The sequence below is a fragment of the Lactuca saligna genome, chromosome 2, assembly GCF_052625555.1.
Source record: "Lactuca saligna cultivar CGN05327 chromosome 2, ASM5262555v1, whole genome shotgun sequence".
Taxonomy (NCBI): domain Eukaryota; kingdom Viridiplantae; phylum Streptophyta; class Magnoliopsida; order Asterales; family Asteraceae; genus Lactuca; species Lactuca saligna.
Window position 1 is genome coordinate 157,040,925 of NC_136418.1, and position 72,089 is coordinate 157,113,013.

Sequence of the window (72,089 nt, forward strand, 5' to 3'; positions counted from 1 at the left end):
TCGTCGGAGATAAACACACACATACGAGAGAGAGAAGAGAGAGGGGTCCAATTTAATAATTTACTTTCTTTTTCATTTAAATTAAATAGAAAAAACATAAAAAAAAATAATCAGACGGGTATTACAGTCATGTTAGTTTACCGAGGGACAAAAAACGCAACGAAACTACCTCAAAATGACCAATAATCCAAAAAAATCGTGCTTTGGACTAAAACCCAAAAAAATGAATGAACATTTTTACAATTTTGTCTAATTTATATGTGCACGCTTGAAGGACAACTTTTTAAGAGTAAATTATAGAAATGGCCCTTGTGGTTTCATCAAACTCATAGTTTTATTCTCTAAGTTTAAAATTTGATAAGTTACATCCATATAGTTTGTGATAATTACACTGTAGGCCATTGGTACATATAAAAAGACTAAATTAAATTTTCTTTCTTTTGTCTTCTTCTTTTAACAATTTATTATTATTATTATTATTATTATTATTATTATTATTTAATTATTGTTTTTTATATTTATTTTAATAGATTTAATATAGATTATTTATAAAATTATTTTTATTTTTTATATCAATTATCTAAATTATATAAATCATATTAATATTATTATTATTTTTTTTTTATTTATTTATCTTTGTTTTTGTAGTTAATTTTTTTTTTATATTTTTAAAATTTTATTTAACTATATTTTTTTTAATGTTGTTTTTTTTTGACGTTTTGTTCGTCCAATATAATTATTTAATGTTGTTATTTATGCGTTTTTTGTTTACATCATTCACTTATATGTAGAGCTGTAAACGAACTGAACGTTTTATAACGTTCGTGAACTGTTCGGCGGAAAGTTCGTTTATGTTTGTTTATTTAATAAATAAACGAACATGAACATAAATTATCGTTCGTTTATATAAACGAATGAACATGCACAATGGTGGTGTTCGTTCGTTTATGTTCGTGAATGTTCATTTACGCTCATTTATGTTCATTTGTGTCCGTTCGTTTAATTTATTTATATTCATTTATGTTAAATTTTTTATTATTATTATATTATATGTTTGCTTATATTCACATATGTTCAGTTGTGTTTGTTTATGTTCGTTTAGTATGTTCACAAATATAATCGAACGAACATGAACAAGATAATTTGTTAAACGAACGACTACGGATAAGAAAATATCGTTCGTTTATCCGTTTGTGTTGTTTGATTGTTCGGTTAACTCAAACAAACGAACACAAACAAGCTCATGTTTATGTTCGTTTGGTTCGTTTACAACCCTACTTATATATTAGTGTTTGTTATTTTATTCATTTTTATAGTTTTATTTGTTTTTCGTTTACATCATTCGTTTATATGTCGGTGCGTTTTCATTTATTGCCTAAATAATTACATTTTTTTGTATAATTATTTCTGAAAAAAAAAAAAAAACCAAAGTAAACCTATATATATATATATATATATATATATATATATATATATATATATATATATATATATAGACACACACATATCGTTAAAAGAAAGAGAAAAAACAAATATTAAATAAATTTATTGGAAGATTGATAGTTATTCGGGTTATTGTTTTAATTTGTTTATTAAAAAAAGGTAAAAAAATCGTTATATAATTTAAACGAACAAAACGTCAAAAAAAAAAAAACTTTAAAAATATATTTAAATAAAATGTGAAAAATATTAAAAAAAATTTAAACCACAAAACCAAAGATAAATAAGTAAAACGAAAAATAAATAATAATAATAATAATAATAATAATAATTTATATAATTTTGATAATTGATTTAAAAAAATAAAAATAATTTTATAAATAATCTATATTAATTCTATTAAAATAAATATAAAAAATAATATATATATATATATATATATATATATATATATATATATATATATATATATATATATATATATATATATATATATATATATATATATATATATATATAGAGTTAAAAGAAAAACAAAAAAAAAGATAGAAAAGGTAATTTGGTTATGGATTGCAGTGTAATTTTCACAAATAACTAACCTATTAAATTTTAAATTTAAAAATGAGAATTCATCAAACCACAAGGACCGTTTCCGTAATTTACTCATTTTTTTATCAGAAAAATAAATAATTTACATGTGACATAATCTCCATGGAACTAAAATGATGTGAATATTTTCAGATTTGGGTGATTTAATGGCTATTATAAAAGTATTAAAAAGGATAATAATTAAAAAATGCTGGATCATGATTTGAGAAAGAATTTAGGATTTCTTTTTTGTCGGAGGGATATGATAGTGTAGCGTTGGATTGAGATTGAATTTGAAAGAAAAGAGGATTAAACCAGGCCATCCTGCCTGAAACTGAACGTACCGGGATCAAATCCTTGGATTGGGGGCGGCAATAATGGAGATAATTCAAGCACCTGCAGGTTGCTTCGACCTTCTTCACCAAAAGCCATTCCATTCTCCCTCGATTTCGATTCGCAACCGAATTTCATCACTCTCTCTCACCTCCATTAACAACACTTCACCTCTTTCTCTCAACAACTCTCGCAAACTCCTCACAGCCTCCTGCTCCCTTCTCGACGATGCTCTCTCAGGTGAACCGACACTCCTTTATCACCTGTCAATTAGGTGAATTTACGTTCTTGTATAATTATCTTTCTATCTGTATTGGATGCTAGTACTAACGGCTGCCCTGCACGCCTACTGTTTGATTGAATTCCTTCATACGAACTATAGCTGTTCCTTTCTGCTCCACCATCCGAATTTGGTAAAGTTGACTCACTGTTTCCGAAAGCTTATGGTAACTGGGGTTCTTGTTTAAACAAGAATAACTTTTATACTTGCAAAGGGGTTGTACAGTGTACGTGTACCCCTTTGATGTTTTCCTTAGCTTCTGCAACTCTTTTACACACAACCTCAGTGCAAAAAGTTAGCTGAGATCGATGAATTATATGAACATGTCACCCGTGTTTTATTTTGCCCCTAACATCTTCTTGTACTCAAGGTTCTGCAGTTCAGACTTTTGAGGTCGATCCCATGTTAGATATCAAGGTGATTTCCCTCACCCACATGATACAAAATTTCTTCAAAATGAGTGATTATAACTATCATTGTGATGGAAAATGACAATTACTTAACATAACATTATTCGATGTCTTGTTGTTTATAAGATATTGTTGTAACTGTGAATTTCTATATTCAGAAGAAGGCAATGGTTGTATCCCCTGGATTGAAAGGAACTTCCATATATCTTGTTGGTAAGTTTATTCTACTACCATGTTTCAAAAATCCCTTAAAAAATCGTATTTTCTTATTCTTGAGAAAAAATACCAGGCATAAACAGCACAATGAAATCAAGATTAGGGAATCTTCTGGCAGAAGCACTCCGGTATTATTACTTTGACAGGTAACTTTTTATGTATCTCCTCAGATTTTTTATTTATACTTGAAGAGAAATGACTCTAAAGACATGGTAGCCCAAATGCAGCGATAATCTGGTTATGGAAGCAGCTGGTGGTGAAGCTGCAGTAAAACAACTTCTGGACATGGACAAAGTCGGACTCCGTGAATCAGAGGTGATTTTTTCATCATTCTCATGAATGGAATGGAATGGTTCATTACAATTTACATTGGAATGAATTTGTCTGATGGAATGGAATCGGGTAAACCACTTACAGACTGAAGTGTTGAGGCAATTATCATCAATGGGGCGTCTGGTTGTTTCTGCTGGAGATGGTGCTGTTCAAACCTCAACCAATTTGTATGTGTTTCTTTCCTTAAACTTGCCAAATTTGGATTTTGTTTTCTTCCATGATCTAGAAAATCATGTTACAGGTCACTTTTGAGACATGGCATCTCGATCTGGGTTGATGTTCCTTTGGATTTGGTAGCCAAGGAAATAGTTGAAGGTGGGGTTCGACTTTTTGGATCAGATATTTCACCTACTGCATCTCATTCCGAGGTATGCCTTAAATTTGACCTGATTCTTGATAATAAATGACATATTTAACCTTTGTATGAACTATACACAGGTGTTAAGTCGGTTATCCATGCTATACAAACAAATGCAAGAAGGATATGCAATTGCAGATGTAACCATTTCACTTCAGAGTACGGACCCACAAAACTCATCTTTAAGGACAGGACATGACATGACATAACAGACTGTACTGCTTTTGACATGCATTGGACTGAGACTGATGTCAATGATTTTTGTTCCAGTATGGTCTATGCAAATGATCCTTATCCTCAATTTTGAAAATATGGTCCAACCATGGAGGTGTTATTAGTTGGTGAATGGGGTTGTAAAAGGTTTGTTTCTGTTAGCAGAAGTTGCAGGTGGTTTGGGTTATGAAGATGTAGAGTCTGTTAGTGCTGAAGACATGGGAATGGAGGTGAAGCCATATGCATACAACTATAAAATTACCAACAAAGAAACTAAAAATGATGTATAATTATACAAATGCTGTCTGGTTCTTGATGTTTTTGTAGGTGCTGACGGAGATAGAGAAACTTATAAGAGTAAAGAAGATGATGGAAGATGCTGCGAGACCATTTTAAAGCTTGTTGTATTTATGGTGATGAGTACAATGTAATTTAGCTTGTACCCATGCCTGTTTACTATCTGTATCGATTGTTTAAATTATATATAAGTTTAGAAATTTGGGTACATATACAACCACACAAGTATACAACAACAACAATATCCAAATTCCAAAGAAAATAAGAGTAAGCATTTTAAGTCTTTGCATATAAAAGGCAATCAAACTCAAAGAAAATAAGGGGAGAGTAAGCAGGTCAATAATGTATGAGAGCATGATCATATAAGAACAAAATTAGGATCTATATTATTCGAATACCCTCATTTTAAGTATATGCATCCTCTTATCAGCTCTACCTTAGAGTACCAACTCCTTCATGTCTAACCTTATGTATTTTCCACTCCTTCTTAGGTGTCCTATCATCCTTGTGCCTTCTATCTAAGACTATTTTCACCATCCTAGTAAGTGGCGAATCTAGAAGAAAAATCACGTGGTTCTTAAATTAAGCGAAACCAATAAAAAAATTAACAACACTTTTGGGGTCGGATCGGGTCGGCTCATGTATCTTAAAAGAACTGAACCAGTTCAATCGGCTCATGTACCTTGTGCCACCGATTAAAAAGTTTAAAAACCGATTGAAATATAATTGAAAAAGAAATACGGTTTAATGAAAAACTAGTTGATTATTAGTTAATTGATAAAACGATGAACGGAGAGTAAGAGTCTTTGACATGTGGGTGTTCATTTTATTATAACAACTTATTTATTTATTAATATTTTGAGAGTGCCGATTAAAAATTGTTAACTTTTTGTTATCAATCTCATAATTTAAAATAACAAGTTGCCGCTAATAACTTATATTTTTCTCTTTTTAAAATGGTGTTTTTAAGATATTATTTAAAAAAACAAACTCAAGGTAGGTTCTCTATTTTTTCCAATGTAGTTTTTAATTTTTCTACTATATACATTGTAAATGAAATTGAGAACTGTAGGTCCTAAGACCTACAGTTCTCAATTTCATTTACAATGTATATAGTAGAAAAAGTAAGAACTACCTTAGAAATTGAGAACTTAGGTAGAACCTACCTAAGCACATGGTGGATACGCCACCGATCCTAGTTGTAGTCGTTGGTTGCCTCCTTTGGACATATCGATACCACCATAATCTTTTTCCCTTAATTTTTTGGTTATTGACGTCATTCTCAACATATTTTTGATCGATTCATGTGGCATATTGTCCAACATAATTATACTATATGTCTATCGCAATATCTTAATTTCAACATGACCTTATCACAAAAAACTTTTGTGGCTCCCCTACCCTTTAACAAATCCGTCTTTATGTGATGATGAATGTCTTCCTCAACACCCCTTTCTCTATGGATCATAGACCCTAAGTATTTGACACTCTCATTTGGGTGTAAAACTTCCTACCCAACACAAATTTCTACTCTTTCAACTTTATGTTATCATTCTAACTGCATCAAAAATATTGTTTTAAATGTGTTGCTTTATAGTCCCTTTTCTTCCAACTATACCTGATAATTCGTGTCGTGTATATGTGTCATACACGAATTGTAAAACGTGTTTTGGGTATCAAACACGTAATTAATCCGTGTGACATGTGACACGGCACGAATAAACACGATTTTAGCTGTGTTACATGAAAACATGAATTTACACACATTTATACAAGAATATATACACGTATTGCCTAATACTATTTTTAAGCTAGGAAAACATGCATTTAGTTCGTGTTTATAGTGTATATACATGTCCTGTGCCTATACGTGTATATATGTGTCATGTGTCACACGAATTTAATTCATGTCTTATACGTCAGTATGTGTTCATATGTGTTTATACCTGTAAATTTGTATTTGACTGACGTAAGACACAAAACACAAATTAGAATTTGTGTCGACACGAATAGACACGAAACACATTTCTAAAACCCATACTCATAAAACTAGTGTCATGTATCAAATTGTCGGGTCCACTTCCAATGTCGTTAATCAAGCACCTCAAGCACTAAAAGAAACGTTCGTCATACAAATGGCTAATGGAAAGATCGAGTATTCTAGCGGAATTTTCATAGGATGTACACTCTCTCTAGATACCTATTCGTTTCCAATCGACCTCATGCCTGTATCAATTACAAGTTTCGATGTCACTGTTGGCATGGAATGGTTAAGTCTCCATCATGCTAACATTCTGTGTTTTGAGAAAGTCGTTCGTCTTCATCTACCATCTAACGAAACCCTAGTTATCTATGGCGACAAATCAGGTACGAGCCTTCGTATCATCTCAAGTATGCAAGCCCAGAAGTACTTACGAAAGGAATATCATGCATTCCTTGCTCATATAGCCGATATGAGCCAAGAGACGAAAGACATAAAGGACATCCCAGAAGTACGCGACTTTCTTGACATCTTTCAAGAAGAACTACTAGGATTACCACCACAACGTCAAGTCGAGTTCAGAATCGATTTAGTTCTAGGGGCTACCCTAGTGGCCAAATTTCCCTATCGTTTAGCACCAGATGAGATGTGGGAACTATCCGGTCAATTGAACGAACTGCTCATCAAAGGCTTTATTAGACCAAGCTTCTCACCCTGGGGAGCATCGGTCTTATTCGTGAAGAAGAAAGACGGATCGTTCCGTATGTGCATCGACTATAGAGAACTAAACAAGTTTACTGTCAAGAATCGCTACCCTCTACCTCGCATAGACGACTTGTTCGATCAACTCCAAGGAGCGCACTACTTTTCAAAAATCGATTTAAGATCCGGGTATCACCAATTATGAGTGTTAGAGGAAGATGTTCCCAAAACAACCTTCCAAACTCGCTATGGTCACTACGAGTTCGTAGTGATGCCTTTCGGATTAACAAACGCCCGCAATATTCATGGATTTAATGAACCGAGAGTGTCGTTCTTACTTAGCTAAGTTCATGATAGTATTCATCGATGATATACTTATCTACTCTTAAAGTAAAGAAGAGCATAGTCAACACTTACGTCAGGTATTAGAAACACTACAATTAGAGAAGCTCTACGCGAAATTCTCTAAGTGCGAATTTTGGATTCGAAGAGTTGAATTGTTGGGTCACGTGGTTAGTGAAGAAGGTATTCATGTGGACCCTTCCAAAATTAAGGTCATTGAGAACTGGTCAGCTCCAACGATGCCTACAGAAATTCGTCAATTTCTAGGTCTCGCCGGCTACTATCGCAGGTTTATTCAGAACTTCTCTAGGATCGAAACCACTTACTGCACTGAACCAGAAAGGTGCGGCCTTTGACTAGGAAGAGAAACAACAGAATGTGTTCCAAAACTTGAAGCGAGCCTTATGCAGCGCACCGATACTATCCCTCCCAGGAAGGACAGAAGACTTCGTTGTTTATTGCGATGCATCCAACCAAGGGCTTGGTTATGTTCTTATGCAACGAGGAAATGTCATCACCTATGCCTCAAGATAGCTAAAGACACACGAAGTCAACTACACCACACATGATCTTGATTTAGGAGCAGTGGTATTTGCTCTAAAGATTTGGAGACACTACCTGTATGGTACAAAGAGCACTATCTTTACAGACCACAAAACCCTTCAACATATATTCAACTAGAAGGAGCTCAATATGAGACAACGACGGTGGATAAAGCTACTCAATGACTACGAATGTGAAATTCATTATCATCTCGGTAAAGCCAACGTAGTAGCTGACGCCCTAAGTCGGAAAGAATACTCTGGCCATAGAGTCAAATCATTGACTATTACTATCCCTTCACATCTGTCCACGCAAATTAAGGAGGCTTAGTTATAAGCCTTGAAACCAAAAAACGTGGCGGGTGAATCCCTGATAGGGATGGATAAAAACCTGGAAGTCAAGGGTGGCAGAGCCTTATATCTCATGAATCGGATCTGGACACCGAAGCACGGTGGTTTCAGAGACTTGGTCATGACCGAAAGCGCACAACACTCGATATTCTGTCCACCCAGGTTCAGATAAGATGTGTCTCAACCTCAAAAAGTTATACTGGTAGCCTAACATGAAAGCAGAGATTGCTACCTTCGTGAGTAAGTGTCTTACTTGCGCAAAGGTTAAGGTCGAATACTAAAAACCCTCAGGTTTACTACAACAACCGGAAATATCGGAATGGAAGTGGGAGCAGATCACAATGGATTTCATAACCAAGTTTCTCAAGACAACGGGTGGTCTCGATATCATATGGGTGATCATAGACAAGTTAACTAAATCCGCACACTTCCTACCGATCAAAGAAACAGACAAAATGGAGAAACTAACAAGGACTTAAATTAGAGGAATTTTACGACTGCATGGTGTTCCCATATCCATTATCTTTGATCGAGATATTAGATTCACCTCAAGATTCTGGTAGTCGCTACAAAGTTCTCTAGGAACTAGGATGGACATGAGCATAGCCTATCATCCGCAAACTGATGGACAAAGTGAGAGGACTATTCAAACTTTGGAAGATATGTTGCGAGCCTGTGTGATAGACTTTGGGAAGGCATGGGATACTCATTTACCCCTTGTCGAGTTCTCCTACAATAACAATTATCACACAAGCATAAAGGTTGCTCCATTTGAGGCTCTCTATGGCCGGAAGTGCAGATCCCCTCTGTGCTGGGCTGAAGTGGGTGATACATTGTGAGCTAAAGGATGATTTCTTGACAGCACTCTCACAGGTCCAGAAATTATTTGTGAAACGACCGAAAAAATTGTTCAGATTCGTGAACGATTGAAAGCCTTCAGAGACCGACATAAAAGCTACGTAGACAAGAGAAGGAAACCTTTGGAATTCCAGGTTGGTGACCGTGTTTTATTAAAGGTCTCACCCTAGAAGGGCTTGATACACTTTGGAAAGTGTGGAAAGCTAAATCCAAGATACATAGGTCCTTTTGAGATTCTCGCTAGAATCGGCCCTATAGCTTACAAACTCAAACTACCTCAAGAACTTAGTAACGTACACCCTACCTTCCACGTGTCGAACTTGAAAAAGTGCCTATCCGATGAGAATCTTGTTATCCCACTCGATGAGATCGAGATTAATGAGAGCCTCAACTTCATCGAAGAACCAGTAGAGATCATGAACCGAGAGGTCAAGCAAACAAAGCAAAGTCGTATCCCAATAGTGAAGGTTCGCTGGAATGCCAAGCGAGGATCAGGACGAAATGAAATGAAACTGAAATATCCTCATCTTTTCCCTTAAATTATCTGTAATTGCTTAAACTCTAATTTCAGGATGAAATTCCCTTAATAGGGGGATGATGTGACAACCTGAAATTTATATCTTGTATGTCAATCAATTCAATCGAAAGTCAAACTCGTTTCTGCTATCTTTTGGCATTGTTAAGGGTCTGTTTGAGTGTTCTAAGCCTAGTGCATTCAAGGTGTGTGTGTAGGGATGTGTTAACTTAAGTTCGTCGAGTTGAAATCGTGCAAGAAACTCCATCACAACGAGTTCACGGCCGCAAACTCGAGTTTACGGCTGTAAACTCCAAGCTGGCCGTGAACCCCTTCCCTTAAGTATCAAATTCCTTCATTTCTTCCTCATTCCTCACATCATCATAGCTGAAACTCGAATTCTCTCTCAACTATCATCAAGAACACTTCCATTGTTCTTCAAAGTTGTAAGTATTTCCTTCATTTTGAGTTAATACCTTTCACATGCAAGTGAAACCCTTTGATTTCATCCATAAATCCAACTCTTTTGACATAGATTTTCAAATCTTCATCCATTTCACCAAGAACACACACTTGTTCTTGGTGGCCGTGAACACCCCAAAGGCTCCTCAAATCGTGAGTATCTCTTCTATCATCATGTATCCATTAGAAACACTTACTTTCCAACATGGAATCAAACATATTGTTCATGATCTTCAAGATTTTACGGTCGTAAACCCTTCATGGTGGCCGTAAACCCTTCATAAGATCATGGTGGTCGTAAACCCTTCATGGTGGCCGTAAACCCCTCATAGACCAAGCTTTGGCCGTGAACACTTCAAGTGTTCTTGGACGTAAACACACCCATGGCCGCAAACACTCATAAGTGTGGCCGTAAACTCTAATTTACCAATCATATGTGATTGATACACTCCATTATAAGTGATTCCTAGTTCCTAAGGGTGTTTTCCATACATGATTAGTTGTTATGTACACTAACTGTACACCTATATGTGTTATTATATGTTTATTAGGACCTGTTTGTGCTCGAGATTTCACTGGGAATACTTAGCATCTTATATCAATCCTTCTTTCGAACCACTCCTTCTTTCGAACCACTCACTACAGGTGAGTTCATACCCCTACAATCAACCTTTTACATGTTTTAAATGCTTTTGAAACATAACAAAATTGTGTTTAGTTTTACATTTGAATTCTTGCAAACATAAGAACTTAACTGTTTTCAAACACTGTTAAACTTCATTTTCAAAACCCTTTATTTTAAATTACTTATAAAACCCTTTTACTTTCAAAATCGTATTCGTATAGATATTTAAGTATAACTATGCTTTAATGGAATTAGGACTAATGTTAACAACCTTAACTCATGTTCCTTGTTTTGTTGTAGGCTTAGGGTAGGATTCACTAGTCCGACTGTCAATTAACTTATACTTATACATACTACATACTTATATGAATATTAAACCCCATTTTCAAGGATATACTTAACTTGATAATTTATGGTTAACAAGTGAGTCTTTCAACATGTCAATTATACAACAAACATGCTAGTAAACTATAATATGTACATATTAGAGAATTACTATTTACTATTCTCGCACAATGAAACTTACATGAGTCAGTCCATAACATGAGTCAGATCATTCATACTATAACAAGAATAGAAAGGAACATATAAATTTACAAACATCAACATATTCATTTACAAAAGGAACATTTACAATATAACTAGAACAAGATAACAATAATGTGAGATACTATTTCATGGCACAACATGTGACATCCCCAAAATCTCGGCCAGAAAAGACCGATTTTCATTTATGCTTTTAAAATAATTTAAGAGTAAATCCATTTGATTTGAAAGAATTGCGGAATTTGTCCCCCAAAACAAAACATGATAAAACAATGTTTACCAAAGCATTTCATAAAAGAAATGTATTTTTCATTATATAATCAAAACTCGGGGTGTCATGTTCCGATACAGACCAAATAGCATAAACGATAACATTACAAGTCATTCAACAAATATATACATATACAGACTTGTAAACAAAACAACTTGATGGTCCATCCATCTTACGCCCTTGCGCCACTTCCTGTAATACAAATAAAACTTAGTGGGTCAGGCTTGGGAGCCTGGTGAGCATAAAGGTTTTCGACCCACAATAAATAATTAAATTAATTATTATCAACCAACAATAACTCAGTTACCCATTCCTGTTATTCTCACTTTACGTCCCTAAAATAACTAACACAAGGGACCTAATCTAAGAATATTTTCATCGGGGTGACAACACATGCTGCGGGGGTTCCTTAACAATATAAGTCAAATAAGGCAACCATGAGGGGGATGGAATACAGCGAATGAACACCCAAGTTCATTAACACCTACAGGTTATGAGCCTGCTAGCGTTCCACTGGACTGTCTAGAAAAGTCTGTGGTCGTCATCTAAATTCCGCTAGATGACTGGATCAAAACAACAACGATGCCTCTCATCTGTTTATTACACACCAACTATCTACCCATGTTCTACCCAACATTTTAGTAGATAAAAACATACATTTTTATACATATTTTCAAAACCTGTATAGCATGCATGATCAATACATTTCCATATAACAGATGAGGCACACACACATAACACGTATTTTATATAGAAATAATCAGATCTGTAAGATAGAAGAAAGTGAATATACATTCACACACATAACAACAAAACATACACATAACACGTATCTCGTATAAAATACTTCATAATTATACGTTAGGAGAAAGTAACAACGCACTCACACGAATAAACAACAATATACTTAATACACTTAAACCATACTTGTATTATTATTGCGTTTATGAAAGGTAGTATACACTCACCTGATCAGAAGATGATCGGACAACACTACGACTTGCAAAAGTAGTAATCCTCAGCAGATCTGGAAGATCTCTTCAAAAATCGAACTTCTCGCGGGCAGAGCTTCGGCTCGGAAACCGCACTTCTCGGGATCTTCGGGATCTCGGAACTTGCTTCGGGACTCGGGAATGACACTGGGGCTTCGGGGTATTTCTGGCACGCAAATCGAGGCAAAACGGGAGAGAGAAGGGAGAAAAATAGCAAAGAAGCCGGCTGCCCTCGCATCCTATTTATAGGAAGGCTGGGAGCCTCATTTACGCGGGGCGTACGGGCGTCCGAAATCGTCACTGCATGCGTCATCCGAAGTGTCAACACTTTTGGCTGTACGCGGGGCGTACACGAGTACGCTGGGCGTACTCCGGATGAGTCCGGTGACTCGTCTTCGGATAAGGCCAGATTTTATAATTAAATTTAATTATAAATTATTTAATAAACTTCGAAAATTCATATCTTCTTCATACGAACTCCGTTTTCGACGTTCTTTATATCCACGCGAAGGTGAGGCTACGCTCTACAACTTTCGTTTAGACTCCGTCAGCTAATTTTGACTTTATTTTTAATATTTATTTTTAATAGGCCGGGACAGAAAATTTCGTTATAAATTCATAACTTCTTCGTTTGACGTCCGTTCTCGCCTAACTTTTTATTGCTTTGATACTAACAACGAGATCTTAGATTCTCATTTAGATCACTAAGGCTAAATATCGCTCTAACGTAAATTTTACTTTTTACGTTAATCAACGTTGCCGGTTCTGTCGCGAAACTTCGACAGGTCATAACTTCCTCGTTATAACTCGGATTTCGGCATTCTTTATATCTTCGGAAACCTTGTTTCAACTACTACAAAATTATCTAAAGATATCGAGTTTATTTTACACTTAAATTTTGACGCTTATTTTCATTCTTAATTAATCAAACCACATAATTAAGCAATTAAGCACAAAACACATAATACTCAAATAATACACTTCTATTATTTCAAAACGGGTTACAAAAGTTAACCTAGACTATTACATTGCTAAAAATGGCAAGCCCAGAAACACAGGCGTTACACAACAGTACACTTGCTGTGTCACGTTTTGTAACCAGAGTCTCCTGGAAGGAGAGCATGAGTTTGTGTATAGATCTATATGGGTTTGACCATCCCACACCTCGCTGCTAGCTACAGTGGGATCTGCAGGTCCACGGGTGAACAAATGTCATACCTTTTTGATGTCTGAAAAACATCGTGTATTTACACTAGGTCGATTAAGCATAGTTACCACTTTCTCACATTTTCATCTAAATTAACCAACCCGGTTATAAGGTGGTAAACTAATATTTAAGTATCATTCATTAGTATAAACATTTTATTTACATTACTATAAGAGAACAAACAAACGATACAGTCTTGGTAGGAGACTACATTTTCATTATAAACAGCAAGTATCGGATTTTCTGGGAAAGCAAACAAAACTTTTTATGATACAACCAAAACCCATTTTATGAAGTAAATACCACATAATGACACTAAACTGCTTATGAATTCACCAGCTTAAATGTTGATCTACTCTTTCAAAATAACTTGTATCCTTAGGTCACCAGTAGACAGGTACAAATAACCAGGTTTTGCGAAGACGGAGCTTACTAAAGACTCGTCTTATTGTTTTGATATACATCCATTTTGGTGCCATTTAAACTTTACAAAGAACACATGTATTAACTATTATTATTAACGCAATGGATGTTGTTGTTTGATTATTATTATGCATTATTATGATACTGTACATGACGTCCTTTACCCCATAACGATTCCACTGTTCCGGTTTTGGGGTGTGACATCCACCACACTATATACACAATCTCATCGCCAACATCCTTTTCTTACCACTATCATGTCATTACCTTTCTGGTTCTTTTATAGCTTGTATGTAACATTCCAAAAACAGTGATACATATTTTCATTTTAAAAATCATTAATTCCATATGTCAGATGTATCAAAGTCAACCACGATACAAAATATCAAATCATCAGAGAAAAATAATCATAAGTGCGGAATCACGAGGGGGATGTTGTATCATTACACCGGGTCATTCCCTTTTGTACCGGAAGTACATGAAACCATAAACATAATCTGTAAGCACAAAGCTTAGTGGGTTCCTTAAAGTACCACATATCATACATATAGTTGGGCCTAACCCTAGGGTATATTCCAACTCAACATACAAGCATGGGCCCAACCTTGTGGTTCCTTTCAACCAAAACATACAACTATAAGCCCAACTCAGGTTTATTTCAACCCAATCATACATGCAAGAGTCACAAAGACAGCTAGCATCCTACATAACACAATCCAGTAGGCCGGTATTGGTGTATTCAGCCCATAAGTACAGTAAGAAGACTCACCTCACAGACAATGCTTGACTGCTACTACTCTCACTGTCAGAACACCGCTGCTACGCACCACTTATATAGTCATACCAGGTAAACCCTTAGCTCTTCTTCCAAAACTAGGTGTTTGACTAAAAGTCAATTCAAGCCAAAAGACAATGGTCAGAGTCAACAGTCAACATTGGCTTTAATTAACTGCCACACCGTGGCAATCCATGGCCACGTCGTGGCCCTCATATATCAAGATAGTCGCGGTTCTCCAAGTTACCACGCCGTGGTGACCTATTTCCATGCAGTGGGCACTGAGTTTCCAACAGCATAATGGGTTAACCATTTTCTTCGATTCTAAGAGCTCTGATGATTAGATCTAGTCCGAAACATGGTTTAAAAGGATAAAGTTTCCAACTTTATCCATTAAGACTACCCCATAAGTTCAATATCTCCAACCCTAGGTTCCAGTGAGGCTAAATAGGGCATGGATCCACCCATTAAGCACTTATTCCAAAAAGTCCTTAGCTCATTTACTCCATAAGGGTTTTTAAACTAAACTATCATAAAAGTTGGTGCTTTATGGACATACATGTCCAATGCATGTCTTGAAGCCCTAATGAGTCAAAATAAGATTTTTGATAAAAATCACATGCATGGCTCAAAAACTCAACTACACTTCAAATCCAAATCCATAAACAAACCAAAAGATCCAGAGATTCATAAAGTTGAAAACTTTATGAGATCTCACCACTCCAACTAACTAGAATATGAAGATTTAGGGACAAAACTCAAGATCTAGCAACTTATTACAAAGGTCTATAAGAGTTCTAGGACGAATAATGAAGATTTGCTTGCTAAATCTCGATCACTTCTTCTTCCTTTTTCCTTCTAGAATTCCAAGAACACAAAAAGGACTTCAACAATGGATGAACAAGATTATGGTTTCTTCAGATCTCTAGGAGGCTGATGGAGGTTGAGGGTGAGCAAACCATGGCCTCCTCATTACTTTAAATAGAGTGCAAAACCCGGAAAAATAGGGTTTAGCCATCAGTAACGGCCACTTCCTGGCAGGTTAAATCAATTCGCGACTCAAAAATGACTCGCCACATCATGGTGATCCTTCACCATGTCGTGAAGACTTCTAAAAGTCAACTATGATAAATAAAAATGTACGTCAAGTTTCGGATGTTACATTATATGTATCTCAATTTCTCATACTATCTTCTCTCGGTTCTATCGATATGATGTTTTATTGGAATATAATTTATGGTAAATGAACAAGTTATATATAGTTACATAAGTTCTTCAGAGTTATTTTTATTTAGTCATTCTCATGTTTATAAAATTGTATTCTCTGATTTGAGAAATTGAAATAATAGATTCAAACATTGCAAATATGTCTTGATTCTTAATTATTTAGTTTTCTTTGGTTGTTAATATGTAATTAATATTAAATTGTTATGTGATTAAACCATTACCGTGACTCATTCTTCGATTGAAAGTTGATATATATATATATATATATATATATATATATATATATATATATATATATATATATATATATATATATATATATATATATGTAACATCCATTTCCTGGCACGTGACTACTTTAACCTTAATCTGCTTAAATTATTGAAAAACTAAAAATGTGTGACTTTAACCTAAAGCGTGAGGTGCTTCTTATTGGGTGTGCAACGCTTTTGGCCCAACCAAATAATAGGATATTAGGGTTTGTTGAGTATTTAAGCACGCTTATGTCCTGGGGTTGGATCATTTAACATCTATCACTCTTAAAAAAACCTTAGAGAAACCCTGACTCTCTCTATCTCTAACTCTCCCTCTTTCCTCTCTTTCTCTCTCTCTCTCTCTTTCTCTCTCTCTCTCTCTCTCTCTCTCTCTCTCCCTCCCTTTCTCTTTATTACTCTATGGAGCATGAAATTTCTTTTGGGAGCTTACTCTTCATGTTTTGGTGTAGAGCTTGAAGATCATGTTGTTTACAAAGTGTTTGGGTCAAGAGCTCAAGTGTAGATCTACCAAAGCTACCTCTTTTTTGGACCATTGTGAGTAAAAAGATTCAATCTTGACTTTTACTTTGCTACATCTAGCTTATGGTTCATTTTTATGTTTTTGGTCCCATTTTAGTAGTGAGCTTGGAGTTGAGGTGTCTCCAGCTCCTTCTAAGCACATAGGATTGTCATTTGGACCTTTTCTAGTTGTAAAGTTGTTATCTTGATCTTGTCCTTGGAGCCATACATGTTTTATGAAGTATTTATGTCATGTTGGACTTGGTAATCTTGACCTGGCGAGTTTTGGTTGGTCTTAATTGATAAAGTTGGAAGCTTTGCTTATTTAGACCTCATTAGAGTTCATATCTAGAAGATGGGAATCGACTTAACTTATTAAGTCATTTTACCCTTTGGATTAAGCAGTGTTGGGCACTTTTCTTGAGCGTGGGATGCTTTCTGACTTTTCTTAGACACGTATGTTTTAAGCCTTAAACCCGACTGTCTTGTCCTCTAGCAGAGCGATGGGTGATTCTTAACCGTACGACATGCTTTTTGACCTAATGTTGACTTTTTGGCTCGGTTTGACTTTGGGTCAACATTTGGGGTTGAGTCCTTGACTGAGATTAGACTTTATGATATGGTTTGGGAGGTTAGTAGTTGTTAGGGGTGTCAGACCCAACAAATAATAGGGGTACGATATACTCCAAAATAACACTACTATATTGCACTAAAAGGTAGTACAAGGCAAGTAGGGTCGATCCACAGAGACACGGGACAATTGGTCTATACCTATTTGCACAAGGTACTATGGTCACCAATAGTAAAGAGAGGGGGTTTAGAATGTAATGATTAAACAAACAATTAAAAACATAAGCAATCAACTAAATGCGTGAATTAAATTCAGAATTTGTAAGGACTCCAACTCCATGTATGACAATTTAGCAATGTGACTCAAAGATGACACAATATTCATTGAATTCTATCTAATTTGGTACTTGAAAGTGCTAATAAGCTCTAACACTTCCCATTCACCATATTAATTAACCAAAACAAGCTCTTTGATTAACCCTAACCTTATTAACCTAATCTAAACAAGCTCTTAGAATTAAATTATAAGATTGCATGCAGCTTTATGTGAATGTTCTCAACAACACCTAATACTCCTTATAAGCTCGGGAGTGTAAAAGTGTATGAATAAGATTTACACTAAATTCATTCAATAGAGACCAATTTAATGCTTGTTACTTGTTCAATTTCACAAAACAATTACGGATTTTGTAAAAGAGATAACTTGAATGACCTAACCCTAATTTAAATGGCCAATAAGAATCATAATTATAATCAAACATTCGATTGAAGCAAAATCAAATTCATTAGATAGAAATTAAGAACAAACATCATGTCATATGATTGAAGTCACAACAAGAAAGTCAAAACATGAGTTGGAGAAATTAGGGTTCTAGCCACACATGGCTAGAACAAGATCACAAGAATAAAAGATGGAATTAAAGTGCAATTACAACTTACAAATACTAGAAATAATGTTTCCAAATGATTGCTAATCAAACCCTTGCAAAAAGCTTTGAAAATCCTGCTCCAAATGTGCTATGATATGTTGTGTCTGTCTAAAAAATGTCCCTTAACCCGTAATATGAAAGATAGGAAAAACTGCCAAAAGTTGGTTTCTGGGCCGAACACGGCCCGTGTTAAAATAGACTAAACTAACACAGGTCGTGTTCAGCAACACGCCCCGTGTTGATTTGCTCTAGACTGACACGCCCCGTGTTCAGCATAGTCAACAACTCCCATTTTGGTCAAACACGCCCCGTGCCCACTTTTCAGTGTAAATTCAACACGACCCGTGTACCTCTCTGACTCCAATTTCAAATTTGATTTTTCCGACTTTTTCGTTCTTCGCCCGATCGTCCCGAAATCTTCACCAATGCTTCCCGACACTTCCTAAAGCGCGTTCCAACCTCCGGTTTACCTGAAAAAGACATAAAAGTGTGCAAATAAGGTTGTTCTAGAGACTAACATGAATATGATGAAATGCAAGGAAAAGGAAGAACAAATGTGCTAAATATATGCATGAAATGGGACTAAAAGGTGCGCAAAAAGGTGCACAAATAGCACCTAACAGTAGTACCAACCTTACTATTGTTGTAGCTGAGGTGATCGCTTGACCAATTGTGAGGTGAGTTTTCTCGTTATACTTTGTATTACAATATGTATCTTTTGTGTGATAGGATGTTGATATGTTGTAGTAATTTTTAAGGCATGTAGAATTGTTATGGTTGCATGTGATTTATTGTTATTGTTATTTGTACATGTCGACATATTGTGGCTGGAGTCAAGCGGTCCAGCAGTGTGCTAAAGGCCAAGAGGCACGTCAGTCTATTCTATATTGTAGGCCCAAGGAGAGCGGTTTGACATAATGCTTAAGGCTTTGGAGAACGATCCACCCTTGTGTTGTAGGATCGGGAGAGTAGTCCAGTTGTGTATTGTAGGCTTTGATGGCGGTCGAACCTTATGTTATAGGCATGGTGTGCATGCATTGTATGTGTTTTCTTATGTAGGGTATTTTGGGGAACTCACTAATATTTGGCGTACAATTGTGGATTTAAATATTTCAGGTACTTCAGAGGATCGGGGAAAGACGAAGGCTTGACGGTACACTTCATATGGTGGTTGATATGTTTTGAGAGATACTATGTTTTAATACTCTGATTTTAATTATGTGGTTGTGAAACAATATTTTTATGACTTATGTTCTATGGAAAAATGGTTTATTCTTTTTTTGAAAATGAAAAATTTTACCATCATTTTTGGGATGTTATAATATTGTTAATAGTTTTACATTTTCCTAACTGAGATCTTTGAACCAAACTTGAAGACAAGGTTTTTTGATGAAATGCTTAAGTAAATGAATGGATATTGAGTAACCATATTATGTTATATGAATCAAATTGTGAACATGTTTTAATCTGATCAAATTTCTTACATTTATGGTTAGATTCCCCGAAGTTTTGCGACAAGACATCTGGGTTGCCTAAGGTGTCGTCAATACATAACTGAACATCATTCCTTCTCTTGTGGTACCGTAAAAATGTGTGGTTTTATGAGTTATTAAACCCTTCCACCCCTAAAATCTTATACATTGCTTAGTAGTAACTTGTGCTTATATGGTTGTACTAAAGTGTGTGAGTTGATAGGGATGGATTTACAAGTGTTTAGGAGTGGAAGGCTAGGAAGTAAGGAGAGATAAATGTTGATATGATGCCTATGTGTCATGTGGGTTTGGAAGGGTGGGATGTATGAGATCCATTAAACGAGAGAAGTCATTCAATGTGCAAGACCTGAAGTAGACGACATGTTCAATGTCAATAGTTCCATACGGAAATCTCATCTTGAAGGAGTTAATGAAAGAACCACCATGAGCTTCTTTAATGACATTAATGTCATTATATGCCCAATTGCCCATTAATCCAATTTAATTAATCAATCGAAATCTTTCATTTTATGGGAAATTTTTTGTTGATCTTCGCCTTACTAGTCCCTCCACCTTATGGTTTTGTATAAATTTGCACCCGATTGTGATTATAATTGTGTTTCGAATATATTATATGCTTTTGGTTTTATACAAATTTGCACCAAACTTTAAAACATATATGTTTTTTTTTGAAGACCGTAGACTTTTGCTCCATATCTTCACCTTATGGTTTTGTATAAATTTGCACCCGGTTGTGTGGTTTTGTATAAATTTGTACACGATTATGATTATTTTGAATCTATTATATGCTTTTGGTTTATACAAATTTGCATCAAACTTTAAAAAACATATATGTTTCTTTTTGAAGATCAAAACTTTTGCTCCATATCTTCTTTTGCAAATGTACAAATTGACCGTAAATATTTTTCCTTTAAAAAAAACAAACAATTGTTATAAAATATGATCAAATAACAATATAAATTATAGAGTAAAGAAAGATATGAGAGTAGAGAGAACTTTTATTCTAATACTTGTGATGAATTCATATAGTGCCTAATACATATGGCTCACTATTTATACTATCCAAATAAGATGAAAGATGAGCTATAATATGAATGCACATTATGATGGTGTATTATTACATTCATAAAACACATTGAAATGGTTGTTACTAATGCTAAATAATGATGGAGAGTTATGGGAGAAATGGAGAATCCAATGGTCATTAACAAACTAATATTTCATAACACTCCCCCTTGAATGACGATTGTATCATGCCTCGTTAAAACTTTAATAGGTAAAACCTCATGGGAAAAACCATTTATTAAGGAAAAATAGTACATGATTAATAATAGATATTTGGAACAATTGCCTCGTTAAAAACCTTGCTAAGAAAACCCAGTGGGAAAAACATAGCTAAGGAAAAGAGTACAATATGTTTCCAACTCCCCCTGATCATCACATCACTTGATTTCCTTAAAGCGTCGCATTCCAATATTTCGTACCATGTTTTCAAATTTGGATGTAGGGAGCGCTTTAGTGAACAAATCTGCCAAGTTGTTACTTGATTGAATTTTCTGGATGTTGATGCCACGCTCTTTTTGAAGATCATGAGTAAAAAAAAAACTTTGGTGAAATATGTTTGGTTCTGTCTCCTTTGATAAAACCTTCCTTGAATTGGGCTATACAAGCCGCATTATCTTCATATAGTATGGTTGGAGCTTCCCTGTTAGAAGTTAGACCACAACTCTCACGAATGTGATGAGTTAAATTTCTTAACCAAATACATTCACGGCTTGCCTCATGAATTGCTATAATCTCTGCATGGTTAGAAGAAGAAGCAACTAAAGTTTGTTTAACAGAACGCCAAGAGATTGCGGTACCTCCACAAGTGAATAAATAACCTGTTTGGGATCGAGCTTTGTGTGGATCAGACAAATATCCAGCATCTGCATAACCAATTAACTCCGCATTTGATGAATTTGAATAATATAAGCCCATATCCATTGTACCTCGAAGATATCGAAGAATATGTTTGACTCCATTCCAATGTCTTCTTGTTGGGCAAGAACTATATCTTGCTAATAAATTTACAGCAAAAGATATATCAGGTCCCGTATTATTAGCAAGATACATCAGTGCACCAATAGCACTAAGATATGGTACTTCGGGACCAAGAAGTTTTTCATGTTTTTCACAAGGCCGAAACTGATCCTTTTTGGCATCTAAATGCCTTACTACCATCGGGGTACTCAATGGATGTGAGTTATCCATATAAAACTTTTTAAGCACCTTTTCTAGATAATTAGATTGATGTACAAAAACTCCATTTTTGGTGTGCTCAATTTGAAGACCCAAACAAAATTTCGTTTTACCAAGATCTTTCATTTCAAAATTTTCTTTCAAACAAGAAGTGGCATTTTCCAATTCTCCAGAAGTTCCAATTATGTTCAAATCATCTACGTAAATAGCAATTATCACAAATTCTGATCCGGATCTTTTTATGAATACACATGGGCTTAATGGATCATTTTTATAGCCCTCTTTTAAAAGAAATGTACTTAAACAATTGAACCACATCCGGCCAGATTGTTTCAATCCATACAAAGATTTATTTAATTTTACCGAATATACTTCACGAGAATTAGGAGTTTGTGCTTCTGGCACCTTAAACCCTTCTGGGATTTTCATATAAATATCATTCTCAAGTGAACCATATAAATAGGCGGTAACTACATCTATCAGACGCATCTCCAATTTTTCATGTGTTGCCAGGCTTATTAGATAACGGAATGTAATCGCATCAACCACAGGAGAGTATGTTTCTTCATAATCAATTCCGGGCCTTTGGGTAAAACCTTGTGCAACAAGTCTTGCTTTATATCTCACAACTTCATTCTTCTCATTTCTTTTGCGCACAAATACCCATTTGTATCCCACTGGTCTTACTCCATTTGGTGTACGAACTACAGGTCCAAAAACTTTTCGTTGAGTAAGAGAATTAAGCTCTTTGTTTATTGCATCTTTCCATTTTGGACAATCTTTTCTATTTCTACATTCATCTATAGATTTTGGTTCAACATCCTCATTTTCTTCCATAATCTCGCACGCAACATGATATGAAAAATTATCGTCGACGTCTATCTTATTTCGGTTCCATCTTATTCCTGTCATGACATAATTTATTGAGATCTCTTCATTTTCATAATTTTTAGGTACCTCAATTTCTTTTGTTATGTCATTGGGCTCTTCTGGAGCTTCATTACTCTTTTCAAAAGAGTATGTTTTCTCTTTTGGACCATCAATTATATTTGCTCCCTTTCGTTTTCGAGGATTTTTATCTTTGGAACCGGTTGGTCTTCCACGCTTCAGGCGTGCCTTTGATTCATTTGTAGTTGTATTTTTTCCTTCTGGGATATCAACTCTAACTGGAGCATTTACAGCTGGTAAATGAGACTTTGTTACTCTCTTAGGGTCAGTAAATGCATCTGGCAATTGATTTGCTATATTTTGTAAATGAATTATCTTTTTCACTTCAAGTTCACATTGACTTGAACGAGGATCTAACACTGAAAGTGATAATTCATTCCAAGAGATTTTATTCTCCATCTTCTTTATTTCTCCCCCTAATGTTGGAAAAACTGATTCATCAAAATGACAATCGTCAAATCTAGCTGTAAATAAATCTCCAGTTGATGGTTCTAAATATTTTACTATAGATGGAGATTCGTATCCAACATAAATTCCCATTCTTCTTTGAGGACCCATTTTCGTGCGGTGAGGTGGAGAAATGGGTACATAAATTGCACATCCGAACGTCCTTAGATGGGAAATATTTGGTACATGGCCGCAAACCAGTTGAATAGGGGAGAACTTATGATAACTAGTTGGCCTGATGCGTATAAGTGATGTCGCATGTAAAATTGCATGTCCCCATGTCGATGTAGGAAGTTTAGAATGCATTAGTAATGGTCTTGCAATTAATTAAAGGCGTTTGATTAACGACTCAGCTAAACCATTTTGTGTATGAACATATGCAACAGGATGTTCAATAGTTATCCCAATCGACATGCAATAGTCATTAAAAGCTTGTGATGTAAATTCCCCAGCATTGTCAAGTCGAATTTTCTTAATTGGGTAATCGGGAAAATGTGCCCTTAGGCGGATTATTTGTGCTAGTAATCTTGCGAAAGCGAGATTACGGCTAGATAATAAGCACACATGTGACCATCTAGTTGACGCGTCAATTAAGACCATAAAATATCTAAATGGTCCACATGGTGGATGAATTGGTCCACATATATCCCCTTGAATTCTTTCTAAAAAACTAGGACTTTCATACCCAACTTTATTCAATGATGGACGGGAAATTAATTTTCCTTGAGAACATGCAACACAAGACAATTCATTAGCTTGAAAAATCTTCTGGTTTTTCAAGGAATGTCCACTTGAACTTTCAATTATTTTGCGCATCATAACTGATCCGGGATGGCCCAACCGGTCATGCCAAACTTTGTAGATGTTATCATACCTTTTATTTTCAATAGCATGAGATTCAATCATTCTAATATTTGTATAATACAATCCGGAGGACAATACGGGTAATTTTTCCAAAAGACTTTTCTTACCCGATATCATTTTCGTAATATTGAGATACTCTTCACCACCATCATTGGTTGTTTCAACATGATATCCGTTGGACCGAATATCCTTAAAACTTAATAAATTTCTTGGTGATTTTGATGAAAATAATGCATCTCCAATTATAATTATTGTCCCTTGTGGTAATATGATATTCGCTCTTCCGGAGCCTTCAATCATTTTTGCACTACCCGTTATTGTATTAACATTTGCTTCTCCAATTGATAAGTAAGCAAAATATTTTTTATTATTAAAAATGCTATGTGTTGTTGCACTATCTGCAAGACATATATCTTCCTCATTTCTTTTGCGAATATCCATATTTCTCTTCAAAATAAAAATATATAATAAAATAATAAGAAATAAGAAATAGTCAACTTAGATAAATAAAGTCATATATTATTATTTTGAGAAGAATCATCAAGATCTCTTCTGATGAAACGACTATAACATAAAAATCATAAACGACATTAAACAAAACTACATATTATTCTTGACCATGACAATGACTTTAAACAAACATAATGCAAAAATAAAATGATACTAGAAAACCAACAATTTCATGATATGCCATATCCATCTCATTTTATGGGAAAAATTGGGTACTTCCATCACCATTCATAACACCGTTTGTCCCTTCCGTGTTGGCAAGATAATCGGCGACATCCAAATGTCTCATTTCTAGTTGATCTTCGGAAAAATAATTTTGAACAAAGTTTGTTTCCGCATTTTTTCCTTCTTTATATTTTAGAGAAGCTTGATAAATATCAACAAAATGCTTTGGAGTGCGACATGTACGTGACCAATGACCGGTCATTCCACATCGGTGACAAACATTTTCAACTTTCTTCTTGCCTTGACCACTTTTATCATTAGGATGTGGGTTTTTGTTATTTTCCCACTTCTGGTGGTTACTTATATTATTATTATTATTATTGTTGGGACGATTATTATGACGGCCTCCACCACGTCCACGACCTCGACCACGACCACGGCTACGACCACGGTTAGACCCACGACCGTTATAATTAGATGATGTCGCATTCACTTCAGGGAATGGACTAGAACCGGTCGGATGTGATTGGTGATTTTTCATTAAGAGCTCATTATTTTGTTCAGCCACAAGAAGACATGAGATTAATTCACAATATTTTTTAAAACCTTTCTCACGATATTGCTGCTGCAGGAGCATGTTAGTGGCATGAAAAGTAGAGAAGGTTTTCTCTAGTATGTCTTCATCAGTTATAGTCTCACCACATAGTTTTAGTTGGGAAGTAATTTTGAACATGGCCGAATTATACTCACTCACAGATTTAAAATCTTGTAGCCGAAGGTGTAACCAATCAAAACGAGCTCTAGGAAGTATCACCGTTTTTTGATGATCATACCTCTCTTTCAGATTATTCCAAAGATCAGCTGGATCTTTGACAGTGAGATATTCAGCTTTTAATCCTTCATCGAGATGGTGGCGAAGGAAAATCATCGCCTTAGCCTTTTCTTGGCTTGATGCTTCATTTAAAGGATTTACATCCTTTATGGTGTTTCCAAGACCCATAGCATCAAGGTGGATTTCAGCATCAAGGATCCATGATAAATAATTTTTTCCACTAATGTCAAGAGCCATAAACTCAAGTTTGCTAATGTTTGCCATAGTGAAAGTACTAATCAAAACAAAGAGTTGTATATTAGAGGATTGTTAGTTAAGAAGTATCATAAGATTATTTGTGAGCATTATATAACTTGTGAGCATTATACATATGAACTTTGAAAACAAAAATTTTATATATATACCTGACAACGACAAGAACGGCAAGAAGTTAGAACTCTATGGTAGAGCCTCGTGCTGATAACTGTTATAAAATATGATCAAATAACAATATAAATTATAGAGTAAAGAAAGATATGAGAGTAGAGAGAACTTTTATTCTAATACTTGTGATGAATTCATATAGTGCCTAATACATATGGCTCACTATTTATACTATCCAAATAAGATGAAAGATGAGCTACAATATGAATGCACATTATGATGGTGTATTATTACATTCATAAAACACATTGAAATGGTTGTTACTAATGCTAAATAATGATGGAGAGAATCCAATGATCATTCACAAACTAATATTTCATAACAACAATGGCGTTTTCAATATCCATTCTATCAAAATTCAAAAGAATAACGACTAAAACGTTCAACCTTTTATTTTTAATTTTGATTTCGTATGATTTATTAAAATTTTAAAAACTGCTAATCGGTGATCTCAATTCTTAGCCATAAGTTAAGGGTGCAATTTTATCTACCTTTCTTCACTCGAACAAAAAGTCAAACACATACTACTCACTTAGATAAAAGAATATAACTAGGGACATGGATAAAATCACCCATGTTTTACACTTTTATTCTTTTTTTTTTTAGTATTTAATTTTACACATGATATCGTATTAAATCTATGTAATACTAAATCTTCCTTTTCGTAAGTTTAAGATCTTCCCGAAAATAATGCATGTTTCCAGATAATAAAAATAAAAGATCACGTCATCGATCATCCATTGTGCCTAAAAAGGTTTTATAATTGTTAATCACATTTTGTACGGTTTAAACATTTAAAGAAAGAAAAATCTAAAACCATTGTATTTCGTTTATTGCATGTGAAGGTTATTGCCCTCCAATAAAATCCAAACCATTTTTATTTGTTCATCGATAATAGTTATAAACTTTAAGTACTTAAAATTAAGGGATTTATTATAATATAGTTATAATCTAGTTTTTTAATATGTTCAACCTACTTATCATATTCACCTAGAAATTAAAAAGATGAGCTTAAACTGAAGCTCATCTCAGCTTGTTTTAAAAGAGTTGGAAAATTAATTGCATTTTTTGATTTTGAATTTGGTTGTGTCGAGCTGAGTCATGCCCACAAGACTTGAATATTTACCCCTGAACTTCCATTAAATTACGTTTACACCCTCACCTCCTCACGTATATACCCCCACCTCCACCTCGATTCTACCACTTCTTTTTTCCCCTTTTCTTTTGTGCGTGTTGGTTCGTTTCCGCGGTGGTGCTGCTCCTCCAAACCTCGTTGAAGGCGGAGGCGGAGGAGGATACATACTCTAGATAAACATAAGGAATTGAAAGATACAGAGCCCATGGGATTCCGATGAAGAAACAAGTGTATAAACAATAACGATAAAATACAAAGCCTACTGTTCAATTCATCTTTTACTTTCTTCTTTTTCATTCCACATTTTAATATTTTGATTTTACTTTTGCTTGCTTTGTGTATGCATCATTGCATTGCATCGGATGATTATCGGAAGATGATTGTTGACGCTAACATGTAATTATCCCCAACGTAGTTGTATTCATCGCCGACCACCTATCATTTCATATCATTCATCTCGGCTCCAATACTTTACATAACCAAGTCAATTCAGATCCTTCCTTGAACCTTTTTCCATCATCAATTTCACTACACTTTGCTTCAAACTGGATGCCGATCTAATCCTTTATTGCCTTCCCTTGTATTTATTCATCTCTCTGGATGTTCTATGTGTAATCATCTCCGTTTTCGTGGAATCGATTTTGATTGCAGCTACATTTGTTTATATTCATCGCCCCTTTGACTTTAAATGTCTTTCTCTTCTTCATTATTACTTTAATACCATCGCCGCGTGATCTATAGATTTTGATTTCACCGTATTGTCAACATGTAGGCTGGAAAAAATTAATGATGCCTTTGTTTAATTTCAGGCATGGACATTGGTTAGGCTGCACCCTTTGAGTACGGATGCATATCCATTTTGTACGTAAAGGTCTTGACATATCAATCCGTGTTTCAGAACCATCATGAGCTCAGCAGAGAAGAGAAAGGGATTCGTTGATTAATTGCAGAGGCTAGGTTTTGCTTTTGGTTTAATGTTTTGATCGAACAACTAATACTCATAGGATAGTTACTTAGGTTGTATACAATAGTTTGATTGAAGAACAAGGTATACAGCCCCCAAATAAGAGGAAGAGATTGCTCAGAATAACTTGCTAGATACTATGGGATTACCACAAGATCCTTACATTGGAACTTCTGAGGTTGCATGGATATCAAGCACCTTGGAGCACAATTTTCCTGTAATTGATGAGGAGACTTGTAACTTGAATGAGATGAAAGCAGAAAATACAAGAAGAGAAAGCGTTGGATGTTCCCTTGATTCTTTATTTGGTGATCGTGTTGTTAAAACCTCATTGGACAAATTTCAATTTCCAGATGTTGTAAGTAAAGAGTCTACTGATGTCAAAGGGACAAGAATTGGTTCAAAGAATAAGCTTGATTTGTCAACACCCAAATCTGCACAAACTGTTACAACTTCATTTTCAAGAATTGTGGGGTTTGAATCTGGTAAAAAGGATTCATCCTCAGATGCACTTGATGGAGCTTCAACCAGACAGGTATATGAAAAAGTAACTGTTGTGCCTATGGCCAGGAAAAGGATGTTGTCACCACTGAACAATATGCTTTCTTCTCAACCATCTGACAACGATCATATAGATATAGCCTCCTGCAACAATCACCAAGTTTCTGGTAATCCTAAAGCTGATGATCCCAAGATCAAGCTTTACAAGAAAGCAAATACCTCTAATCTTGTGTGGCCTGTATCCGATGGGCCAGTTCTTGATGCAAATGAAGTGTCATTCTTTCCACCTGGATTTAAGGATTTTAAAGACTCAAGCAAGCAAAGATTGCAGACCAGACCTATCCCAATATCCACAGATAAGTTGACCTTGTTGACCTGTTCTTCTTCATCTCCCCTTGGTCCAAGATCTTCCAATGAAAGAAAACATTCATCATCCAATAATGTGGAGAATCCAGATGGAGAAACAATAATCTCAGGTACCATATTTGCATCAAGCGAAGTGGATTATAGGATGCCAAGCAATTCACTTGAAGAAATCAGTTATTTATGTGAGGAAATCGGGTCATCATGTTCTCCTAAAAGTTACACAGGAAAGAGCTGGCCTTTCCACAAACACAAAGATTTAGGATTTCAGAAGTTAAGGCAAAAATCAAGGGGTCTTCCTGTTAGGAGATCATTAGTTGGTTCTTTTGAAGAATCACTGTTATCTGGCCGACTCTCATCAGGAGACATCAACAAGGTTAGGATCATTTCTTCTCTTACAAAATAGGTAGTTTCTTTCATTCAGTTAGGGTTTATCTTTAACACATTCTGCACATCACATTCATGTGCAGAAAATCGATGGTTTTCTAGCTGTTCTAAGTGTAAATGGGGGAAACTTCTCACCAAAAGCACGCAAACTTCCCTTTGCAGTTAACAGTATTGATGGAGATAGTTACTTACTGTACCATGCTTCAATAGATCTTGCAGGAAACAACTTATCAAGTAGCATTCTTCACAATGATGATTCTCAAAATGCTAAAAGCCGTTTGCGCATTCCAATGAAAGGTTGCATACAACTGGTATATGATATGATATGTTTTTTAAATTTTAATTCAATTCGCAATTATACTTGTATGGATGAATAAATGTATGATTGGATTCGACTCTTGCAGGTTTTAAGCAATCCAGAGAAGACACCTCTTCATACTTTCTTCTGTAATTATGATTTGAGCGACATGCCAGCTGGCACAAAGGCAAGTTATTATATCTATTAATAACATGAAATTTAAATTCAAAATGGAATGGACTTTATGAAATTTATTTTGTGGATTTGAAAATGTAGACATTCCTACGACATAAGGTCACCCTTGCAACTTCCAGACAGGGGACCGAAGGGTGCAATGGTGATGGTTGCCAGGTTGATGGTGACATGGCGTCCGGTGTATGTTCTTCAAGGGTGAATGGAAATGATGCCATTGTTGGTGCTTTACGCTATGCTCTTCATCTTCGTTTTCTATGTCCTCATAGAAAATGCTCAAGATATGAAAAGAATAAGTTAGATAATGATCATTTGGAGCGTAAGCTTTTCTTGTGCAGTGATTTGAAGGTGGTGTTCCCACAACGCCATTCAGACGATGATGAAGGGAAGGTATGTATGTTCATATTGTCTGTATGATTCTCATTGTTACTTGGGTGTAAATCAAGAAATAATGTGGATTTATTGGTTGTTGTTAATGACAGTTAATTGTGGAATATCATTTTCCGGAAGATCCAAAGTACTTTGATATTGGGTGATGACACGGTATATGTTGTTGTGTAGGTTTGTTTTTATAGAGGATATATGTACATGGGGTTGGTGAATTTTGATATATATATATATATATATATATATATATATATATATATATATATATATATATATATATATATATGTTGATTACTTATGATGTGGTTGTCTCATTTGTGATGTAGGTGAGGCGCCATATAATATATTATACATATATACATATATATAGGAGTTAGAAAATAAATGTGAAAGACTATTTCTATATGCTATTTACCAGTAGATAGATATATATGGTAAATTAGAAATATGATTCCTCTGATATTTGGTTTACTTTAATGTAAAAGCATTTGTGTTTCTGTTTTATGATGTTGAGTTTAGACATTGCAATTCATGTAGAATGTTGTTTTTCACATAGTAATGTAAAAAAGAGGTATGGGAAGGTAAATCGTATTTACATGGGAACTACATAGAATATGTATGGTAAGTGCATGCTAGTTGATGGTTAGATTGAGCCTATATTGTTATGAATAGGTTAGTAGGTTTGGAAAGGAAATGGATAAAAAGAGTTCACTCACTTTTAGAATGATTGGTATGGGGTGAAAATGGCCATGTAAATCGTGTCAATGTAGCATGAAGTGGGTTGTACTATTGAAAATGGTATTGTCTTGAAGGGGATATGATACGGCTATATCATTGATTGTATGGTTGTGCAAACTATAGTACGCTTATATGTGATGCGTACAATTTGTAATATACCTATATAGCCCATACAAGAGTAATGTAACTCCGGTTTGTGTCAAAACATGGTACAAGACTGATACGACTCACCGATTAGGTCAACATTATCAACTAATTAGTAATTATTTAATTATTTATTCAAATTAGGTAGTAACCATCTTTATTTAAAATTAGGATATCTATTAGTATCTTTTAAATTAGGATAAGATTATCTAGTAACACTTAAGACTGGTACGGGGATGGAATAAGAATTATTGTTTTAGTCTGTTTTGGGAGAATTTGTGTGTCTCGAATAACATTTCTTATCAATTGGTAATAGAGAAATGATTCTAGCAAAATTATTGTCCGTCGGGGTACTATTCTCGGAAATACTGTTCACAACGTTCACTGTTCATCGGAAAATAATGTTCACATCAACAATATTCACATGTTATTGTTCATCATTTTTAATTTTTAGGGTATCGAAATAGTGAACAACAGTGATCGAATCACTCGGCTGGAGACAGACTTAGCTAAACTCTGTCAGAATCTGAAAGAATATCGGGAGGCTAATTCACAGCGGTTCCACCAGGGGATAGAAAGCTATCACTGACTTGTCAGTCAAGTTAGGAGTTAAGATAGGAAGCTTGAGCAACAAGGAAGAGGAAAAGAATAAGGATTCCAGCCGATTCCAATCAGGATCCTTCGACTTGATGAAGAAGGCAAGGCATCCAGGAATGAGAAGAGTAAGGGAAAGGAAGGAGAATAAGATGGAAACAAGGGCAAATCTAGAAGTGATTTCCAACATGTCGACTTTCAGAAGATCGAGATGCCCATATTCGATAGGGAAGACTCCCATGGTTGGATCGACTGAGTGGAACGCTACTATGAGATGCAAGATATTAAAGGCACGAAACAACTCAAGACGACCTCCTTATGCATGGAGGGATTAACACTAGCGTGGTATAGATGGGATGAAATTCTGGACTTGGGGGACACTTAAACAAAGACTTTTAGCAAGATTTCAACTATCATATGAGGGGGTCTTCAAGTAGATGGTGAGGCATTTGGGCGAATTTCCAGAACAGGTGGGAGATATCACGTTGATGGGGAGTAGAGCCCATTGTATTCTTAAATACATAAATGATAAATAAATAATATAAATTATAAAAGAAATAGAGAAGAGAAAACAAAATTGTTAAGGGTCCAAGATTCATATTAAACAAATATATATATATATATATATATATATATATATATATATATATATATATATATATATATATATATATATATATATATATATATATATATATATATATATATATATATATATATATAAGATTAGGGATATGTATGATAGCAAAGTAATATTTAAATACTTTAAGGATTAGAAATGTAGAAAATGATTTTTAATTATTGAAATAAAATAAGCATTCCATAAATAAAAATATAAGATATAAGTTACTATTTTATAACTGGATCGTGAGTGAGACATTTATAGTATATAATTAGTGATAAATTGATCTAACAAACTAAGTTAATAGATAAAAGGTAAATAATTAAAATATATTGCTATATATATATAGAATAACAAAATAATATAACTTCTCGTACACGAAGATTACTAAGCGAGATTACTAAGGGGTGTTTGGTTTATAGAATATTTTTAGGAAAATAAAATTTGTCAGAGTAATTGAAATTTGAATGATTGGAATTTGTTGTGCTTTTGTTTGATATAGAAATGTTGTTTTCTATTTGGTTTATAGATTTGTTAAAAAAAATATGAAGTAAATTATATAATACGATCAAAATACTTATTTATTAGTTTTTTATGCATTTTTTTTCTTTTTTTTAGTAAAATTGATAAAAACATTCATCTAATTAGAAACTTCATTTATTAAATTGTTACCCGCTCATACCTATGTTTTTTTTTTTGTTGAATTTCCATATAATATATAAAGCAAAAAAGATGGTTATATAGAATGAATTAGGCGAATACCCGCGCGTTGCGCAGAAACACCTATATAATTGAAATCTATACAAATATATGTTTTCTTTTTAAATATAACAATAACGTTGTTGTTACATTTGATATAATAATTTTTATACTAAATTGATATAATATATTGATTATTTTGAATTATATGATCATATATACATCTATTATAACTTCAAAATCTCAATTGTTTGAATTACTTCTACCTGCGAGTTACACATGAATAACATTAAATATAATATACGGTTTAATGTGGTTTATATTTGTTGTTATTGTTAATTAATTTTTTTTAATTTATTTGTTTAATGTTTTAATTTTTATCACTATAATTATTTAAAACATCAAACATTATTTTTTGATTTTAAATATAACAATATAATCATTTATATAGAGTTATTTTTAACAATTGTTATTGTAAATTATTTTAAACTACTTATTTGGAAACTTTTAAGGATTATAAATATACATTTAGAAAATATTTTAGTTAAATTGAGATTACAATTTAGTTTTTTTTTTTTTTTTTTTCATTTATCACTTTTAAGTATTTATAAAATATTCTTTGGTTTTTCTAGTGAAACTGAAATTTATATTTAAATTGACATTGTAATGCGCAGAAACACCTATATAGTTGAAGTCTATACAAATATATGTTTTCTTTTTAAATATAACAATAACGTTGTTGTTAAATTCGATATAATAATTTTTATACTAAATTGATATAATATATTGATTATTTTGAATTATATGATCATATATACATCTATTATAACTTCATAATCTCAATCGTTTGAATGACTTCTACGCGAGTTACACATGAATAAAACTAAATATAATTTAAGGTTAAATATTATTCTTAACTAATTTTTTAAAATTTATTTGCTTAATGTTTTAATTTCTATCATTATAATTATTTAAAACATCAAACATTATTTTTTGATTTTAAAGGTAACAATATAATCATTTATATGGACTTATTTTTAACTATTGTTATTGTAAGTTATTTTAAATTACTTATTTGAAAACTTTTAACGATTATAAAAATATGATTAAGAAATATTTTAGTTAAATTAATATTACAATTGAGTTTTTGCATTTATCACTTTTAACTATTTACAAAATATTTTTTAGTTTTTTAAGTGGAATTGAAATTTTTATTTAAGTTGATATTGTAATGTTATATTTAAGTTAACAATTTAAGTATTTTGTCCAAACTGTTCAAAAGTTGTAGCTTTAAACTGATAGTGGTTTACATATAACAACATATTAAGTCTAATAAATTAAGTATAATATGTTAAAAGTTAAACACATAACTTTATAAGTAATAGTAAATATATTATTTTAAAATTGAAATTTAGTTCATTTATGATTATACTTTAGGTTTGATATTTATTTAACCTTATTAACCAACTTATGATCATTATTAAAAAGACATAACAATTTATCATTTTTAACTATTTACAAAATATTCTTTAGGTTGTTTAAGTTAAACTAAAATTTATATTTAAATTGATCCTGTAATGTTATATTAAAATTAATAATTTAAGTATTTTATACAAATTGTTCCAAAATTGTATCTTTAAAATGATAATGGTTTACATCCAATAATATATTAAAACTAATAAATTAAGTATAATATGTTATAAGTTAAAAAACATAACTTTATTAATACAAGTAAATATATTATTTTAATATTGAAATTTAGTTTATATATGATTACATTTTAGATTTAATATTTATTTAACCTAATTAACAAAATTATAATTATTATTAGATAGAAATTGAAAAATCATGGGAGTTTCAAATGAATGTGGTGAAAGAAAATATAGATGAGAGTTACAAATGAATGTGATGCAAGGAAAAATGTTTCCTTTATAAGTATATAATGATAATGATGTATATCATTGCAATTGATAGAAACAATTAATATATATATTGCTTTAGGGTTAGGTCAAGATCACTTAATTAAAAGCTCAGTGCTGATATAAAGTACGAGAATGGGTCATGGGTGTGGGGTGGGGGTGGCCGTACAAGTAAAAACACTCTGCCTGTTACCATGTCATTTACAAATCAGTTAGAAAAACTGTTGGAGATAAAAATATTTGTAACTTTTGCAATTGTCTTCATGACATACCCTTTCTTCGACACCTTACAAATTACAACACTCCCCATTTCTCAAACTGTTGTGCATTGGTATTCTGTTGTGCTGGTTTGCATCCTCATGAGTGTTCGTTAACAGAAAAATAGTACACAATATCCTGGATTTTTTAGATTAGTGGTTGCATTGTAGGTTAAATACCTCCTTTTTATCTTCATGTGTTTTGGTTTAGGCAATGCAACTGAAAGTGATGAAATGAAAAAGTAAACACTTTATCAATGACATGTTGAATTTGAAATATGCACAATACAAAGCTTATGTTGATTAACATAAATTCTTGTAACATTTTTAGATTAAGGATTCCCTAATACTTATGTGTGTGTGTGTGTGTGTGTGTGTGTGTGTGTGTATATATATATATATATATATATATATATATATATATATATATATATATATATATATATATATATATATATATATATTATGATTGTAACATGATTTGTTCTAAAAATTGGGGTTGAGGGTTTGTGTTTTTAGTATGAATTGAATGTGAGTGTAGAGGTGCACAACCGGGCTGCCAAAAGAAACACCAAGTTGGACTTGAGGCGGTTTAGAATTGGGTCGAGTTGGTAAGCCCAGGTCACCTGGGCCAATGTGCATGTCTATGAACAGCCGTAGAGCATCAAATTTGAGAAATCGAGGAATCTGTTTCGCTGGCCTCAATTAACTACATAACATTTGTTGGTTGTTATGTAGTATACTGTTTATACATATATATATATATATATATATATATATATATATATATATATATATATATCATATTTAATAGGTTAATTATTTATAATACTAACTACTAAAGCCATGTTTAGGGTGCTAGCTTATAAATAAACTATATCAAGGTTAATAAAAAGCTAAGTTATTTTAGCAATCTAACATGCCCTAATAAGATGCAAAAAATAAATAATAAATAAATATAAAAGTAATTAAAAAAAAAAAAAAAAGAAGAAGAAGTTTAGCGGTTTTTCCTCACCAGCCTACATTTTTACCCGAAGTGGGGCATAGTTGGGTTTGCTATATTAACAATGGAACCCGGTCCAAAAACTAATTAAAAATTAAATTGTTTTGAACTAATCTTAGGGGCCTGTTTTTCGCCCAAAAAAAATTACCATTCTGCTCCAAGTGAAATATAAATATGATTTGTTACATTTCGTTTCAATGCAATTAAAAATGTCATATTTTTATCAATTCTTGTTAAATTATGTGTTCAACTTGCAGTTTTTCGTGATCTGGACTTTCATATTTTGTGCAGTATAGTTGCAAATAATAAGACTTGCAGTCCAATCTCCAATCAGTAGAGCTATGCATATGCTTAACACTGACAAAAAGATGGAAATCATGGAATACATATAAAATGAAAAACTTGAACAAGAAATAGCTCAAGCCACAAGTACAAAAGATTTAGCTGATGAAGACTATATATACAAAATGTGATGCCCAGCAAAAGACTATGAAGATGACAATTAAAAAAAACAAGACACTTATATTAAATGTAATACTTTTATTCAAATCAGATAGTTCTGCTCCTTAATTACATATGTCCTATGTCATGTAGTCGTGTAGACAAGATCATCACAACATGTGATGTTATGAGTGTTTAAAACACATACACTACTACTCATAACCTCTTCCCTCGCTTCACTTCAATTACTAAAAACGAAACATACTACGGATTCAAAGACAATTCTTAATTTCGTCACAAATCCTAATGTTCATGCATGAAGATGTCCATGTAATGTATGGAGATCTTTTTCATGCCCGAGTGACTAGTGCTGAAGATGATACCTCATAACTCCAAACCAAAATCAAGACTTAACCATGGAAAATGAAAATGAACATTCCAAAGGACATGAAGAGTGAACGAGGTTGAAAATCATGATGGTGAAGTGAAGTCATTCTGCTTAACACTGTGTATTTGATTTCAATGGAGAACTATCAAGGAGCTAAATAAAGATAGCTAAATATGATCTTATGAGCAGAAGTGTAGAGCAGAACTACTGCAGCTTAATCCCATTTCAGTTTCTTTCATTTGTGCATTCGGGAGCTCTGCCATAACTAGCCTTCTAATTGTGAGAGTAACTTAAAAGATTCCAGAAATCAAGTAAAGCAAGACTTATCAATGGCAGCTCAATTGATATTAATACGACAGCATATTTAAACCCTAGACGACCTTAATATTTCTTACACCACAGAAATGTGTTCACTCTTCAACAGTAGCAGCATTGATTGTAAAACCTTAACGTCGGCAAATACGGTTCTAAGTAAAAAAAAAAAAGAAAAAAAAAAAAAAAGAGGGTGGATTCATGAAGCAGCAACTAATCTAACCTCCTTGAAGCTTAGGCATCGTTGTCCTTATCGTTGGTGAACTTATCATTAGAAATGCGCAACCCCGGAGGAGCCGTACGACGCCGTGTCCTTGAAGGAAGAATGTTATCCAAATCGACCTCCGCCAACGGATCATCAGAGAGATCATCATCATCACCGTCTGATTCACTCGCGCCGTCATCATCGGAAGAGTCGTCTTCTTCGGACTCTTCGATCAGCTTTCCTTTACCCTTATCATCCTTCATTATCCCTTTCCCCTTCCGATCAATTTCAGCTCCACCGTTGGAATGTTCAACTTCGTCTTCGTCGTCATCATCTTCTTCGTCTTCCGAATCGACATCGTCTTCTCCGTCATAGTCTTCCTCTTCCTCTTCCTCTTCCTCTCCATTTTCGTTGATAACTTTCTCTTCGGCGGCAGCGGAGGCGTCTTTAACGGCACAACTCTCTACTTGGTGCTTCTTTGTGGACTCGACATCTGCGTCTGTGGCAGTTTGCTTTCGCTTGGACGGCAATACATGTGCTTCTTCGTTGCTATTCAGCTCTGCCATGGCTTCTTCCAAAATCCAAACTCACAACCCTTCTTCTTGTATTTAGGGCTTTTAGTAGAAATGAAACTTGAAACTTGCTCGCATATGGTCTTGATACGGGTTTCGACATAACTGGACCCGGGCCTAGCCCACGGACTCTTTTCTCTTTTTTTCTAATTTTCAAAAGGAGTAACTATTTAACTCCAACAAAATGAAGATATTTTTACTGGTTATTAATTCATGTATTCTATTTTGTAATTATTCAACGTAACGGACTTATATGTCCTTTTTTCAAAACATTATATCAACGCTATGGTTAACTCAAAAATGTCAATTACAACATTAAGCAAGCGTTACGGGATGATTTGTGAAGGTATTATATTGTCATAATTAGAAATATCGTTGTACTTATTGGGCAAGAAGAAAATGAATATTGTCTCATCTACTTCGGTTGTTCTTGGGATCTAAAGGGGCAACACGAGTGATAATGCGGTGTTTGCTTAATCGTTGGAGTTTGGATGAGTAGTAGTAGGCATGAGCAAAGGAACCGAACCGGTCCGAACCAGTCCGGAACCGGGAACCGGCTTCGGCCAAAATTAAGAACCGAACCGGCCCGGCGGTTCTACCGGTTCCCGGTTCTACCGGTTCTTGTCGTGTTTTCAAATGTTGGAACCGGTCCTTGAAAAATAGCATCATACGGTTTCGGTTTTTGCCGGTTCTACCGGTTTTTGCCGGTTCCGGTTATATCGGTTCCGGTTCCTACCGGTTCCCGGTTCCAAAAATCCACAAAAATAATGTCCCGGTCCCGGCCCGACCGGTTCCATTGAGTTCCGGTTTCGGTTCCGGTACTGGTTCCGACCGGTTCCCCCGGTCCATATGCTCATCCCTAAGTAGTAGTAAGGGGACTTAACTATGTAAAATGGAATCACAAGAAGTTAGGAGTAACTCATGGGTAGATATTGTTGCTTCATTTCTTATCATGACAAGCCCACCACAAGACAAAACATGTTGGCATACATATATGGAAAGGCTAATCCCATTTTATATAGGGGTCAGTACGATAATGTAACATCTTGATGATGATGTATTTTCAAATTTAGGCTTGAGTAAGAAATAACAATGCATTTTGACCTTTGGGTTTGAAAAGATTTCAAGAATGGCCCATAGTGGCATTTTGGTAATTTTGGCCAAGATGTAGTACGTTGAGCGTACGTTGTGTACGCTAGGCATACTGGGGCATACCCTAGTACGCATGGCGTACGTAGTGGAACTTCAAACCCTAATTTTTAGGGTTTTATCCATATTTAAGCATCATTATCTCTCATTTCTCATTCCCCTCACCAGCCTCCATCTGAGAAAAACGACTCCCAAGCTAACCTTAAGTGAGAATAGTGCATCTTTAGCTTATCTTTGTGTTTTATGACATTCTTAAAGAATAAGAAGAAGAAGGTGGTGAGAAGAGCTTGAAGCTTGGAAGCAAATTGGATATGAGATTATCACCTTGCTAGCAACCTCCATGAGGTAAAAAAGTTCATAACTTGATCACTCTATCTTGTAGATCTAGCAATTTCTTCATATAGGGCACTTTTGGTCCCAAATATGGTGATTCTTGATCATGACATGCTCTTAACCAAATAAGTCATCCTTTCAGACCTTGCGAAGGGTCTTAAGTCATAAAAATGTGGTCTTGATGCTTAGTTTTACTCCATGCATGCTATAGAATGTCTTAAGGCATTAAGATGTTGAAATTTTGTGTATTACGCACTTAATGGACACGCAAAGTCATAAAGTTGGAAAATTTATGAATTTTAGTGGTATTTTAGCATTGGATCTGTATTTAGACATGTTAAGTCGGAGAAATAAGCTTTTAATATATTAAGAAGGGGATTGCTGCGTACATTGGGCATACCGAAGGGTACGTTGCGCGTACACAGATTTGGTCACGACGTGTAACATCCCAAAATCCATGACCAAAAATTTCATTTTTAATTTAATAATTCATAAGATAGATTATTGAAAACATCATTGTGTTGCCTCATATCATAAAAACTATAAATCATATGTCTCAAAACAAATCATAATAATGTCAAAGTACAAATCCCAAGAACATCATAGTGTGGAAGATAGTGGTGTGATGCGATGCAGTCATGCCGACTCATTTCCTTTCGAAGAAGAAGTACCTGAAACCAAATCTGAAAATCGTAAGCGCGAAGCATAGTGACTTCCCCCATCATACCATATACCATACAATAAACATACGACCAAGCATATCTGGATGCCCTGCCTACCCTGCTGAGCATATCTGGGTGCTCAACCTACCCTTTTTAGGCATACCGGGGTACCAACCTACCCCTGTCAAGCAAATATGGGTACTCAACCTACCCTGCCAGGCATATCTGGGTGCCCTACCTACTCCCCGGTTTATTTAACCCGGTTACGGGGACTATTTCACCCCTACCACTACCAAATAATAACATAGTATAGCATACTGCCAGGCATATATGGGTGCATGAGCTACCATGTTGGTCCTTACAATTGATAACGGGGTCTAGCCCACCCCTCATACCACTATCACATAATATCATAACATACTAGCACATAACTCATAACAGATAGTGCCATGCCAGACAATTATCACAAAGACATCATCTTAACTATAATCAACTACTAGTGAGCCGACATTGGTGCCTTCAACCCACTTCTACTGGAAGCTAACTCATCTCGAAAACTAGGAAATAACTACAAAGGCTCATGCTCTGAAATCGACCCTCTCAGACTCCTACACATAAACATTTCCTTTAATTACCCTTTTCATACTCACAACCCCTTAAGGGTCAAGTTGGTCAAATTCAAAGTCAAAATCAACACTTTGGTCAAAGTCAACATCTGGTCAAACTCAACATCTGGTTGACGTAACTCGTCGAGTTGGTCCATCAACTTATCGAGTTCCATGATTCATGAAACCTTACACTCACGATCCAACTCAACGAGTTCTTTCACAACTCGACGAGTTCCTCCTATCCATGGTATCGGGACTTTCCTATTCTACTCATCGAGTCATCCTTAGACTCGTTGAGTTTTCCCTTTTACAGAATCATGACATTTCATCCCAACTCATTGAGTTCCTCTATGGACTCGAAGAGTTCTTCAGTCTGTTGGGCCATCTTAATAGATTAAGCTCTTATCCTTCATATCTGTACTCCACACTTCTTCCACACATTGAAAAGGTCCTTTTAAGGGTAAAGTTTCCAACTTTACCAATCAATAGCTTCCTTAAATGGGTTTAGCTCAAACCCTAATCCTTTAAGACATAGATCTTAGTCTAAAAGTCATAATACTCCAAACCAAAGCATGAAAACTGAGATCTAGGCCCTAAACACCAAATAAACACATAAAGTTTCAGACTTTCTCTCCATGCATGGCCTTTTGGGGCTTAAAAGGCCAAAATGATACCTTAAAGCTTGCATGGGGCTTCCATGGCCATAAATTTTGCACCTTTATGCCATGGAACCCCTTCTAGACCCCAGATTGGAAGGATAAATCACTTGGGATGTCCATTTCCCAAGGACCAAGCTACTTGGACCAAAAACTCAACAAAAGTGGGGATGAAGAGATCTAAGCATATAATAGACAAGTTAGGAGTTTTTTTTACCTCTATTGAACCAGAAATGGAGCTTAACTTCTGGATCTACTTCATGTCCTTGCTCTTTCTTCAAGGATCCTCTTCTTCAACTTCACAAAGAACACACAATAATGACACAAGAACACTAAAAAGTTGATTAGGGTTTCGTGGCTAGGGTTTAGGGTGATGGAGGCTGCAAATGTGGCCAACCTTTGGAGGTTAATGTATTTAAATAGGGTGCAAAACCCTAAAATTAGGGTTTCACTCTGCTAGACCTACTCGTCAAGTAGACTTCCAAACCCGTATCTAAATCCATTTTCTACTTGACGAGTTTGAGCCTCCAACTCGTCCAGTTCTTGAATAAAAATGAATAAAATTATAATTTAAAAACATATCGAGAATCGGGTGTTACACGACGCCTTGGACAGCCAGTATGCCCCGCCTACATCCGTAGTACACCCCGTGTACGATCCCTGTGTTGACTCGGCTGAGTTGACTCGGTGGGGTTGACTCGGTTGACTTGTTGATTTTGACCACTTATGACCAAGAGTATTTCGGAAAAATGTTATTAATTTAGAAGGGGTAATATTTTGTCATTTAGGATTTGGGTAAGCCGAAATTTGGGAGCAAAGTATTGATCAGCTATTCGTCAGACTGTGAGGTGAGTTTCCTCACTATTCTTGTGGGTCGAAGGCACCAATGTCGACCCCATTGGTTATGTATTTTGGTATTTAGGATGTTGTTATACAATAGTAATTTGTAGATCTGCTTGTTAGTCTGTTAACTGGTTATATGATTATCTGTTGCTGGATATATGTTATTTGTTATATGCATGTCGACATGGTATGATGGGGTTGAGACTGTACTGCTTTTTGTTGTAAGTCAACAATCCGAGGCATTCCAACCGAAATATTGAGGGCCAGGGCATTCCAACCGGAAGATTGTGGACTTGTTATGTATTGGGCATTCTAATGGTAAAGTTGTAGGTCAGGGGTAATCGAACCAAGAGGTTATGGACCCATTATCTGTTTGATTATATGTTTGTGTTGTCATACTTGGGAGAACTCACTAATCTTTGACTTACATTTTAGTTTATGGTTTCAGTTACTTCCGAGGATTTTAGGAATTTGAATGTGTGATCGTAACAACCTCGTGTTTTGTCACTGGATCTTGGGGACAAACTCTGATTTGAAATAATACTTTGAAAACAATGATTTTTTTGTAAACAATGTTGATGAGTGGTTGATTTTCAAAAACTTATTTTTTTATGATTTTTGAGTATTACAAGTTGGCATCAGAGCCTTGATTTTAGTTAATTGGATGAGCATTCATGTGAATCCATACTCAAACTAAGGAACTGCAAAAGTTTTTTTAAACCGATTTTCCATTAATTGTTTTTAAAAGTAAACAAGGAAGGATGCGATGTGTACGATCAGCCGGAGCAAGAAAGTATACCCCAAATTACCCACACAATTATTTGCTATTATGTTTATGGTAGAATAGCATGCTAGTGACAGGCTAGGGATCTTCAGGAATTGCTAATAAAATTTTCTGATAATTAATGTATGATAGCCTAGGGTTTCTTCTTGCACGGAATTGACATCATTACTGTAGTTGCTTAGTGTATGCATCATAGTTGTACATAACTATGATTCTATAGTCTAAGAATATTTGGTTTAGCCTTATTTCTTTTTCTTCTATGATGAAGGGCTTAGGGTTAAATTAGGTATTTGACTACCTATAAAATCCAGTGCTATGTATGATTAGCATACACGAGTATTGCAAGGCTGGTGGAAGTTTCATGGATGAGTTATGTGGGGTCATCCGGCCAGTTGAGGAATGTCTAGCCATTCTCTAGGAAGTGAGAATAGGGTGCATGTGTATTCTAGTGTGTGATGTTAGGTCATTGTGAGGATCTTCTGAGACAAATACCAGTAGGTGCGGAAGGTAGTATGGGACCGTACTACTTGAAGCACAGGACTCGTACGCGTAGCAGGAAGACACACCCCCTATGGTTTTGTTGTGAAATGGGTTCTATGGTATGGTATACGCCTCATCTGATATTTTCTAGTTTATTTTCAGGCGATTTGAGTTAGGATTTGGATCAGGAGTCGGAGCGAGTGGCCATGATAGGCCAGGGTTGTCTGAGGATCAAGTTAGGGAGATTATTTATGCTGAGATTGTTTCTATTGTCCGGGAGCAAATACCGGAGTTATTTGGGTCTATCAAGACTGCCATGATGGAGTTCTTTGACGACCGATACGCAACACTTTCTGAGGTTGCTGTTTCTGCAGCTACCGTGGTTGTCGTTGCTGTGGGGATTAGTATGGGGGATCCTTTCAGTACAGTGAGGAAAACTCACCTGAAGCAGCACGACATGTGATAAAACCTTTGAAATGGATAAGATGAGTTGCCCAACTCTCCGAACACCTATATCCCAAAAAAACCTCTACTTAGCTCACATATCAAGTATTAATGAATAACTTATATTATACTTAATCGTTAACCCCCCCCCCCCCCACCCACTTATATATATATATATATATATATATATATATATATATATATATATATATATATATATATACACACACACAAAAAAAAAAAACTGATCCAATGACTGATTTACCCCACCCCCCTTAGAAGGTTAATGCCTACAAATATTGTTTTTAAACATATATACTAAGTCCAAATATTGTTTATAAACATATATACTAATATGTTTATAAACATATATATTAATATTATACACTTAAGTTTCTAAACTCTTGTTTTTAAGTCCAAATATTGTTTATAAACATATATACTAATATGCTTATACAAACCTATTTTTTTATTTATAATATGATCAATATGTGGATTAATTATAAAATAATACATTTAATTGATAAGTAAATGATTTGACAATTAGAAACATCCCAAAAATGTGACCCAAAAATATCATACATTCAAATAAAAATATAATAGGCCTCGCCCGGTAAACATACAAGTACATAACACATGCAAGAGTCGCGCAGACAACTAGCATACTAACAAGGCATAATCATGGGTCGACATTGGTGCCTTCAACCCATTGTACACAATGAGGGAACTCACCTCCAAATCTGAATGATAGTTAATATGTCTTGGCTCTGAATATTAGCTCTACCCAACACCTAAACAGAAACAATTCCTTATATTAAACTCAAAATACCTCCAACCCCCCCCCCCCCCCCCCCCCAATTTCTAGGTCAAACATGGTCAAAGGCAAAAGTCAAAGGTCAAGGTCAACATCCCATATTGACCCAACACGCCATATTTCCCTTTGACCACAACCTGTTTCCTTTATCGTTACAGAAGGAAAAATCCCATCCAACACGTCGTACTTCCTCGAGCTCCAACAACTTAATACAACCATCTGTTCCTTCGACTCCCAATTGAGACCTAGAAGGGTAATGTTTCCAAACTTACCCCTATGAACTACCAGAAAGGGTCTAAAACCCAACCATAAGTCTTGATAGAGCAAATACTTAACCAATAAGCACCTAGACCATGAAGACAAAGCCTTAAACCCTAGATCTGACTTCCTTGAGCAGGAAGACCATGTAAAGTTGCCAACTTTACGCTTATGCATGCATAAAAGAAACTCTTAAGCTCAAAAAATGGACTTAATGCATGCATGGGACCAACTCTTCTCATAAAGCTTGCACCTTTATGCTCAAGGAGGTCAAGACAAGCCCAAATCTAAAATGAAAAGCCCTCTAAACGAATTTACTCCTTCGCTAACCCAAAAAGGACCAAAAGCATGAATTAAGGGGATCTGAACATCTATAAGCCAAGGTTCAAACTTGATACCTCAAAGAGACTGCAACAAGTGGAGAGATTCTGCATCTATGACCTTCCTTCCAAGATAAGCACCTCCAATCTTCAAAACTTCTTTCAAAATGAGCTAGATAACCACAAGAATCCACCCAAGGCTTAAAACACCACCAAGAAAGCTTAAGGGACGAATTAGGGTTTTAGTGACAATGGAGGCTGGTAAAAAGACCAACCCTTAGGGATCTAAGGAGATTATATAGGGTGCAACACCCTAAAATTTAGGTTTCCTTTCCAGCCACCAACATGTAGTGTTGGTTCATTAAACTCTGCAGACCAAAATCATAACACCAAGCTATGTCCAAAAATAATTAATAAAAAAATTGGAAATAATTTTCATAACTGGAATCGAGCGTTACACAATTATATACGAAATATGAAATTTTAATTAAAAGAAAACAATTATTAATTGAGCTAAAAAAACACTTCATCGAGTCCAATCTCATTTCTTTGAATCCATTAGAGAAGTCTAAGCCCAAACTACTTACTAATATCTACTAGGTCAACTAAGTCAAAAATATTGAAGGCGGCCAAAAGAAGTTACATGTGGGGGAAGATGTACAAAATGCATGCTCATAGGCATCAAGACTGGTCGACGACGCACAACACCTTTGATACATCTACATCTGGTGTATTCTTCTTCTCAGGGGACAAAACCAAGCCCGATCTTGGCTCCCTCACTCGTGACCCCATTCCGACGATCTTCTCATTCCAGTGACAACGTCCAAGTCCATCAAAAGACCACGTGCACCTCGTCAGAGCTGAAGCAGGTCCCATCATTGATACTTGAAAGCTGCCTAACTCTGATGTCTCCCCTTACTCCGGTGTCGACGGTCTCACTCCATTTGTCGTTCTCTATGTTAAGGTTCCTACTCGAAATGTAACATTCTAAAAAACAAGGCTAAAAAGTTTATTTTTATTATAATCAAAACATTGTAACTTTATCCAGACATTTAAAAGCATTTTAAAATAAACGATTATCAGAGTTTGTTCCCATAGATCACATATTGCGGAAAACATGGGCTATGCGTTGTTATCTAGCCAGACCCTTCCCTTTCGAACCGGAAGTACCTGAAACCATAAACCACAAACTGTAAGCATAAAGCTTAGTGAGTTCCCCAAATACCAAATACCATACATATCATGCAATAATAATATATGGTCCCTGCCCACACTCAGATAACAGTGAGATACGGGCCCCGCCCACACTCAAATAACAGTGAGATACGGGCCCCGCCCATACTCGAATAGTAATGAGATACGGGCCCCACCCACACTCGGATAGTAATGAGATACGGGCCCCGCCTACACTCGGATAGTAATGAGATACGGACCTCGACCACACTAGGATAATAATGAGATACGAGCCTCACTTACACTCAAATAATAGTGAGATAGGAACCCTGCCCATACTCACATAACGGTCCTCGCCCACTAAGCATACATATACAATTACATACAAGTATCACACAAACAACAAGTATAATAGCATAACCAATCTAGGGTCGGCCTTGGTGGCTTAGACCCACTAAACCAGTGAGGAAACTCACCTCGAATGCAGAAGCTCACTGAAGGAAATCCCTAGTTGTTGCTCTGACGACTTCCCAAGCTATCAATACCAAAATAGCACCCAATTAGCAATTGGGTTCCAAAATATGATCCATAATCCATACTTGGGGTAAAATGACCATTTTACCCCTGACCCAACATGAACCAAAACTGAGGCCTAAGCCCAAAATCAAAAGGCCCAAAACTATAAGATCCATAAATTTGGGCCCAACCTATATGAGCCTTATCCTAAAGCCTAATAATTCTTAATCCAATAATAAATCTTAGACCCAAACAACAAGTCCAACCCAAAACAAGCCCATGAACAAAAGCCCAAAAAGCCCATTGTTGAACCGAATGCATTGCGTTCCCTCGTGGAGCGAAGGGAGTTCGTTGCCAAAACACATATCAGGAACCTTACCGGAACGCTCCGTGTTCCCGCGATGAACGCACACCGTTCCCAACCATTGACCAAAAATCACACCAAATGTCTTAATACCTTACGTCCAATGTCCAAATCCTCAAAATAGCTTCAGATTAGTGACTTAATCCATAAAGTCGAAGGCTTTAAGCCTTTGCATGGCTTAATGAAGCCCAATCACCAAAAATGAACTTCAAGGGTCCAAATCACTCCAAAATGTCTTAAAACTTCTTAATACCTTAAGATCTCAATCCAAACTTCCAGATCTAATTTCAAGGGACTTTTTAAGTCATAAAGTTTCCAACTTTATGACTTAGAATAACCCAAAAGGACCCAAATCAAAACCCTGAGTATCCAAACTTCATCAAATGATTACCAAATCATGCATGGAAGGTTTTTACCCATCAAGATCCAAAATTTATAACTCCATAACCTCAACAAGGACCAAATATGAAGCTAAAAGGTTCTGGAGTAACTTCTACTCACAAGAATCACCTCAAAGGGACCAAATTCATAACACATTACCACTTAACTAGATCTACATGAAAGAGTTGTCAAGTTTGAGACTTTATACCTCCAGAAGATAGATCTATGTGCAAAAAGTCTGGATCCAAGAGTTCCAAGTCAAGTAATGAGTCTTAAAGAAGTTCCTTCTTCCTCCTCAAGTACCAAAATACTCATAAATCACTTTGAAGCTCAAGAATCACTCAGATGGAGGCTATGGTTTCGTTCTTAGGGTTAGAGAGGATGGAGGCTGAGGGAAATGAGGGTTGGAGGTGAATTAAGGTGTTTAAATAGGGTCCAAGACCCTAAATTAGGGTTTCAATATGACTTGATGAACGGAGCGTGTTACCAAACACTCCCGCATCCAAAATCCTTTTTGAACGCCATGCATTCCTACCTGGTACGCCATGCGTACCCATTTTGGCCCAACACCCCTCTAACTTCAAATGGTCATAACTTTTGCATCCCTTATCCATTTCGATGTTCTTTATATCCCCGAAAAGGTAACGAGAAACCCTAAACTTCTATAAACTTTATTTAGTCTGAAAACCAACCGAAATCAAATCCAAAATTCAAAAAAGGCCCGAACCAACACCTTTACGATACCCTTGGGCTATAAAACATAAACCGAAAATCCGGATCATCCAAACTACGTCATCAACCTCCAAATGAGCCCAAACTTAATTCTTCAAGGGTTCTAAGTCTACTAATACCCACTCCTTGATCACAAACCTGCAATGGGAAACGATTCGAAGCAGGGCGTTACACGACAGCTGGCTCGAGAGAGATTCACAGCGAATTTGACATCTTCATCATCACCGCATGTTGAGTTCCCCATAAAAACTAAAACCCATTGGAGGGTATATGTCTTGCCACATATGTACATTGGATACCAAAATCCGACATCCCCACCATGCGGCATGCTCACCGGAGATTCGAAACAACCACAAAAAATGCTAAGAGGACTAAAGTCCACATACACACACACTTGGTTATCAATGCGACTCACTCTCTTCTTCTCCTTCAACCCTACATTATCGATACATATCTCATATATATGGGTAAAGGTAACTGGGTCTGTTCTTAGGAGGAGACTACGACAAATCAAAAAGCACATAACCAACACCCCATACATAGTGTCGGGTACTAAAATGCAGGAAGAAGAAGCAACTAAAAACAGCACAAGTGGTCCCTCAAGTTTACCAAGATGGCAACACTGGTCCCTTTGAATCATTAGCTTAACATTTAAGTTTCTCATTTTGACATCATGTAGTCCCTTGAAGAACAACTCTTATATTTTCATTTTATTGTTATTATTATTTATATCTTACTTTTTTTCCATTAATTACATGGTCATTTGATGGCATAAACTTATATATGCCCTTTTGAAATTAATTAAAATCCAATTGATTCCCTATTGAATATATTTAGTTATTCTTATATTTGTATTCTTTATATATATAAAAATTAGATGAAAACAGGGTGTTACATAAAACGAGTTTCATTTGACCATAATCAATATAAAAAACAGCAGGCACATGAGTATAAATTAGGGCGATAATTTACCAATAAGTGGAAGATTGTAAATAATACAAGGACACATCATTATGTTTTTTACCTCAGATTGTAGCAAATGAGATTCAATAGTTTTTCTATAGGCCTCAACTGCACCAGGTGGTACGATGTAAAATAGATTCTCGTGCATACAAAAACACTTAATTATATTAATAGAGAGAAACAATCTAAAGTCGGGTAGACAAGATTACGATGTTTAAATTGTTTTTATGAATCTCAAGTTAATATAAACTTTACCTTTTGTTTTTTGGATTGTTTCATGGATGAAGATGTTAACATAAACTCTTATACCGAGGTGCAATCTGTACCCAAAGGTTTTCTTTCTATTTGTGAAGTAGTGTAACCTCCTAAATCAATATATGTAGAGCAAATGGACTTCTTCAACTCATGTTGCAAGGAAGATTCATATTCCTTCAAACCTTCAACAGAAGACCAACATGATGGGGCTTTCAAACCCATCTAATCACATGCTCCTTGAATGCCACCTTGCCAACCTAAATATTAAAAGAATAAAAATAACTTTAAAATTTTATTTTCTAGTCATGAGATTACTAAAAGGATTAAGACAATGAAATGCAAAATGCAAATTCATAATGTAATGAACATAACATCTCCCTACAAAAGTCAAAACATTTATCAAAGCATGATTGCTGCTGGAATAAATGTAAGTGATGAGAAGATGAAGATGTTCTTCGGTATAGGTTTGTATTTGTAAAGCTACAAAGAAATTATGAAGTGTTACTACTGCAAAAATGTTAGCAACAATTAATTGCTACTACCCTAAATATTTTTTCACTTAAATTAAAACAAAACTCTACATTGAAAAAATAAATACAAAAAATTATTTATGCAAAACATAAAGCACTAAAATCAGGGACGAAAATGATATATTTAAAACTCTTGTGGTTAAAGTCCAAAATCTATAAAATATATTGTTCCTAAGATATATATATATATATATATATATATATATATATATATATATATATATATTAGGAACAATATATTTTATAAATTTTGGACTATGGTTAAATTCTTTCATCTTTATAAAAAAGAAGATTGTCAACACAATTATTACGTTTGTATTCATTTATACACTTTACTAGTTTATAACCCGTGGGAACCACAGTTACAAAATTATTAAACTTGTAAAAAATTCAAAATTATTAATCATTTATTTTTTATATAAAATTTTAAATAAGTTATTAATTAAAAGGTATTTTTATTAATTATATCGATTATAATCATTAATTCAAATAAATATGTGGAGTTAAATTTCCATATATATTAAACAAATAGAATCACATTAATTAAGAGGTTTAATCAATTTAAAATCATTTGCTAATAAAAAAGTAGTTCTTTTACCAAGTGTTACAATATTAAACATCCTAATTAATATGATGTCACTTGTCATTCTATTTATTCTCTATTTTAATTAGGAGGTCTAACATTCTAACACTTAGCAAAAGAACTACTCTTTTATTAACAAATAATTAGGATAATAGAAACAATATGTAAATATATAATTATTAAAGGTAAAAAATACAAAAACTTATAGTAGTATAATCATGACAAACTGAAAATATATTGTGGTTTTTATGTTTTTCCGTTAGTTTTTTCTTTTGTTTTAATAATTTGGATGTATGTCATAAATTTTGTGCATAAACATTGAAAATAAAATCTTTTTAGCGTTTAAAGTAATAAAATTATGTTTCATGGTGGTGATGATTGCTTGTGATCAAATTTGGTATATATTCTCTTTTGTGAGTGTATTTTTTAAAAGCCTATGCAACAACATATTTTATTTTTAATCTGAGACAACAATTCAAAGGAAAAATAATTGTTCTCGGAAAATGTTCACCAAAATAAACTATCACCGGCTATCATAAAATTAAATATTAATTTATAAATGGAACGGATTTTACATATGAAATATGAAATAACAAATATAAGTGGGCTTTATATAATGTAATTTTTAGAAAATTAACAAAATGACAAAATTTTGAAAGAAAAAAAAAGGTTAGAAATTATACATGAAGTTTTGAGATAAAGGTTTGAAATGAAAATAGATAAAGTATGTACATTAAAACTCATAAAATAACTATAATAACTTTAAAAGGATGCTATAGCGGCGTTTAAAAGCTGTCATTTCTTTTTTGTATTTATTTATTATGAATTACAAAAAAATTATATTGGTTGAAGCCAAACAATGAAGGTCTCGAAATCAAGTTAAAAATAAGTTTTTTTATACCAATGTATAAAGTTAACCAATGTATAAAACCGCGGTTGAGAGGTTTACAAAGATAAGTTTTCACCCCTTATGGGTTTTCGGATCTACTACTAAAAATACTTTCTTTAGATAGTAAAAGTTTAAGAAAAATCATAAAATCTACAAATCCATCATACATTGAAACTTATAAGTTCACTTAAGTATGATCTTTCTACCAATGTGGGAATCATTCTTACACTTACCTCTCTTGTTAACTTTTATATTCTCAAATACTCAACTTTAAGTATCAATATTTCATTCATATATAATCCATTTTGAACATACGATATATCGTTTCGAAGCTTTCACGGAGTACAACACAAACACACTTAGACTTAGTTATTTATACAATATATGTATATATTTATATATGTCCAAAGTTACTAAAAATATAAATAACTATACTAAAATCTCCATATAGATTTTTTATGCAAAAAAAAAGAAAAAGAAAAAATCGTGGCACAACTTAATACATATTATACCTCTAATTTACTTTTATTAAAGAAGTTTAGTCCCTAAACCAAATTAAATAACTTTTTTACCCCTTATATTATTTTTTTACTTTTTTAAGGTAAAAGTCAGAATTTTTTATGTTTAAACAGAAAAAGCATGAAATGGTGGTGACAAGTTTCAGACACCTAAGTAAAGTAAAAGTTATTGATGTGGCAAATGCAGAATGCATCTGATGAGTATTCTGACATTACTGATATCTGATGTGAATACAATATTTTACGTGGAGGGTAGAGCTCACAGATGGTACGAATAAGAATACTCCACCGCCAAAACACCTTCCTATTCTTCCACATCCGTCCTCCATCTCTGAGATTACTTTTCTGGCATACACTCTACGTGTATTAATGGTGGCAAAAAAGGTTTAATGAGCATAAATCCAAACCCCCTAACAAACATTTTTCGTCTCCTGTCTGTGGTCATCGTTGCCTTTTTCCTCTTAAATTTCACTCCAATTAATTGACACCAGTACAAATTTGGGAACACCATGGATGCACCATGTACAATCCTTAACCTCTTCTTTCACCAAATGTTTGCTAAATATAGAGATAGCTTTAATCCACCCTACTACAACCAACAAACACCGCTCGCTATTCACAATTTCCTAATGCTAGAAAGAGAGAGAATGGAGAGAAACGGTTGTGGTATGCTGGCGGAAAACCCCATCGCTGCGACGAAGGAAGGTGGCGCCTCCACCGCTGCTCCTGCTGAAGTCAGCCGTCGGCGCAAGCCCGTGATGAAGAAGGATAAGTGTTTTATTAAGAAGAAACGGGTGTCCGACAGTGACGATGCCTATGTTCCTCCTCCTCTCCCACCAAATGTATGATCTCTTCTTCTTCTTAACCCAATCTTATTTGCCGGAATCTTAATTTCTAACAGTAATAGAATGGCTTGTTATGATTTGATTTTATTTATTTAAAAGTGTTTCACATTTTCTTGAATTTCGATCGGACCTTTTACGTGTTGGAGGGCGATTGATCAACAACCTAAGCATCAATCCTTGTAGTTAACCATTAATTCTAATCAATGGTTTTGTTTTCGTTCTTTTGTTTGATTTTCAATCAACCATCATATTCATAGCTTACAATCGAATTGATCTTGAAACTGAAATTTAAGTGAACGATGATCGTGGGAAATTTATAAATATTAAACTTGACCAGAAATCCAGAAGATAAGAGAATAGCCCGATGGTAATTTCGTTGTTTGATGCTAAAATTTGAGTCATACAAAAAGGGAAAAAACATGTTTTAAAAAACCAATTATTACTTAAAAAAAATTATTGATAATAATAAATTGTATTAAATACTTTATCCACGTGGCAAAAACAAAAAAGTTTTATTCTCTTTCTTTAATCTAAAATTGGAAATGAAAAATACTCCAGCAAACAAAATAATTTCCTTAATTTTTTTTTTCTGAAATCTGGACCATGCAAATATATATTTGCTTATGTTTCATTCATGGAAGGAATTCCATTAAAACATTCCCAAATAATTGATTGTTTTCCATGTAAAGATCTCCACCAACCGATGAATTATTGTGTCAAAGGTCTCAAAAATCAAACCCAAATGGATGTAGGTAAATAATTGATAACTTGTATCCTTTCGTATCTTTATTTACTCTTAGTTATTAGTTATTATACAACCCACTTTCAATCTTTTTTTATTAGTGGGGTTTGTTGTTGTTGTTGAAGGCATATATACATGAACAATGACATGATATAAAAACTTGGTAATTTATGTTCTTACATCATTAAATTTGAAATTAATTTGTTACTAATTGCTATAATAGATGGATATTTCAAAAGACACTGTCTTAACAAGAGCAGAAAATACAGTAAATTGTTATTTCTTGCATTTAACCTTATCTACAGAAGCGTAATCAGTAGTTTGTCATTACTAAGTCCATGTGGTGTTACCATGAATGGAACGAAGTTTTTCTTCCCACATCACATGATGATCTTGCTTTGTTTCAACATAACTAGTAATTATACATGTTTCTTTTGTCTATATTAGATTACAGAGCATGGGAGGTTAGCATTTCTGTTCTACAAGAAGTTGCATAGAAGTGATGTTAATAGTATCGGACGAATCGTATTGCCAAAGGTTGATTTTATTTAATTTTTCTATCTTGGAAACAGTTAGTAAGTAATTAAGAGTTGGCAATTTTGACAGCTTCATCTGCATTTAACCATACTTTGTTTATCTTATTTGATTAAAATAATGTAGAAAGCAGCTGAGACTCACCTTCCTGTGCTCTTGAAAAACGACAGTGTGATTTTGCAAATGAATGACCTGAACACTGGGGATGAATGGTCATTCAAGTTTAGGTTGGTTTATGCTGCTTCATAAAACAAAATTAGACTCGTCAATTTAAGTGATTATATTTAGGTTGGTTGGCTTCATTTTGGAATTTGAATTTTGATAGGTACTGGCCAAATAACCGAAGCCGCATGTACGTGCTTGAGGGAACAGGTAAGTTATTTTCAGTTTTGTTTCTATGTTGATGTGTGTTTTGTTTTGTAATTCATTCATCTTGATCTTGTTAGGGTCATTCACCAAGAAGCATGGACTGGAAGCGGATGACTATGTACTGCTATACCAGGATTTGGTGGATCAAAACTATGTAATAAGCATTTTATACAGCTACCTACCTAATCTTATTAAGATGGGTTGATTAATCCAATGCTGTTTTGGTTTGTTTCCAATCAGTTGATTCGAGCTATTAGGAATGGATTCGACGATTATGAATATGAAAAAGAAGCAACTGAAGTTGAGGGAAACAAGAAGGATGATGCTGATTTTATGAATCAAGCTGTGGCTGGTGGGGTCGAGTTTAATTATAATCTCATCCCTGACACTAACCAGCCTACTACCAACTTCCCAAACATGGATGGTGATGGTGGTTGGAGCTGGATGAATGGTGATAGCGACATGTATTTTGATGATATCCTCAACTCATTCAGTAGTTCATGGGATGATGAATTCATGTACCCACCACCTCAACAGATTACTTCTTTCGAAAACCTGTCCAGTGAGGATCTCTCCCAGGTATAAAATGCGTCTGCAACCCCCATCGTACTAAGATAATCAATCAGCTTAAGACTCTTTTGTGTTGTGTGTTGTTGTTTTGGACATATAATTTGTAAATCAGTCGTTTCTTTTTTCTTTCTTTTCGCTTACTAATAAAAGATGGAAACATCACATGAATAAAAACTTATCCAAAAGTATAATGTCCCACCATTATTCATTCTCCAATCCTGTGTCTTTTCATCATAACAAAAACTTCTCAACTCATGAAGCAGAGGACTACACAAACCCAATCCTCTATGTTTTACCCAAAAAAAAGTCAGAAATAAAATAGCAACAATTAAAGTTGAAACGAGCACCACATTCTAGTGTCCCGAACAAAAAAAAAAGAAGAGATTACTCTCCAAAACTACTGTGGTGCCATCAAGGAAGTAGTAGAATAATATATCCCCTATTGTTTATTGACTCATTTAAAATAAAGAAACGCAACTCTCAGGCTTCCCAGTAAACTTCTAATCCTTAGCAGCCTCAATAGCAACCGGTGCAGCACCACCTGTTGTTGGCCTGTACATGAAACGAAGTCAGAAATGAAGGAAATAGTGTTTGACAAGAGATATAAAAAAGAGACTTGAGATGAGATAAAACTTACAGGCCAACAAACACTTTAAAAGCATCATAAATTCCCCATTGAGCACCAGTCAGAGTTCCAATCATCACAATACGTAGAGGAAGCCCTCGGGTGAACAGACCCAAAACTCCAAGCTTCTTCACAGCCTGATAAATAAATAAAAAAGAAAAAAGGTTTAAGGAGAGATCACTTTTGAATTTTGAGATGATGATTGATAAAAAGACATGAGTAGTACTACTCACATCTCCAACACTTGCTCCCTTGGCATTGTTAAGGAAGGAGACAAGATTGTCAGCAGGATGAGACACAATAGCACACAAAACACCAGCCACATATCCACCAGCGAAACTAACTCCAAGTTGCAGGGATTTGCTGCACTCGTTCTTTGGTGTAGGAATAGCATACTTGTACATCATCTCCACAATTGTCTCAAACGAAGCAAACTTCATCATTGTATCTGTTTGCACATATCAAGTGTCCCACACACCAATCAACCTAACTAAACTTGTAACCAAAAAATAAAATAAAAAGATTCTTATCAACTTACATGGAATTTGGCGTCCCCAAAGTGGAACCAAACCCTTGTACAACCCAAGTACACCATCAGATCTCACGAATTTTGGAAGCCCATCACTCAAACCTCTGGCAAAACCTGGTTGTGTTTGGACACGGACCTTCACTGCTTCCATGGGACAAAGAGCCACGTCAGCAATGACTTCTGCAGAGGCTGAACCAGCAAGGTAGATCAGGGTCTTGTATTTGGTTGCATACTCTGGTCCAGCAATGTCAGAGTAGTATTTCTTGAAGAATTCATAGAACCCAAACTTGCAGGCACCCTGAGCACTGTACCCAAGTAGGGTAGGGACCCATCCCCTGAAGAACCCCCTTACACCTTGTTCCTTCAGCAATACCCCAAAACCGGATGATATGCTCTTGTATTTAACTGGATCGATCTGAGTAACCAAAACAGCAAACCCATTAGATCGAGATGACCTGCCATTAACTCGTGAGAAAACCATGGGATGAAATCATGGAATGAATTTGAAAACGGATGTCATGTCATAGGCTTTGATGATGTTCAATGGATTTTATTGAGAACACTTGTACATCTATTTCAAGAAGAATTGTGCATCAAATTTGATAATCAGTCGTTGACTCTTACACCCTTAAAAAGTAATATAACTAAAAAAAGCATCTGATGTGATAGATGCATGATTTGAGAAAATAGAAAGACCAAGTAACTAGAAACTATTCAAGCTCTCAGCTAAGCTCTAGATTATGAAACTTCAATCCAATAGGTTTCTGGTTGTCAGAATCCACAGTCATATGATGCAACCCAATTCGTTTTATTACTAGAACTAGCCAGGAAATGATAACACGATAGAAATAAACTTGGAATGACAAACAAAAGGTTGGAAGAATAAGTTTATGACAATTAAGAACTTTCACTGAACGGATCGACATCATAAAATACGAATTAGAAGGTGAACAACAAATACCAGATAAAATATTAAAAACACTAGAGCAATCACTATCCGGATCAATCACACTGGTAATCGGATGCAATAAATTAAACAACACGGATTAAATCACCGACGTATAAGAGTAAAACAACAAAATTATCCCGAACTGAGTTTGACGTAACAGATCTACAGTGAGCTTGCAGTAAACTATTGCACATCCATAGAGAGAACATCATAAAAATACACGAGCGTAAAAAATGAAAATTATCTAGACGGAATAATATAAAACCAACCAGATCTAAAGAAAGAAATGATTGAAGGAATTACCTGCATGTTACATTTCACAAGATCAAGAGGAGTAACGGTCATGTGGGTGAGACCACAGCTGAGAATACCTCCAACAGTACAAGCAGCGTAGAATCGAGGAGAGTACATCTCGATCTTGCCTAGAGGCTCGTTAGGAGCAGGAATCACGAAGTTGTTGTTCTGTTTGGCGGGTGATGTAGAAGGAAACAAGGTAGGGTTTGAGGTGTTGCCCATGAGTAGGCTGCTGGGCGAAGCTGAAGAAGTGTAGAGGAAATTAGGGATGAGAGATTGACGAGAGTTGTCGGAAAACGCCATGGCCGAGTATCAGAGAAAAGAACGGAGAAGATGATTGAGGGATGACTTGAGTCGACCCAGACCTCTCCGATTTCTCCTCCGTTCCGAGAATCTCAACGAAAATGGTTGGCTTTTATATACAAGTTGCTCAAGCCCTAGACATCAGCCAATAGCATGCCTGGTTGCCTTCCGACGTCGTATTGGTCTAATCGCCAATGGCATATTCTCGCAATTTGCTTGGGAATTGGAACAAAGAAAATGTTTTATTTTGGAGACATATTTAAAAAGTTTATAACATGATTTGATTGTTTAAAACAAAAATTGATATATTAAGTATTAACTATATAAAAATTTCCTATTTGTTGAATCTTTTCTTTATTTATAGGAATATTGACACAAATATCACATATATTTATAGTATATAGATTTTTTTTAGGTTTACTAGAAATAACCATTATGTTTGGAATAGATCAATTATGTGTTGATCGTAAAATACTCTTACATTATCGGGGTGTTGCAGTTTTATAATGTGTGATACGGGCCCCGCCCATATTCGGATAATAATGAGATACGGGCCTCTTTCACATTCGGATAATAATGAGATACGAGCCCCGATCACACTCGAGATAATAATGAAATACAAGTCTCGCCCACACTTGGATAATAATGAGATACGAACCCCGCTAACGCTGGATAATAGTGAGATGCGGGCCCTGCCCACAATCACATAACAGGCCCCGCCTAATAGACATACATATACAGGTACATACAAGTATCGCACAGACAACAATTATAATAACCTGAATAAACGAGGGTCGAAATTGGTGCCTTAGACCCGCTAAACCAGGTGAGGAAACTCACCTTGCACTACTGAAGTTCTGCGGGTAAATCTCTGGTTGCTGGCTGACAGATCCCCGAACTGTCAACATCAAAAGAACACCCAATTAATAATTGGGTTCCAATGAATGACCATAAATCCATAATTTGGGTAAAAATATCATTTTACCCCTAACCTAGCTTGATCCAAGCCCAAAGCCCAGACTCACATTCTTAAGGCTCAAAAGCCAACATGGGTCTTACCCTAAAGCTCATCCAAATTTTCCTAGTTCATACACTTGTTCTTAGATGACCTATCAATAACCCAATAATCAAAGCCCAAAAGAAAGGCCCAACTTAAAGCCCAAACACGATTAGGGTTTCACATAAAATGTCGATTACGATTAAGTAAGAACACTTAAATAACTTATTTGAAATTTATATAATGACATAAAATGTCATTTAAAAAAATATGTTTTCTTAATTAATTAAGAGGTGCATTTGGAAAATAAATAAATAAATAAATAAATAAATAGTCTAAGTAGTTTTTTAAAACGCTAGCTTATAAGCTATTTTTTAGTTTGCCAAACATAATAACTTAAAAATGATCAAAAAATAAACTAGCTTATCAGCTAGTTGTATCACACCAAACATAGCCTTAATCATTAATACTTTGATTATTATTATTTTAATGTAAAAATGACAAAAAAATGTTATGTAACATTTTCAATTGAAATTGTGGTTGTGGTGAATAAGCGACTAAAATTGTGGTTATGTAACCATCTAACTAGATACTAATATAGATTGTAAAAGAGTTAAATGAAATTATAAAAATATTAAAAATAGGGACCTAATATAGACAAAATTAAAACATTATTACCCTTCTTTAAACGATTATAACAATCATGTTGGTGTAATATGTACAAAAAAGACCTTAGGGATCTAATGCGGACAAAATTAAAACTTTATTACATTTTTTAAACGGTTATATACAACTATATTGATATAATATGTACAAAAAAAACCTTAAGGACTTAATGTGGACAAAGTTAAAACCTTTTTGGCGGAAGTTCCATAAGGAACTAGGCACGAGGTTGCACTTCAGCACAACTTATCATCCGCAGACCGACAGCCAAAGTGAGCGAACCATTCAAACTCTCGAGGATACGTTGCGAGCATGCGTCATTGATCTTGGTGGGAGTTGTGACTCCTGCCTACCTCTTGCAGAGTTCTCCTACAACAACAGTTTTCACTCTAGCATTGGTGCTCCACCTTTTGAGCTTTTATATGGATGGAGATGTCGTACCCCAGTTTGTTAGGGCAAGGTTGGTCACAGGGTCATGGGTCGGACAGCGGTGGCTCTACAGACTACGAAGATGATTCAACAAATCAGGCAGAGATTTATAGACTGCTCAGAGTTGGCAGAAAAGCTATGTCGACCGGCGGCAATATGAGTTGGAGTTTCAAGTCGGTGACATGGTGTTGTTGAAAGTCTCACCTTGGAAATGTGTGATTCGCTTCAAGAAGAGGTGGAGATTAGGGATGAGCGTGGGACGGAACCGGTACCGACCCGTACCGTTCCCGATTTCCCGAATACCGAATTTGATCGAAATTTAATCATGAGTACCGAACCAAATTAACATCACCGGTACCTGTACCGGGAATGGTACCGCTACCTGTACCGGGAATAGTATCGGTACTCGGTACTAGTACCGGTACCGGCGACACCGATTCCCGAATTTCATGTATTTGGAGTACCAAGTATTGTCCCATATTTTTAAATTCAGTACAGTTCGGTACCGGTTCCGGTACGAGATCAGGATTTAAGACAAATTGCTCATCCCTAGTGGAAATTGGGTCCCCGATATATCGAACCATTATGGATTATAGCCAGGGTTAGCAAGGTTGCCTACAAATTAGACCTTCCCGAGGAGCTCAGTCAGATCCATAGCAATTTCCATGTTTCGCAGCTGCGAAAGTGTGCATTGGACGAGGATGCAGTTGTGTCATTAGATGACATTCATGTTGATAAGCACCTGAACTATGTTGAGAGGCCCACAACTATTTTGGAGAAAAAGGTGAAGGTTTTGCGAAGCAAGGAAGTACCTCTGGTAAAGGTATGATGACAGCATCGAAGGGGCTCCGAGTGGACCTAGGAGCCAGAAGCCGAGATGTGGGAGCATTACTCGGATCTGTTTGCTGCAGCAGACTTTGAGGACGAAGTCTAGATCAAGTGGGGGAGAGTTGTAACATCCAAGGCTTTCAGGTATTTTCGAATCCTTCCCTTGGTAATTAAATATGTCATTTTGGTCCTTGAAATTTGTTGGAATTAGCCCTAAGAAGCCATAGTGGCAAATTGGTAATTCTTGGGAGCTTGAGTTGTACGTTAGGCGTACATGTAGGTACACTAAGCATACTAGGGCGCACCCTAGTATGTTGGGTGTACATATATGTACGCTGGGCATACGTGTGTCCGGGTGAAAACCCTAATTTTTAGGGTTTGTAGAGTATTTAAGAACCATTATGGGTCATTTTGCCTCACTCTTTTAGCCTCCAAGTCCTTAAGTTGTTTTGAGCAAACCCTAACACCATAAGTGTGCATCTTGAACTTAAAGTGTGTTATTTGTGTGCCGAGAGGAGAAGAAAGTGCATCAAAGGAGTCAAGGAAGGAAAATAAGCTTGTAGATCTTGGATTATCATCTTCTTGGGAAGCTCCAAAAGGTAAAAAGCTTCTGCCTTTATGCTTGGATTGTTTAGATATTGTTTTTGTAGCTTTATGGTGTTCTTTTTGTCCCAAAAGTCCCAATAATTTGCATGCTTTGTTTTGGACGTGTTTGGTTGTCCTTTTAGACCCAAGGATAGGTCTTAAGACATAATAATGAGGTCCCTTTAGCCAGTTTGGTTACCTGTTCTTTGTAGGAGGTCTTAATGGATTAAGTGTTGGATTAGTATCTAAGTCCATAACTATTTTGGTATGTACTTAACCCGATTATGAGCATGGTCATTTTGGGTTGCCTTCACCATAGCAACTTGTAGGATGAATTATGGAAAGAGAAAGGTTTAATTATGATTTATTAATATATTATGAGAATAATATATTAAAGGAGAAATCATATTGTTTAATTAATATTAGTCAAGAATTCATTAAGAATTAATTTTGTGACTAAAAGAGATTAATTAAACATAGGGGACTGGATTTGTAATTATAAGATAATTACAATTGGGCTATGGATCACCGTGGAATATAGGTTGTACGAATTCTATGGGAAGCCCATAAGGAATTCGTCCAAGAGGTATTCTAAAGGAGTCCATGGGATGCTTAGGGCTTAAGCAATCAAATTAGGGTTTCCTTGTTGCAAACCCTAATAGCCTACATATATAAAGGACCCCTATGGCCGAGTCTTGGTGACTTTGTAGCTAATAGAGAACCTTGTGATTTCATTGTGTATCTAATAGAGAACCTTGTGATTTCATTGGCCGAGTCTTAGTGACTTTACGAAAGGACCGTTGCATAAAATGTTAGAATCTAGCATATTCTGATAGTGGCAAGAATTTCGTATTCTTACACTTATGATAAGGATTAAGAATTATGAAATGAGCATCATTGGAACAGTTTTCAATTGATATATTTCACAAAGTAAGGACCATAGGAAACATAGTGTGCATGCTTGGTGCATGGGACAACTATTGTTATAATTCGAGTGTTAAGTTGATTATCCGAAACATTATATAATCAATAATGAGTAATCAATATGGTGACTAAATAAGAGGTGTTTTATTTATACTCGAAAGTTTTGATGCCACATAGGATTAAGTATTATTATTGTGTTTCACTTTGCATGTTTTGACTTCCATAAAATAATTGGGTTATTCGAACCTCCACAGTCGGTCATACGTTGGAAGTAGGTATGAAGGAAGACTGTCATGAATCTGTCTGTAGATTGTCTAAAGTGTTTAGACATACCACAAGTTTGTTGCAGAGTTCATTAGTGCTTTGATAAGATTAGAGTATTAGATTAAACCCACACTCACTTGAATCACTTCATGGATTTTATCACAAGTGATTGTGAGACGATAATATTGTATATTCTTGAAACCGAGAGGTGTGAGTTGTAATTACGATTCGGTTGCACATTGATAATAAGTAAATGCACCAGTAACTTGGTGTTATAAAACTTATTGGTGTGTGTGATTTGATGAGTAAGAGCAAGCGAGCATTGGAATCGAAGTTTATCCATTCCTTTTACCCAAAGTGGGATAAAAGCGATATTTGTGGGCCCTTCGATGATTTAGTGATGACACCCTAAGTGCTTGGCCAATCCGGGACTAAGTTGATGTGTTCAATTGTAGTCTGTTGTCAGTCGTCATAAATCAAAAGTTGGGAAACAATACATGGACAAAGAGAATGATTTAAATCCATGTCTCGTGTCTATACGATATCTTGTAGAGTGGAGGAATATATGATCCCTTATCTAAAGGACATGCGTATCTGATAAGATCAGAGTTGACAACGACTTTTGAAAGCTACGATTGTTGATCAGGTTCTGAAGTTATGCAAAATAGTTATTAGACTTATTCAAAGGGGAGACTGTTGAATTAGTGTCTAAGTTCATAACTATTTTGGTATGTACTTGACCCGCTTATGAGCATGGTCCTTTTGGGTTGCCTTCACCATAGCAACTTGTCAGATGAATTATGGAAAGAGAAGGGTTTAATTATGATGTATTAATATATTATAAGAATAATATATTAAAGGAGAAATTATTTGTTTAATTAATATTAGTCAAGAATTAATTAATAATTAGTTTTGCGGCTAAAAAAGATTAATTAAACATAGGGGTCTGGATTTGTAATTATAAGATAATTACAATTGGGCTATGGATCACCTTGGAATATAGGTTGGACGAATTCTATGGGAAGCCCATAAGGAATTCGTCCAAGAGGTATTCTAAAGGAGTTTATGGGCTGCTTAGGGCTTACGCAGTCAGATTAGGGTTTCCTAGTTGCAAACCCTAATAACCTACATATATAAAGGACCCATATGGCCCCAAAAACATGGCTAAGACTTCCTTTAGGGTTTTAGATGTTTTTGGCTGCCTCCACTCTTCTCATCTTCATCCTTGTTGCTCATGGTGTTTGTGACTCCATTAGAGGTGCAACACTTGAGGCACTAAGTTTTCTGAAGCCAAAGGAAGGAATTGATTGTTATTGCTACATAACAATCGAAGGTAATTTCTAAACCCTATTTCAGTTCATATTATGATAGATCTAGGGTTTGAGAGACTTGGATGAATTGCATGTACAATAGAGAAACCTAGATCTAAACATTAGCGTTTGTATAAGCACATAGTGTCTAAGCCCGTAACCATATTTGGTAAGTACTTGACCCGATTGTGCATGGTCCTTTTGGGTTGCCTTCACCAAAGCAACTTGACTGGAGAAATAATAGAGAGAGAGGTTATTATGATTTATTAATATGTTATAAGAATAATATATTAAAGGAGAAATCATATTTGTTTAATTAATATTGGTCAATAATTAATTAAGAATTAATTTTGTGATCAAATGTAATTAATTAAACTAGAGGGGCTGAATTGTAATTATGTGATAGTTGAAAAATAGGGCAATGGTTATCCTTGTTATAGGATGGATGAATTCAAGGATAATGATATCCTTAAAATCGTCCAAGGTCTAAGAGATAAGGGGTTTTCAAGGCTTATCTTATGGTTGCTTGATGGGCAAGTAACTGGATAAGGATAAGGACTGAAACCCTAATCCCAACCTTATATAAAGACCCCTAAGGCCTTAGGATTTCGTCCACTTGATCCCTAGAGCATCTAAGAACGATTTATACCTCTCTCTTCTCTCTTTATAGCCTCTCCAATCGCTTGTGGTGTTTGTGAGCCACTAGAGGTACTACACTTGTGGTACTTGCTTTCAAGACTTAGGGTTTGAAGATTTAAGTTGTTACTACAATATAAAAACAAGAGGTATGTAATCTAACCTTCTTGGTTAATTTTGAAAATAATAATCATCAATAGGGTTTTATTATGTGTTCATAATGTTGTGTATCTAATAGTGAAAACATAGATCCAATTCTAGGGTTGCATGCACACATAGGATTGTTTGTATAAAACCCATCACCCATATGGCCCCAAAAACGTGGCTAAGACTTCCTTTAGGGTTTTAGATGTTTTTGGCTGCCTCCACTATTCTCATCTTCATCCTTTTTGCTCATGGTGTTTGTGACTCCATTAGAGGTGCAACACTTGAGGCACTAAGTTTTCTGAAGCCAATCAAAGGAAGGAATTGATTGTTATTGCTACATAACAATCGAAGGTAATTTCTAAACCCTATTTCAGTTCATATTATGATAGATCTAGGGTTTGAGAGACTTGGATGAATTGCATGTACAATAGAGAAACCTAGATCTAAACAGTAGCGTTTGTATAAGCACATAGGAAAGTTTGTATGCATAAAACACATCATTAATACCATGTATTAAGAACTTTTTTGACGTCCAAAGTCTTAAAGTTTGAGACTTTATGGTTATAGAGTGCTTTTGAGTCATGGATCTGAAGTTTGAGCTTAGTGGTTTAATCCATTAAGCACTTATGAAAGTTTTTAAGCTCTGCAAGGGTATGCCCCGCATAAGGCAGCGTACGCCCCGCGTACTGAGTCAACCACCCCATAGGTGGTCAATGTGAGGCGATGTACGCCCAACGTACCGAATGAGTACCCCCCGCGTATGCCTTTTGTTTGGGTTTCGGACTTTGGGTTTTGGACTTTGGGCTTCGAGTGTTGGGCCATATGTTGGGCTGTGATGCTTGGGCCTTAATGGACTATCTGGATAAGTGTGTTTTGGGCTAATTAGAGGATTGGACCTTTGGATAAGACCCAACAAGGGGTTTGGGCCCAATTTGGAAAATTGGGCCAATAAGGGGCCTTGAAGAAATTTGGGCCTTTTGGATCAAAGATATGGAGTTGGGCCTTGGTCCAGTTAGGGAAGGGGTAAAATAGACATTTACCATAAGTATGGATCCTTAGTCAAGAATGGTATCCTATTTGTTAATTGAATGTTTGTTTATTGTGATAGTTCAGGATTTTCCGTGAGTCAGCAGTTGGAGGTTTCAATGCAGTTCAACATTGAGAAGTGAGTTTTCCTCACTATACTTAGGGGTCGATGGAACCAAGGCCGGCCCATTGGATCGATATATTGTTATGCATGTTATGCTATTGTGATCTGTTAGATCAATATCTTAGTAGTTAGGATAATGCTATGATTAGTGATCGGTAAGATTTGTTTATTTGTTGTTTAGCTGGTTGATAGTATGTTTATCTGTAATATGTGCACATGTTTAGTTGGTGGCTAAGGCTTCACTGCTTTGTGCGTAAGTCAACAGGCCGGGACATTCCAACCCGATGGTTGAGGGCCCAAAGTATTCCATCCCGAGGATGATTGGACTCATAGTATGTTGGCATTCAAACCCGATGGTTGAGGAGCATGGGATATTCCAACCCAATGATTGATTGGACCCATAGTATGTTAGCATTCCAACCCAATGGTTAAGGGGCCTTGGATATACCAACCCAATGGTTGATTTTGGGATACTCTGATTCTTGTTTATGACTTTTTGAAACTATGTTTTGTAAACACTTATGGTTTTGGATTGTTTTCAAAAACAAAAAATTTACCTTGATTTTTGGGATGTTATATTTTATGTTAATATTCACTTATCACTTGATATTTTTTCAACCATCTATATTTATTATTAAATTACATATAATATTTCCTCTTATAATATTATCATTGTATCATTCTTAATTATCTTGTATATATATATATATATATATATATATATATATATATATATATATATATATACCAGATGAATAGTTCTTGGATCCGATTGGTTGTTTTTATTTATATATATATATATATATATATATATATATATATATATATATATATATATATATATATATATATATATATATGGGCTTAGGGAATATGTGGTTGTTATGTACGTAATATTAGGTATAGAACCATCTAAAACTACATAGTTTTAACAAAATACAATTAAATATCTCTACCATCTTTCTTCTATTCTCTATTAGACTAGATGATAGACTTTGTACATATTTTTATGGAGTTTTAAATATTTAATTTTACACCACCAACTATGTATAAAATTACATTATCAACTACCTATAAATCTTCATATTCAAATTTAATATAGAAAACTATAGTGAAAAATTGAAATTGTTCAAAAAAAACCGAATAAACTTCTTCCCATAACACATCAAAAAGAACCATGCAAGTATATATGTAGTAGGTGTCAAAAAGAAAGTTATGAAGCCTACTACAGGTTTAATATAAACAACACATTCAAAATACGTAGATGTTGGAGATAAATTATGAAATAAGAAATAATATAAGCTCAAAAGTAATAGGAAGAAACTAACAATGAAATGAATTGTGTTTTTGAATAAAAAAATGAAGTTAATTTTGAAGGTTCTATACCTGATATTACATACATAACAACCACATATTCATTTTTCCATATATATATATATATATATATATATATATATATATATATATATATATATATATATATATATATATATATATATATATATATATATATATATATATATATATATTAAATTTTCTTTGATGGATTTCATTTTGATCAGAGCCATCATATAAAATTGCTACGTGTTCTGTTATGGCATCTTGATTTGCTATTTTTACTAATAATCTAATGTATTAAATACATATAATAAAAATCATTCTTTGTATAGAAAAATATATTTAAAAAGTATTTTTTAAGTCCGTTAAAATGACACGTCAAATATTTTTAAAAGAAAATAATAACATACTGATATTTGATGATCTAATATGTAAGATGCGTGTCTAGGTATTATAAGAAAAAAACTTATGAAATTTTATTAAATTAGAAACGAACTTTAATCAAAATTATCTATGAATATGATATAATAGTTATTATAAATAAAAGCATATAGAACCGTTTGAACCTCCTTTTTTATGACTTTCCGTTGAGAATTTTATATGTATTATTCCCGGTAGATCTTTACCAGGTTCGACCTTAGGGGTGTTCAAAGTGTTCCATAGTACAAGACCCCGAAAAAATAAGATTCGAAAATCATTCTATTTACCTAATAAGATTATATTATATACAATACAATATTATTGACACCGGTTAAGAAAATTATTGAAGTGCAACTGATAAAGAACGAGTCACTCGGTATCCGTCCACTCGTGATCGACTCCTAATTTTCCTCCTACCATTTGTTCCTACCTTTCCTCTTACCATATCAAATGTTGACATGTATCACATTTAATTAGATATTTAATGAAATTAATAATCAATTAATCCACTTGTCAAAATTTAATATGGTAGGAGGAAAAATAGGAACAAATGGTAGGAGGATATTTAATTTCTCTTTTTTATATTTTTTTTTGTAGCAATGTGTGTATATATAAATTAATTGGAGATTTTTAAAACATTTCCTATCGCAAACTACGAATTGGTTAGATTGAACAACTTATGGGGCCCCTTACCATAGTTCCTTCCTACTCGGCCATTTTTTTTGTTTAATTTTTTCCATTTCAACATGTTATATCTAACTCTAAGAAAAAACCTCTTTACACCGCCACATGGTAGTTTTCTACGCTCTATATTTTACACGTGTCGTACTATTAATAACTCAACTTTTGTTTTCCCGCTCAAACCCTAAACTCTATCTATTCATGGTCATCCATCAATCACGACTCTATCCCTATAATTCCTCCCTCCCCTTCAAAATCAAATCAAATCACCTGTACTCCGCTCATAGCATTTTCAGAATCTAATCCTTTTTCAAAACCACAATCTCATAAAATCCGAGATAAAAGTATGGATTTCACTCTAAATTGCATACACAAGCCATTTCAATCCTCATCTTTTATTTCTTTCTTTAAAACCCTAGCCCGAGGAAGAACAAAAACAAGAATGAACAAGATGGTGTCATTAGGGCGATTTTGAATGAATCCTCATGGAATCATATCACCTCTCCCTCTCCCTCTCCCTCCATCTCTTCTCAATACTCTACTAGACAAAGATCCTTGAAAACTACCCGGTTCAAACCGAGCGGAGAGCATCAAGTTTGAACATCTCCAATTTTACTTATTTTTTGCGTTTGTGATATTGTCGTTTTCAACTTTTTTTCTTCTATTTCGCTTCCTTATATCAATTCTTCTTGTCTTCTTTTTATCCAATCGATCAAGCGGAAAGCAAGGATTGTCGTTTTTGGTGAAGAAACGAGTAAAAGCATCATTAGATGATTCAATTCTATATGGAGATTCGAGCCATCAATACGTCAATTACAAACGAGACCTGCTATGTACTCGATTGTTTGCTTATTTTGATTCTCATCCTCTTCATTCTTTAAACTAATTCCAAACGACTCAATCTATTTTAAGATTTGGAAATTTATTTGGGAGTTCTAAACCCTTGTTCCCAAAAGAAAGAACAAGCCCATAGTTTTTCAAAGTTTTTGTTGATTTTTTTACTGCTGAACCAAGGAGATTTTTGCAATAATTCGATCTGAACTTTTTTTGGGTGTTGGTTTAGATGATTTATCTGATAAAATTGATCCAAGGTTTTGTTCGTTTTTTGCGATTAAGCTTTGGAACTACAATATTTGATGCTCCAATAGTAGGTCCTGATGCTAAATCATTGTGAAATTCAAAATTGAAATCCCTATTTCTCCTCGCTAAGGTTTTATTCCATAAATAATCTTCACATCAGCTTCACCATAGTCGTGTAATGAAAAACATAATTCCTAACCTTTCAAACCTTGACATTCAGGTTTTCGTCTTCATCTGATTGATTTTCTTTTACCTGTGAAGATCTATGTGCATGTTCTATTATTGGCGTTTAAGGTAGATCACTTTTCAAATTCCTGAAAGAAGGATAAGGTATATATGACACTTCTTCTATAAGAAATAGTGATCAATGGTCTTTATCTATTTTTCTATCTCCAATATAATTGTAATTGGAGTTGTTTTTTCCATATGCATACCAACTGTTTGTTAAAATGCATTGAATCCAACATTAAAATTTTCGCTTTTTATTACATTTGTGATTGATAGGAATGATTACAGGAATAAGATTTTCGAAAGGGTTGGATCCATGGAGGCGTAGAATAACAGATAGATATGAACCTTTTTTTTTTACTAATACTATTGTTTCTTCTTCCCTTTTGTGCATAGATATTAACTTTTCTTTTACTTTTTATATTAAATCAATGAAAGCAAGTTGATATGTATTCTTTTAGATTTGTTTCCTATAATATTGTTCTTACAGGGAGCTAAGATGTGATCATTTAAAAGTGGGCATGGGATTTTACTTTTTATATTAAATCAATGAAAGCAAGTTGATATGTGTTCTTTTATATTTGTTTTTGGTAATATTGTTCTTACACGGAGCTAAGTTCAATGTTACTATAATCTTTTCCAATTTTGGCATTGCAGGTTAGAGAAGTAACTTACAAAAGTAGGCATGAGCTTTTGAAGGTTTATTTTCATACTTGGCTTTAACCCACAAAAAGTCAGACATTTCTTATTTACTTATCCAGAAATTGTGAGACTACATTGTGCAGTATACAGATCTCTTCCAAAGATTGGGCTTTTGAAGGTTCGGAGTGTGTTGTGCATTGAGGGTTATTGATGTATTAGTGCGAGACTCATGGTATATATGGCATGGATGGTAAATTGAAGGAGCTTTTTACTTCCTTTTATTATGATGTGAAGTTGATAAAGATGATTATAAGTTTAGAACATGTTACATCTTGTCCTGATAACACTTATGATGTCAAGGTATGAACCTTTAGCTATTTTATGGTCTTTATCAATAATTTTATCAAATTATGAATTTGGAACTTATCTCATTCAACTGCATGTTTTGGTGCCAATTGGTCTGAAACAAATAAATAAACAATAAAGTTCAATTATATTTACTTACGCATTAAAAAACTGAATGCGTGTTTTGGTTGCTAATTGGTCTGAAATAAATAAATAAACAATAAAGTTGCCAATTGGTCTGAATTCAAAAATTCTTTGATTTTTATTATTGAATTTCTTTTTTTTTTCTTCAACTAAACGCACGACAAACTGTGATCTTTGTAGATTTTAATTCTTCCAAATTTCTATTCCCATATCAAAAAACTTTTTTTATAAATAAGATTAACACCACTCGAAAGATTAGAACAATATTGCTTTGTGATGATTGTTTTTGGTCTAAAATATAGATATTTTTATTATTTGGTTTGAAAGATTCATCTTTTTCTATGCCAAAAATTTATATTTGGTTTCTTTTACATAAAGTTTTGATTTTTGGGTTTTTGATTATAGTTAACTAGTTATAAGCTTTGTTCTGGTATGATGGAGCTGAAGGTGTGGTTGTGATTGTGGCAGATTGGTTTAGATTCTTATTATTTTAGAAACCGAAACTAATTAAACCAAAACATCAAAATCTTAATAATAAGAATAATTATAATCACACCAACAACACCTATCAGATCGATGCAAAAATTCATCATACTTATTTGAGTAACTATTTTCCTGACCACCCTTTTAATCTATTAGACTTTCGTTGCTGCAAATGGAT

General features: G+C 34.6%; 6 protein-coding genes across 9 annotated transcripts; 3 read left to right on the forward strand and 3 right to left on the reverse strand.

Moving 5' to 3' along the window:
- Positions 1-2,272: 2,272 nt before the first annotated feature.
- SKL1 (shikimate kinase like 1) lies at positions 2,273-4,676 on the forward strand. 2 transcript variants are annotated; one of them, XM_078981090.1, is made up of 10 exons: positions 2,273-2,601; positions 3,012-3,058; positions 3,210-3,264; positions 3,341-3,413; positions 3,495-3,582; positions 3,685-3,767; positions 3,842-3,968; positions 4,039-4,117; positions 4,337-4,401; positions 4,499-4,676. In XM_078981090.1, the coding sequence occupies exons 1-10, from the start codon at positions 2,406-2,408 to the stop codon at positions 4,565-4,567; spliced, it is 882 nt and encodes a 293-aa protein (XP_078837216.1). In that variant the 5' UTR covers positions 2,273-2,405; the 3' UTR covers positions 4,568-4,676. The 2 variants fall into 2 exon arrangements, with proteins under 2 accessions (XP_078837216.1, XP_078837217.1); XM_078981091.1 differs by having other exon boundaries at positions 3,021-3,058.
- A 20,581-nt stretch (positions 4,677-25,257) lies between these two features.
- On the reverse strand, positions 25,258-26,322 carry LOC145030288 (uncharacterized). The gene is made up of 2 exons (XM_078978679.1): positions 25,629-26,322; positions 25,258-25,526 (listed from the first exon to the last, which is right to left on the reverse strand). Exons 1-2 carry the CDS (start codon positions 26,320-26,322, stop codon positions 25,258-25,260), a joined length of 963 nt encoding a protein of 320 aa, XP_078834805.1.
- A 1,340-nt stretch (positions 26,323-27,662) lies between these two features.
- LOC145032323 (uncharacterized) lies at positions 27,663-31,210 on the forward strand. 2 transcript variants are annotated; one of them, XM_078981092.1, is made up of 6 exons: positions 27,663-27,846; positions 28,426-29,820; positions 29,915-30,142; positions 30,236-30,316; positions 30,406-30,711; positions 30,804-31,210. In XM_078981092.1, the coding sequence occupies exons 2-6, from the start codon at positions 28,720-28,722 to the stop codon at positions 30,855-30,857; spliced, it is 1,770 nt and encodes a 589-aa protein (XP_078837218.1). In that variant the 5' UTR covers positions 27,663-27,846; positions 28,426-28,719; the 3' UTR covers positions 30,858-31,210. The 2 variants fall into 2 exon arrangements, with proteins under 2 accessions (XP_078837218.1, XP_078837219.1); XM_078981093.1 differs by having other exon boundaries at positions 27,663-29,820.
- A 6,626-nt stretch (positions 31,211-37,836) lies between these two features.
- On the reverse strand, positions 37,837-38,645 carry LOC145032324 (nucleolin). The gene has a single exon (XM_078981094.1). It carries the CDS (start codon positions 38,594-38,596, stop codon positions 38,060-38,062), a length of 537 nt encoding a protein of 178 aa, XP_078837220.1. The 5' UTR covers positions 38,597-38,645; the 3' UTR covers positions 37,837-38,059.
- Positions 38,646-53,104: 14,459 nt separating this feature from the next.
- Positions 53,105-56,332, forward strand: LOC145032327 (B3 domain-containing transcription repressor VAL2-like). 2 transcript variants are annotated; one of them, XM_078981096.1, is made up of 6 exons: positions 53,105-53,699; positions 54,892-54,981; positions 55,105-55,205; positions 55,304-55,350; positions 55,425-55,501; positions 55,588-56,332. In XM_078981096.1, the coding sequence occupies exons 1-6, from the start codon at positions 53,367-53,369 to the stop codon at positions 55,930-55,932; spliced, it is 993 nt and encodes a 330-aa protein (XP_078837222.1). In that variant the 5' UTR covers positions 53,105-53,366; the 3' UTR covers positions 55,933-56,332. The 2 variants fall into 2 exon arrangements, with proteins under 2 accessions (XP_078837222.1, XP_078837223.1); XM_078981097.1 differs by lacking the exon at positions 53,105-53,699 and adding an exon at positions 54,371-54,450.
- LOC145032326 (mitochondrial phosphate carrier protein 3, mitochondrial-like) lies at positions 56,093-58,726 on the reverse strand. Its single transcript, XM_078981095.1, has 5 exons — positions 58,324-58,726; positions 57,081-57,486; positions 56,776-56,990; positions 56,555-56,679; positions 56,093-56,469 (listed from the first exon to the last, which is right to left on the reverse strand). Exons 1-5 carry the CDS (start codon positions 58,615-58,617, stop codon positions 56,418-56,420), a joined length of 1,092 nt encoding a protein of 363 aa, XP_078837221.1. The 5' UTR covers positions 58,618-58,726; the 3' UTR covers positions 56,093-56,417.
- Positions 58,727-72,089: the final 13,363 nt, after the last annotated feature.

What these genes read in the sequence shown, in the direction of transcription:
- LOC145030288 (XM_078978679.1), bottom strand. Translation starts at nt 26,322, where the DNA reads ATGGCAAACATTAGCAAACTTGAGTTTATGGCTCTTGACATTAGTGGA. An exon ending in TCGTGGACGTGGTGGAGGCC is followed by an intron (nt 25,527 to 25,628) that starts GTCATAATAATC and finishes AAAGTGGTCAAG; the next exon opens with GCAAGAAGAAAGTTGAAAAT.
- LOC145032323 (XM_078981093.1), top strand. Translation starts at nt 28,720, where the DNA reads ATGGGATTACCACAAGATCCTTACATTGGAACTTCTGAGGTTGCATGG. An exon ending in ACATGCCAGCTGGCACAAAG is followed by an intron (nt 30,317 to 30,405) that starts GCAAGTTATTAT and finishes TTGAAAATGTAG; the next exon opens with ACATTCCTACGACATAAGGT. An exon ending in CAGACGATGATGAAGGGAAG is followed by an intron (nt 30,712 to 30,803) that starts GTATGTATGTTC and finishes TGTTAATGACAG; the next exon opens with TTAATTGTGGAATATCATTT.
- SKL1 (XM_078981090.1), top strand. Translation starts at nt 2,406, where the DNA reads ATGGAGATAATTCAAGCACCTGCAGGTTGCTTCGACCTTCTTCACCAA. An exon ending in TCGGACTCCGTGAATCAGAG is followed by an intron (nt 3,583 to 3,684) that starts GTGATTTTTTCA and finishes AACCACTTACAG; the next exon opens with ACTGAAGTGTTGAGGCAATT. An exon ending in TGTAACCATTTCACTTCAGA is followed by an intron (nt 4,118 to 4,336) that starts GTACGGACCCAC and finishes TTCTGTTAGCAG; the next exon opens with AAGTTGCAGGTGGTTTGGGT.
- LOC145032327 (XM_078981096.1), top strand. Translation starts at nt 53,367, where the DNA reads ATGGATGCACCATGTACAATCCTTAACCTCTTCTTTCACCAAATGTTT. An exon ending in CTCCTCCTCTCCCACCAAAT is followed by an intron (nt 53,700 to 54,891) that starts GTATGATCTCTT and finishes TGTCTATATTAG; the next exon opens with ATTACAGAGCATGGGAGGTT. An exon ending in ATTTGGTGGATCAAAACTAT is followed by an intron (nt 55,502 to 55,587) that starts GTAATAAGCATT and finishes GTTTCCAATCAG; the next exon opens with TTGATTCGAGCTATTAGGAA.
- LOC145032326 (XM_078981095.1), bottom strand. Translation starts at nt 58,617, where the DNA reads ATGGCGTTTTCCGACAACTCTCGTCAATCTCTCATCCCTAATTTCCTC. An exon ending in TTGGGGACGCCAAATTCCAT is followed by an intron (nt 56,991 to 57,080) that starts GTAAGTTGATAA and finishes ATGTGCAAACAG; the next exon opens with ATACAATGATGAAGTTTGCT. An exon ending in AGGGAGCAAGTGTTGGAGAT is followed by an intron (nt 56,680 to 56,775) that starts GTGAGTAGTACT and finishes TTTATTTATCAG; the next exon opens with GCTGTGAAGAAGCTTGGAGT.
- LOC145032324 (XM_078981094.1), bottom strand. Translation starts at nt 38,596, where the DNA reads ATGGCAGAGCTGAATAGCAACGAAGAAGCACATGTATTGCCGTCCAAG.